The sequence below is a fragment of the Electrona antarctica genome, assembly GCF_951216825.1.
Source record: "Electrona antarctica genome assembly, chromosome: 8".
Classification (NCBI taxonomy): domain Eukaryota; kingdom Metazoa; phylum Chordata; class Actinopteri; order Myctophiformes; family Myctophidae; genus Electrona; species Electrona antarctica.
The window spans coordinates 22,445,699-22,507,629 of record NC_136789.1 but is presented as its reverse complement, the minus strand read 5'-3'; the positions used below and the strand labels follow the sequence as shown (position 1 = coordinate 22,507,629).

The following is a 61,931-nucleotide window of genomic DNA, read 5'->3' as shown; positions in this document are numbered from 1 at the left end:
AAAAAGGTAGGCTATTCACAAAAGTTTGGGGGACATAGGGAGTCGACGCCGAATATAGCAGACTCATCTGCCAGCCGCGTAAGTGATATGTCGTTGTTTTTTTTCTCCTTTTTTTCCTCAAATGTCCTTTTATTTGGGTAAGAGACGAAGAGGGAGAGAGAGAGAGAGACATAGATAGAAAGAGAGAGTGTGTGTGAGAGAGCGAGAGAGAGAGAGAGAGAGAGAGGACAGCAGTTGAATTTAGAAGGGGGAGGCTACTTAGTTGTCGTGCAACACTGGTATAGAACAGGTCAGTAGTTTCATTGGGAGAGCGCGGACTTTTACGGTGGCGAATAAAAAACCCTGAGAGGCCAATTCGTGACCAAAGCGAGAGCTACTGAATGCGTGTCATCCGAGGCAGCTGGACTTCAGCACCACGGACAGCGCTCGGGAATAAAAACAGCGGCATCGCACATTTCGGTTTTTAATTACTAGTCGCCACACACGGATTGATGCGCCGTGCGTGCGTGCATGCATGCTTGCTTTAGCAGCCTTGCAGTATAGCAGCAGGGATGCCAGTTGCATGCTAAATATTTCTCTCAAGACTCAAGATAACCGTATAGGCTGTACGTATAGCCTGTCGGATGGGGAACGGGAGCCACGGAATGGTTTTAGAAAGTGTGCTTGGGGGCTTTTGCGGGATTTTGCTCTCGTATATCTCGTCGTCGTCTCCACTCCATCAAAACCCTGTCAACTAAACGGAATATTTAATAGAGCATCGCATGCCCTTCGACTCCCTGCCGTGTTACAGTGCACCTTGGAAGAACACGAGCAAGTAGTAGGCGACGTATTTTTATTTATTTTTTGCTGCAACCCAGGGTATGTTTTTGCTTGATATAAAATTGTGCAGTCTTTGACGAAATAGTGTTTTTCGATTGCTGTTCACAAGTATAATTATTCCGGTCGATTACATGAATGAAAAATGGACACCGAATTCGGGTTAACATGTTGTTCCGTGTTCTGTGCTGCACTATAGCGCAGCAAATTGCCTATATATACTTTGTGCTCATGCCTATTATAGCGTAGTAGTGATTGAGGAGGACGCGGACATCACTCTCATGTAAGGGGATTTGTCTTGATATTGCGGTACTGTCGTGTTTTGCAGGCTGAGTGAAGCCTATACTGTACAGGTGCTATAGCTTATATTCTCGGTCTTGTGCAGTCGATGCTGTGATTCCTTGTCATTTCTTCACACCTATTTTGCATCCATATAAGATATCGTATGTGTGCTCATGCACAGGATGCCCGTTTGCAATCTAAAACCTACTTACACTATAGGCTACCGTATAGCCCCCTTTTGCAGCAGTCGGATATAATGTATATCTGGCGGAGGATACAGCCCCTGTGTTCTGTGTAATGCTCAGTGCTTCCCTCGGTGTGGGGTGTAGGCTCAACACATCATTCAAAATGAAACATGATGTGAAGGTTTTGACTGCTGCATGTTTGTTTCAGGTGACATGCGATAGCCCACCACAGTGCTCCTCGTGGCAGGGCCATTTGCTTTGATTCATGAGCTTTGCAGTAGATCTAGGTTCTTGGGAATACATGTAATGTATAGGGAACCCACAAAGAATCCCAAATATCCAGCAGCCAGATCAACAAGGCAAAATCCTGGATGTTAACATCCTGAGAGTATAAAAACTGACAATTTAGTATACAATAAAAACCCTGGATGTTGCAGTGTAAGACCTCCATGTCACCATCTGTTCTTATTGCATATGATGCTTAACTTGAATGGAGGCTCTGGGGTCATGGTGGTGTAAAGTTTATTTTCTTTCCAACACTAGCATAAAATTCAGAGTATTTCCGTTTGTTCCTTCTCTTTGGAACCTCCAGCAGTGAAAGGTCCTCATATTGCAACCATGTGTGGAGGGGCCAGGGTGGTCTTGCTGTGTTTGGGGGCCTGCTTGCTGGCAGCCAACATCGTACTTGGTGGCAAAAGGTAAGAGCAAACTTAAAACTCTGAAATACAGCTGTAGCACACAGTAAAAGCTCAAGTGTTCATTTAACTCGTATAAATGGAACCAAATTGGCGCTTTGGTTCCATTCATATGTTCTCGAACTCGGTGCTAAACATACATTTGGTTCGCCTTTGACTTGAATCAACAATGATCATTTTACTGTCTACTTTCCACAGTATGTTTCATAAGAATAGCTAAGGAGGTCATGGTCAACATTTGCCGATACTGATCATATACCAATCATGTTACAAATACTAATGTTACATTACTTTCACGGGTTTGTGTATAGCCTATATGCATATTTGTGTTTATGCATGTTCAAGCCATCATGTATGCGGTGACGTGGACAGGTGGGTAGGTGACAAATGCACAGCGGGGCTCTCTGTGATGCTATAGGTCTAAATATGGCCTATATGGCCATGAGAGACTGCTGCGATGCTCAGTGATGGAACACAGTTATGCATGCCGTGGTCTACTTCCAGAGGAGCCACCGTATTAATCTCTCAAGAGTCCAGACAGGGAGCAGAATTAGAATAGACTTTGAAAAGCGCAGTCATCTTTTCATGTGGGAGGCCATTCTTCATCGCCAGCCAGGCGGCCAACTGGTTAACACACCTGCCGGCCATGGTCAGTCCGTTAGTCTGTGAGTTAATAAGTCAGTCACTTGGTCGTTCAGTTGGTCAGTCGAATAGTCAGCCAATTAGAGGATGACAGTAAACAGCCAAGAAACCCAGCCAATCGATTAGCTCAGGGGTTCTCAACCCGTGGGTCGCGACCCCTCGGGGGGTCGCCAAATTATTTTGGGGGGTCCCTAAATAATTGTATAATTTTTTTCTTTATGCAACTGAATGGCTGGAAAATGGAAATAAAGAGTTTACATATAGTACACATAGTACATGCATACACCTTCCCTAATGATTATATCTGGTTTCAGTATTTATTTATGGTGTATTGTCTCTATTATTATGGTTATTGTAGCAGTCAATTTATATTGGGGGTCGGGAAGGGGCGGGGCGGGGGTCCCGAGACGTTGCCAAAGCATTTTCGGGGTCCCCGGCCAAAAAGTTGAGAACCCCTGGATTAGCTCAGTGGTTCTCAAACCTCTTCATATCTTTTTATATTAAGGACCCCTAAATTCACCCCCATTTGAAAAGGTTTTTGTTGTTAAAACGCTTCCAACGCATCGCAAAGTATAAAATAGGGTTAAAGTGGTTACGCAGATTGTGATGCTAATTTGGCTGGGTACCCCCCTGGAACCCCTTCAATGACCCCTGGGGGTCCCCGGACCCCCTGGAACCCCTTCAATGACCCCTGGGGGTCCCCGGACCCCCTGGAACCCCTTCAATGAGCCCTGGGGGTCCCCGGGTACCCCCTGGAACCCCTTCAATGACCCCAGGGGGTCCCCATTTGGCTGGGTACCCCCTGGTACCCCTTCAATGACCCCAGGGGGTCCCCATTTGGCTGGGTACCCCCTGGTACCCCTTCTATGACCCCTGGGGGTCTCCATTTGGCTGGGTACCCCCTGGAACCCCTTCAATGACCCCTGGGGGTCCCTGGAACCCCTTCAATGACCCCTGGGGGTCCCGGACCCCACTTTGAGAAGCACTGAATTAGCAGACCTACCTGGGAGAGCATCAATCATTTACCACAGAGGAGGGCCTTTTTGTTTTGTAATGATCACACCTTTAAGCCAGATGACTAGATTGTTTTCTTTGCTTTGTTCTAGTTTTACTCATATACTCCACTGTGGTTATAATTGGGGCATCCCTGCATCCCTCTATGTGAAGTTAACAAGTACAACACAGAGAGAAGATGGGGGATGTTTGGGAACCAAAAATAGCAATTACCCTGCATGTTACTGCCGACCGGCTGCTTTTTGGTTCGCCAGCCTTGCGGGGCAGCAGTGAATCATGTTGTTTAAAGTTGTCCGGGTTGTGGCTGCTCCGTCATTGTGTCCAAGACCCTGTTGTTTATGTTGTTTAAAGTGACACTGTTGTAAAGTGATGTAAGGACTTTTAAGACCTACATCAGAAAGGAAAAACATTGCTGTATCAAAAGTAACCAACCAACAAATATACTAGTTTGTTGAGTCAAACTAAATTGCTTCCTACAACACCAAGTGCTTGTCAGGGTGGTGGTGGTGGTGGGGCAGTTCAAATATGATTATTTTGGGGGGTAACGGCCTGAAAAGGTTGAGAACCACTGGTTTATGGCACAGATAACACATTGTGCTTTTCTTGTGGCATGTTTGACAATCGTCATGGGGATAGTAAGCCACAGTGTAGAGTCACACTTCCCAATGTCAGCACAGGGTCTCCTGGATGTGATCCAAGCAGTGAGGTACTGTACGAAGAGAAAGAGGCACAGGGGAGAAAGAGAGAGAGAGAGAGAGACAGGATGAAAGATGACAGCAATATGACCCATGGTCGTCATGTGACTGCAACAGCATTAATCCGTGCATGCATTCACGTGCAGCACACCCCACATCATCATAATCCCACGTCCCCCTCCATGGGATTAATGTGGGGAGTTTTGCCACCACGCCCAAAATCAGTGCACGGACAAATCAAACATTCACCACCACGCGCTAAACAAACCTGCAACATGGCGAAACTCAAATGCAGCGTCTGCTGAGAGCACGCATGCATCATGCAGATAATGTGGGACTCTCCTTTCACGCATCGTGACTACTCTCGTGAAACATGGAAGAGATCGGATACGACTTTTCTGAGAGGCTGAATAATTCAGCGCCACTGTCAGCAGTTGTCATTGGAGTTGACTCAAACGGTGATCTATGGAGATGGTCCAGGCTGCTCGCCCTTCTTCTCGGTGACAAGTGCGCACGTGCTGTGGAGACACGCTTCCACATACTGTACCTGTTTACATGACACGGACGCGATGTGCATGTGCGCAGATCCCAGATGGCAGGTTGCCATAACATCCATTGCCCAAGGCGATGGCATCCATCTGAATTAGCTGTTATATCTCCTCCTACTGTTGCCATGGTATCAGCTATGTTGTTTTACTTTATTTTAGTTTTGACTTATTTTTGTGGGGGAAGGGATGGGACTAGCGAACTGCCGTCTAATTTACTGGGTTTGATGTTATAGTCGAACAACCCTATTAGGGGATATTTCACACCCAACTGGAGAAAAAAAGAAGAACCTCACTGATTACTTTACTGAATAACTGTCACCAAAACCTGCAGAGCAATTGTCAACAAAAGATTTACTGTATAATCCCCTACTCTTGGAGCCAAACACAGAAATGCACGCACGCGTGCGCACACATACACCTTGGAGGATTTCAAAGGGGCACAGCAATCAGGAAGAATTAGTGATTTGCCATAATATGTTGCCAAAGACAGAAATGGCCTCATACTGTAATTAGTTATTCACAGACTATGGAGGGAGGGAGAGAAAGGGAGAGGGGAGAAAGCAGAGCGGGTGCAGTGAGCAGCACTGTTGCTGTTCCGATGACCTGTAGATGGGGATGGTGTACTACAATGTTTTATGAGGAGGTGGCCCCTGGCTTGTCAGCATTGTGTGTATTCCTGTCTTTGCTCATATCACGTTATCCCCTTCCTATCTCTCTCTTACTGTATACCGTCTACCGTTGCCGTGACTACTAAATACCCCCCCCCCCCCCCCCCCATCCCCTCCCTCTCTCCAAAATCCACACACTTCCCTGTGTTTCTTAAATAATCTCGGTTAAAGTATGTTTTGACTCCTCAACCGGAACAAGGCAGACTAATTATAATAATTAATTCGTTTTTGCATGGCAATTACCTCCAAATTATACAATGTCAGACTCGCGTGAAGCAAAATGGAGTTTTAGAGCTCGTTACGGTGCCTATTGTGTTAGTTTTTTGGCAGACTGGAAGACTTTGGTGAATTATGGTAACGTTGTGGTACAGGGAGCGTTAATCCAAGTGTGATGGAATGAATGGAGACAATTAGGAGCTAATTTGAAGCAAGCTGCAGATGTTGCCATCGTGGTTTATGCCATGGTCCAGCCTCCCCCCGCTCCCCCATTTCTGTTCCGTGTCTTTCCTTGCCTCACCCTTCATTTCTTTCTCTTTCACCCATTCTCTCTTCTTCATTTGTGAAACATTTCCCAGTTTTCCTCTCATTATTCCACTTTCACTCTTCAATATCTGCACCTTTCCTTCATCCTCACACTCTCTGATTCCTTTCTTCTTTCCCCCATTGCGCCCCCTCCCTCCTTACACTATATCACTTTCTCTTCTCTCACGTGTCTTTGCTTTCTCGCTCCAACCATCTACTTTCCCCTTCACTCCACTTCCGTCTTTGCTAAATAACCACTTTCAACCTGACATACCATATTCATAGTCATGTTGAATATTGTCTAAAATTGTCCCAAAAATGTAATAAAAACATTGCTGACCTAAAGCGCACAATGCAGCACATTCTTTCACTTTTTGTGAGCTTGTAGTTTGGCTAGCTTAGTTAATATTCTCACCTTGGCACCCTTTTAGGAGCAGAGCTGGTTTACAAACATTCACCAGTGTTTATTTATTTAGCTTGCAATCTAACCAGTGTCAGAATTACAAAGAAGTCAAGGTTATATGATTGCTTGGAGCGTGCAATTATATATGAGGGACATCATTCAAAGTACAAATGCACACACAAACATAGGCAAACATGTGTACGCTCCGCAAACACAACACATGCACAATCGCTCACACATAGAAACACGCAAACTCGCAATAGTATGCCACGATAATATATCCTGATATAAATTCAAACAATGATTATAATCAGTATTGCTGATGATGAGTTTGTTGAAATATGTATGAGTGGAATGGTACAAACCATGCCCACGCAATTACTGGTTGTGAGCGTTTTGGCATCGCTCTAAGCATTTTGTTTCATGTTGTTCAAAGAGCACGTTCAATGAGGCCTCTCCGCTGTTTAAAAAAACACATTATGGACTAAATAATGCATCGCAATTTCTGCTTCTCGCTCGGCCTGCTATCACTCGTGTGCGCGTTTGTGGGTGCATGTGTGTGGCAGCTGATTGGCGATGATCAAAAAGGAGCTTGCCCAGCAGGCCGCTCCCGCATCATGTCCCCTTCCGCACATCCAGCACTCCAGAAATGTTCTCATCGCAACAGGAGATCCAAATCCTGCCTCCCACATGCTGCGCACTGTAGAACAGCGGCGACACATCTGTCGCCATCAGCCACTTTAACATTTCACAGGAAAACGACATTCATTCATCATCGGCGATACCATACAGACTGTACGTCATGTCCACTATACGTCCAAATGTAGAAATCCTGTTAATGTCACAAAGGTGGTTATTTGGAGTTTGTAGTATAGCTCAGGTGTGGTGCGTGCGTGCGTGCGTGCGTGCGTGCGTGCGTGCAAGGTCGACCTTACCCGGAGATGTTGAGTTTGGATTATAATTATGTTAGTATGTGTTCGTGTCTTTATCACTATGAATTTGACGGTGGTTGTGCTCTTTGCTTTGTCAGCGCTGGGCAGAACGGCATGACAGATGAGCAGAAAGATAACACAACCGTGTTCACCAAAATCTTAGACAGTCTTCTGGATGGGTACGACAACCGCCTCCGGCCAGGACTCGGAGGTAAGTCAAGTCAAGTCAAGTCAAGTCAAGTCAATTAAATTCAAGTCAAGTCAATTCGGTTGCATTGGTACATATTGGTATTTTGCAGTCGCAAATGGCTAAATTAACATAACACTCCCAAGGTCACAACACAATCACAATGCAACACGTTGTGACCTTGCAGATCTGCTATTCTTGCCAAATGTTTGCATGCAGAATATGGACGCTCATGTGGTTAAACAACACCCGGAAACTCGCTCAAAGCACGGTAGTTGCCTGCACAGACTCCCTCTGAATCACTTTGCATACTTGCTAAATATTAAATAATAGAGAGAAATGTGTATTTGTGTGCTGCCAGCCTGGCCTGCCACCATTGTAAAGTGGATGAGTTCATCCTCACAATGATGGCTCATTTATGGGAGGGTGAAAAGGGTGGATATTCTCCATAGAACCAGCTCTGTAATATAACACAGTGAATGTCATTGTGCTGTATTGTGTGGCGTGTCCTACTCGCACTCAATTACATGGAGGTTCATTATATTATGAGGAAGAGACCCAAAGACGGAGGAAGAGAGAGAGTATGTGTGAGTATGAGGACAGAGAGAAGGGGGGCACGCCAGAGAGAGAGAGAGAGAGAGAGAGAGAGAGAGAGAGAGAGAGAGAGAGAGAGAATAAGTAGTGTGAGTATCGGTGTGTGAAGGACACAGCAGGCATCAAACAGACACGAACAAATGCAAATGAGTGTTAATGTAAGTGTAAAGATGAGAGTTAATTTAAGTGTAAAATGAGTTAAATTAACACATATTTAAAGGGGGAGGCTTCAACACAGCTCCTGCAGGTGGGCAGCCGAGACGGAAAGGAATTACGGACTGAATTATGGATGGGAATCATTCACGAATCAAACTGCTACGATTTCAACCTCAAAAGTCCCAAAGAGAACCACTCCCCACACACTTAAATGAGTACCGCATATAGATTGGGGAACCTAAGGCAAGGTAAGAAAAGTTTAGTTGTAGCACGGTTCAACATCGCAGGAATTAAAATGCTTTGCACAAAAAAATAAGAGCATTAACAAATACATTATAAAATATATTAATATATTTGAATGTACTTAAAAGTTATTAAAAAGGTAATAGATTAGAAATTAACAATACATTCAAATTAAATTGAATTTTTTTTTAATTATAAAAAAATAAAATAAAACGTCAGTAGAAGGCAGCAACAACACATTTAAAATAACTGGAAGTTGCAGCAGACCTGCAGTTTCCTGGGAGTTTGTTCCAGATATACTGTATGGTGCATGAAATTGAAATCGGCTATTCCCTGTTTGGTTTTGACTCATAAAGCACACCTGCCCCACAAGACCGAGGTCTGGATAGTTATAAAGTAGCAGAAGAACAGAAATGTTTCAATGCTTTATACACCAATAGCAGTATTTTTGAAATAATGTCTTTAACAGACATGGAGCCAGCCAATCTGAGACCTGGAGTGATATGCTCCACTTTCTTGGCATTAGTTAGGACTTGAGCAGCAATGTTCTGAATCAACTGCAGCAGTCTAATACATTTCTTAGAAAGACCTGTAAAGACACCGTTACAGTGGTTGAGTCTACTGAAACGGTAGGTAGGTAGGTAGGTAGGTACGTAGGTAGGTAGGTAGGTATACGGTAGGTAGGTAGGTAGGTAGGTAGGTACGTAGGTAGGTAGGTATACGGTAGGTAGGTAGGTATACGGTAGGTAGGTAGGTAGGTAGGTATACGGTAGGTAGGTAGGTAGGTAGGTAGGTAGGTATACGGTAGGTAGGTAGGTAGGTAGGTAGGTAGGTATACGGTAGGTAGGTAGGTATACGGTAGGTAGGTATGTACGTACGTACGGTAGGTAGGCATGTAGGTATGTATGGGAGGTAGGTAACGGTAGGTGGTGCACAGCTTCAGTTGCAATAAAGACACATGTGATATGATTAAGAGATTGGGCAGCGTGTCGTGACGCTGACAATCACTGAATAAATCGCTATTGACTTCTGACAGAGGCAATAAATTGTTTTCTTTAGTGTGCAGCTGCGCGAGCGACGGTCGTTGGTCCATGTGAGCGTGCCCCACACACACACGTGCATCATTTTCATAACAATAACGTTGAACGGTATGAATAGAACCTGGGGCTTTTATAGCCAGGTGGTCTTGGATTAACAGGTAGTTAACGTGCTAATGAGACGCACTGATGGACACTCACTCTGCCAATCTCCTGCTTCAACAGAGCGTGTAACCGAAGTCAAGACTGACATTTTCGTGACGAGCATTGGGCCCGTCTCGGACCACGACATGGTAAGCCTGCCTTCGCCTCGTTTTAAATGGCACCCCCTCCCACCCCTTCTCCTCCTCTCCCCTCCGCCTCCCCCTCCTCCAAACCCTAGAACTTGGCTCCGTGGTGTTTGCTAAACGGTCAAAATGTTTATTCATTTGATTACTCATGCCATGAATTTTCTACGTGTATAAATAAAAATGTCAAAGGCGATGAATGGCTGTTTGCCCTTTTATCTTTATTTCTTTCTGTAGCCCCATAGCCCGGTAATCCCTGCCATAGATAAATGGCATTCGCAGTCATAAATGTGGTCACGCGTGACTATTATGCAGATGTCGATATTTATCGCCGAACGTGAATCGCATACCATGTGGACTGGTGTTTGTGTTAATAGTGGTTTTTGGATCTTTCATAGGCAGTACATTTTATTGCAGAGAGAGCTAGAGAGTGTGTTTACCATCATTTTTATTGTAAGTCACTCTGGTTAAGAGTGTCTGCTAAATGCCTAAATTGTACATTGTAATTATAAATTGTGATATACTGCAGCTGTATGTCTGTCATGCTGAGCAAGCATTATTAGACAGGTTCTTTTGGGAGGACCCCAAACTTGTGAAGAAACAATATGTTAGATATCTATAGGCTAGAGCCTATTTTCACTTGTATTTCGAGCAGTACCTTGGTCTACGGCTTCCGTGACATGACACATATAACAATTGGTGTAGTCATACTGTCATGCAGTCATCACTGATATACGAGTCAAATGCAATCTTGTTAAGTGAGAAGAGATATTGTTAGTATGCAAATATATTGAAAACCTTACTATTTTTTTCATCAAAGACGAGTGCCTTGGCAATCCTTTCTTTGTAAGTCTGCAGTTCACACCTTTTGGTAATTAAGCAGTAGGCCTACTTATTTGAAAACCCTAATTGCATGGAATGTTTATGACCCATAGGTTAGGTGAAGGTCATATCTGAAATCAATACCACAGGGTCCCAGATTGAGACAAAACATCTTACGTGTGTGAGGTGTATATAAACCCCTGTTTGTTGGGGGGTCCGTGACAATAAATAGACACAGAGAAGGACATCTTGACTCCTGTATAAATGTAATTATCAGTGCTATATGCCATGAATGATTATCACTGTATCATTGGGAAAATAAATACTATTACTAGCATTATCAAAATAAGAAAGGCTATTGACGGTGGTAAAATTGATTGCCCTGTTTAAATAATTGTATTGCCTGACTGAGCTATTCACACAGATGTGTCCTGAATCAATGCTCTAATCTTTGCACCGTGCATGTACGTAAGAAACCCACTTGTCTAAAGTGTGATTGCTTCTCTGCCACTCCACGTTTAAAGAAGAAGGAGAGACTCTCATTGCTCTCAGTTGAAGCATTTGGACCGTACTGACATAATCTCAGTTAATTGCATCAGCTGGCATAGTATAGGGGCCTGAAGAATTTTGCCCTTGCGTTAAGCCAAGAGGAAGAGAGTTCTCTCTAACTAGGTAATTCTGACTCCCACTCCAGTTATTCTATAAGGCCTACCTTGAAGCTCTGTTTCAGTTCTCACTAATTATCTCATGTGGGTAGGAAACGGAAGGGGGAAAAAAATAAAGCTAAATAAAATAACAGACCACACTGTAATTTTCTCTGCATGGCTCTCATTGCGCAGGCAATGGTGTGGACTGTGGAAGCATTAAGATCTTCTCTCCGCGACGATCATTAGTGGGCTTCAAAAAGAAATGTCCCCCTACTTTTTTTGCAAAGAACTGGTTTTCAAGCGCACACTGACTTTCAACGTTGTTGTTATTTTCAGCAAGCGACGCCATCATGCAGTGGAGTATAAATTAAGCTCGGGGCTGTGCTTTTGTGTCAGACTGTCAGTACAGATCACTGAGCTCTGATTCATACCTAAAAATAAATAAAAAGCAACAATGATCATTTGTGGCATTCAGCTTTCGAATCAAAGTGGCCAGGCATCTATTAGTTCTCCAGGGGTATTTGTTAATTAAATGTCCCAATTTGTAAAAAAAAAAATCTTCTTTTACAGATTAACTGTGTAATTGTATCTAGGAAATAAATACATGAAAACCACAACCGCATTTAACTATGAAACATACATAGAAAATTACCACGCTAATAGTAAAGTGTTTTTTCCCCCACAATGACACACAGCCTCCATTGCATTGGAAAAGCCGTTCCTTTGTCAAAGCTCCTAATGTGAGTAGACAGTAACCAGCATGGAAACTAGGCCATCGCTACCATATGGAAGCCAGAGTGACAAGAGAAAAAAACAACAACATAGTATATAAGTTAGAAGAAGAGGTTGCATTACTCGGCATCCTCACGAGGCTAACTCTATGGCAGATAACCAGCTGCAAGGAGGTCTGACATCTGGCTTTGCCTTTTGCATCTCACACCCAACTGCAAGGATGGGAAGTTCGGACATCTGGCTTTGCCGTTTGCCTCTCACTCCCTCTCTCCCTTTTGCTGAAGTTATACTCCATCGCGTGATGGCATCGCACACTGAAAATAGCCGATCAGCAAGCTCAAAACGCGGTGCAAGTTGAGCTCGTTTTGAGTCACGTGCCGGCTATTTTCGCTGCGTGGCTCAGTCGTACGATGAAGTATAAATCAGGCTTTGCTCAGCATTCCCGCTATATATGCAGGCTGACCATGGCACACAACCAGCTGCCAAGGATCAGAGTTCTGACACCGGCCGTGTCCTTTAGCCTCTCACACCCTGTGCCTCATTATTCTCCCTGTCTGTCTGTTCTTTCCGCTGCACCTCTTCCCTCACCCGACAGGAGTACACAATCGATGTGTTCTTCAGACAGAGCTGGAAGGACGAGAGGCTAAAGTTTAAGGGGCCCATGGCAGTGCTGCGTCTCAACAACCTGATGGCCAGCAAAATCTGGACACCGGACACCTTCTTCCACAATGGCAAGAAGTCTGTGGCCCACAACATGACCATGCCTAACAAGCTGCTACGCATCACAGAGGAAGGCACGCTGCTCTACACCATGAGGTATACTGCCTCGCCGATTGATCTTCTATCCACGGTCCTATGTATTCAATTCATCAACATAGCATAAAATACATCATCAACAAATAAAAACAACCTTATGTTCTAAGGAAAAAAGGAAAACCAGCGGCAGTAAATGACGACTCCTTTTGAATGGAATTAAAAACTACCTCCCCTTCTGGTCTGTTGATAGTTTTATCAGGCCAGTTTTGAAAGAATAGCCACACACTCGTAGCTGCCAAAGCCACACTTTTATTGAGGACACAATATTCTGTGTCCTCAATAAAAGTGTGGCATTGGCAGCTACAGTACGAGTTTGCGGCTATACCTTTTTTTCATTCAGTATCTTTCCCATTGGCTGGCACCTCACAAGGACCGGTGTGCTGTGCACCCTTTTGATTAAAGTTTTGAAAGAAACCAGTGATTCACAACCTAATGGATGATGTCTGGGAATTCCACATTGTGGTGACAGAGTATAATCTTGGGGTTACCAGGCCAGCGAGGTTGTGATTGCTCCCTTGTGGCTGTGGGTGTGGAATTCGGAGGCTTAAAGCAGACTAGTAGTAGAATCATGTTTGTTTAGGGAGGTCCAAGCTTGGTTTTTAGTGACATCGAGGCTGTTGGAGAACCAAGAGAGTGCAAGAAAGAAATAAAAAAGCCAGTACCTATCATATAAAAGCCATTTGTCATTTGGTTTTACAGATTGCCAGTAGTTTACAACTTAACGTACACTATTTATGTTTTCCAGTGCCGATCGACCAAAGTTATCAGTTTTCCAGAAAAGTAAAACGTTTCTCCCCGTCATGATTTATCACCATGGGAACAGTTTGTGACAGTAGGCAGCACTATGATGAGGTGCTGAGAGAGAGGACGACTGCACGTGGTACCTCGGCCCTGTGGAGCTTGTACATCTTAAGGCCGTAAATACTAAGAGCCTTAAGATGACGCGAAGCGAAGCCCCATATATTCACTACACAGCAAGAGCTGGAGCACAGGGGGCCTGGTTATAAAACCTCTTTCATTTTTTTTATCATTATTTTCTGTCAGTGGAGGAGGGGGGTTTGTTGGGGGGGGGGGGGGGGGGAGCTGTTTTGCTGTCACAGATGAGAGAGATGAGGGCCCGGTCGAAGAGATTAGGGCGTCATGGATGGTGTGACGCTCCGGTTTGCACAGTGAGCGGGAAGGGGTGGAGAAGCACAAATCAGAGGCTGGCAGAGAAGGCGCCATGTGTTGCTTTATGTCTCAGTGGCTTGTTATGTCAACCCCCCCCCTCCATCAGCTACACCGCCCCCTCCGTGCTGTAAGCCTCCTTGGTTCTGCCACACTACATCGATTTCTCCATCCGTCTCCATATTGAATCTGTCTTCTCTCTCTCTCCGCAGGCTGACAGTGAGGGCAGAGTGTCCAATGCACCTGGAAGACTTCCCCATGGATGCCCATGCATGTCCACTAAAGTTTGGCAGCTGTGAGTGTCCTGCTTGCACGCACACGCACACACACACACACACACACACACACACACACACACACACACACTCCCTTGACCACACTGTTGCCAACCCGAACAGACTAGAAGCCCGACCCCAGCTGGTAACTCGTGCTGTACTGTACTGTACTGTACTGTACTGTACTGTACTGTACTGTACTGTACTGTACTGTACTGTACTGTACTGGCCCTCCTCCCTGCCCTGTGACACTTGGTGGTGAACAAACGCTATTTCCGCTACAGACCCAAGGACACAGGGACAGACCCAGGGACACAGGGACAGACCCAGGAACACAGCCACACACATAGCTGTCTATAGGAGTGGTTGCACCACTCAAAAACCTATAAGGCAAAACAAATCTTGTTTTTTTTTCCAACTTAAATTGTATTCATTTTTCAAGAACAATCAAAAACAAAACAAAAACACACAAAGAACAAACAAATAAACAAAAGGACATCACAGTATATGTTGCCAAACTTGCCATCTTGTGAATCATGAAACAAAATAGAAGACATGCTCTTATAATAGTAGACTACACCCAGACAGTATATTTCTGGAGAAAAGAAAAAGAAAAAAATGCATATAGTATACATACATATGTCTGATATGTACACACCCATACATATATACACACATACATACATATAAAAGGTTTAAGAATCACAAAGTGCAAGCATTTTTTATATTTGAAAAACCATCCAGGTTCCTACTTCCTAGCCCTCTTGTTGCTCAGACCTCTTGTTGCTATAACCATTTTCCCCACTTGTTTTCAAAAGACTCTCTTCATTCTCAAGTTAGCTGTCATCTTCTCCATGTCAAAAATCTCAGAGACTACCTGAAGGCAAAACAAATCTCTGCTTTAAGAAGCATGTGTGTGGCATTAGTGGCTATGGCCTAATTTAGCCCAATGAACAGATTGGAACAGATTCAGAATCATGAAAAACCCCTAGTTCGACACATTACATGCTTCTTAAAGCATAATTAAAATTAGATTTATTTTTGCCTCAGGGGCCTATAGGTTTTTAATGGTACTCCAACTTTCAACCCCTGCATTTACCATGATTCATATAATACTCTATTTTGAACATGTATTTTCAATATAATCAATTTTGAATATTTATTTTGGGTCACGCCCCTTTTTAGCTTAGATTGACTGGCCTACAGAGGACCTGTCCACCTAGACGTCCACCTAGACCCCCCCCCCCCCCCCCCCCAGTCCCCCTCCGGCAGGCCCTGTAAGACCCTGCCATGGCGCGCAGTGCACAGACCTGTGTTTATCCTAGGTAGCGCTCTCTGTCATATTTCCAGAGCTTTGCGCCAGCTGCTCACCGCTGCCAGCTAGCCTGACCCCAAATCATCCTTGAGAAGGCAGAACGGTGCGGAGAGCGAGGGAGCTTAGTGAGAAATTAGAGAGGGAAGTGGGTGGGGGACAGCTAGGGCGTAAAGGGAGAGTGAAGTAGAAGGAGACACACATGCAGGAGAAAAGGGAGGAAGTGAAGTAAAAGAGATTGAGAGAGAGGGGTGAGCAATGCGTCTGCTCGGTTCTGTTTAAATAAATAAATAAATAAACAGCACAGCGTGAATATTAAGAACAAGCTTTCAACCCCGTCATCTTAAACAGACCTCGGTGCGTAAATCTTTCTCCTGCTGCAGTCTGCAGTCGACCCATCCTTGCCTCTGCAGTGCTACAGTCACACTGCAGTTTTGACAGGTCGCTCGCTGGGGAGAAGGACTTGTCTGACTATGCTGTTTTAAGGTTAATGTCATGGTTTAGGGTCTACCTGTTGTAGATATGAGGTTTGAGCCGGTGGTCTGAGATGGGATCAGAGGAGATAATGAGGTTTGCCTAGATGAGCCAAGACAAAAGATCATAAGGTGAGTTGAGAATTGGCACTCGGGTGGCGCGTGGAAAGGTCCCTGGCCACCACCGTGGAGGTTGTGGGTTCGAATCCACAGTGGTGCAACCGACTATGTCAGGCGTCTATGCAAACACAATTGGCCAGTGGTCGGGGGAGGGTGATATTGGTAGTGAGGGAGGTTAGCAAAAAAATGTGGACGTGGCTGACAAAACTGCCAATTTGTTTTCCACATGCTCTCCATCACCATACGTTTCATTTTGGAAGAGGGGCCACGTCCAATTCAGTAGTTTAATGCCAGTTATCGCCAGTTATATGTGACCATAACATTAACAACCTGTATAAGGCAAAAAATCCAAAATATTATTATGCTTGAAGTAGCATGTGACGTGTCAAAATAGGGGTTTTTCATGATTCGGAATCCATTGCAAGCATATAGTTTTGCAAGAAAAACAATCCTTCGGCTAAAAACAGCCATAGCCTTCATCACAAATGTGATGAGGTCATCACATGTGGGCCCATTTGGGACTGGCTATGGTAGAATGTAACCCAAGGAATGTTTTTCGTGCAAAACTAATGCTTGGAATGGATCCAGAATCATGAAAAACCCCTAGTTTGACACGTCACATGCTACTTAAAGCATAATTAAATTTTGAAAATGTTGCCTTATATAGGTCGTTAATGGTATGATCACATATAGCTGGCGATAACTGGCATTAAGCTACTGAATTGGACGTGGCTCCCCTTCCAAAATGAAAGGTACGGTGATGGAGAGCATGTAGAAAAGATGTGGTGCTTTTGTCAGCCGTCTCCACATTTCTCTAAAATATGGCCCTAAGCTCCCTCACTATATGGTCACTGCGTACTCCTACGCTCTGGGGCGGCACCTGTCAGTGGGTGGGAGGAGTAGGAAGAAAGCTCTACGTCCTCCCGGTGGGGGCTGGCAGGCGAGGATACAACAGCAGTGACAACACAGAAATGTGTGTGGGAAGGAATCAATATTATTGGCATAATGGCTAAATTGAGGAGAAAATGGGGGTAAAAAATAATTGGCTACAAAACAAACAACAAAATAATTTGTGAATTGAGTAAACCATGTCACGAGGTGAGATGAGATCAGATGAGAACAAAATGGAAGAAGTCAAATAAAACTGAGGAGATATGAGTGGAGAACACAAAAGAATGATTTGACAAGATGAGAAGAAGGGACTCAAGATAAGATGAGATACAATAATGGAAGGAGACAAAATAAAAAGATGAGGCGACATGAGATGGCTTGAGGGTTTGCCGTTTCCCTGATATCTCATGCAAATCAAAGTGTCTGCCACAAGGTAGCACAGAGACTACACAACTCTACAGTATAAGTGCAATAATTGTATACAATAACAAAATTCTCTTTTTGTTTATCTACGCCCGTCAGATGCCTACACCCGTGCAGAGGTTGTTTATGTGTGGACCAGAGGTGCTGCCCAGTCTGTGGTGGTGGCCGAGGATGGGTCCAGACTGAACCAGTACGATCTCATGGGACAACATGTGGATTCCGGCGTGGTCCAGTCCAGCACAGGTAGGTTTCAGGGCTGAACTAATCTTCTTGGCAATTTTGTAATTTCACTGATGTGTCTACTGGATTTAATAGTGGCAGTCAGACAATCAATCTCTTGATTAGAGTGCTCACATCATTGTGCACACTGACTGCACACATGTTGTAGCTTTCGGAAGAAATTTGCTAATTTCCCGCCTGCTCACCTCAAGCCAAAAACTGAGGACAGAGCCGTCGTCCGCTCAGTTGACAGCCTCCAGCCTATCGCTGCTCAGCCTGCACCAACACAAAGCCACTAGCAGCTCATTTACTCCAGCTGTACTTTTGGACAGCTGCATCACATCTCTTCTGCATTGTCAAAGGCGCCTTACAGCTTTTACTAACATGTCCCAGATTCATCATCGTCCCCACAGGCCACTACAAGTGGTCCTTTTTCCTCTCCTGCACTCTTGGCTATTGATGCCGGGAAAAAATGGTGACGGAATTTGGCCCATTTGTGGTGACATTAGCTGAAGTTATCTCAAGCTCAAGCTAAGATATACTTGAAATTGACACTCACGCACACGCACACACTCACGCACACACGCATGCGCGCACATACGCGCGCATGCACGCAAACTCACAAATACAAGGCTTTTTATTGGCAACATGCTCCCAAGTGCCAGTACATACAGTAGCAAATTCCATAAGCTGATTCAGTGCCTAAATTGATTTATCAAAACAAATTTAATTAATTTTTCGTCCCTATCAACTAAGAGTGCATTGATTCCCTCAAACATAAATGCTGCCTATTTATTACAACCTAATTAATTTCTATTGATGTTACAACTACTCCTTCCCCACTGTCTCCGCCTCCCTCTCCCCTCCCCCACTCTCTGGCTCTGAACGCATTGATGAATTGGGTTAGGCTTGGTTATCGAGTTAGTTGATGAATGACTCTCATAACAACACCAATAAATCTTTGTTGTAATAAAATGGCAGCCTGAAAACCCATAAACCTTCAGCAAAAGCACTCCAGACCAGCGACAGATAGATGTCCCATGCACTGTATGTTGTTGTGGTTTGACAGCACAGCCCAAAAAGCACCATTTAAAGAACACTGTGGAGGTAAACTGCCACTGAGATAGATAAGCCACCATACAGTATATCTATATATATATATATATATATATTTTTTTTTACTCCCTAACAGGGCTTTAAATTTGGTGTGGGTCGATAACAATGCCCAGAATGTCGGCGAACTGCTGTCAAATTTGCATTGGAGTGCTCTGGGTCAGAATAGTTTTCCTGCGATTTACTGTATAAGTTGACACCATCGTTTTGTCAGGATCCCTGCACTTGTGCTAACTGTCTCTCCGTTGTGTGCTGGCCACAGGAGAATACGTGGTGATGACCACCCACTTCCACCTAAAGAGGAAGATCGGCTACTTTGTGATCCAGACCTACCTGCCCTGCATCATGACGGTCATCCTCTCCCAGGTCTCCTTCTGGCTCAACAGAGAGTCTGTTCCCGCCAGGACTGTGTTCGGTGAGTCATACCGGTCTAGTCAACGCAACTCGGGATTTGTGCACAAAGCACTTTTGAACGAACCAATTTATCACAGGTTCATCCTAGCGAGTGCTTTGCGTAGCACAAGTAATGCAAAATGAGGGGGGAGGGGAAAAAAAGAACGTAAGGAGAACAACACACACGTCACAAACTGCAAGATTTCATGAGTCAGTCGACCTGTCAATATCTGTCTGCTAGCTCTCGCTAGTAATACATATTGAAAGGTAACAGTGGTGAACTAAGCAAGTTTAAAGGAGTGGTGCAATGGGCATTTTATTTTCACGTTTCACCCTGAAAAGGCAAGCTCACTGATTTTGAACCAATCAGAACGTTCATCCCTCCAGGCTATTGGACGGAGCACTGCTGCGTGTGTGACGCACGCACACACTATGCAGATCTGTTTGTAAACAAAGTCACAGAACAACAGGCAGCAAAGCTCATGGATTATTCTACCCTATAATGTTTTCAGATACATATTTTAGTGTGCTGCTGAAGTTTAAACCGAGTAATACACTGTCTGGATGTCATCTTGAAAAAACTGAGAATTTCTGTAATCAGTAGCAGCTGTGTTTGGACGGAAGCGCAGATATGGGAATCAAACAGGTGAATTTAATCAAGCTTCATGGTGTACCTCTACACGTCATCACGCATCACATTTTCGTTCACAGGAAGTCATTCAAATTAGATTTGTATGGGCTTTTGATATAAAAATACACAAAAGCGAAAATGTTCCCATTGTTTTGGCATCCATTGTTAGGTATGACCATATGATGACCACGTACATGGTCTAAAAGTGTGAAAAACATATGTTTCATTTCACTACGTCTTTAACAACTACTCAGTGAGCAGCTGCATGAAGCCTAATTTCTGTCAGGAGGACCCCACATGCATTTCCCCATATAAAAATCAGGTTAAAACAAAACTGTTCTTATCTCAACTTGGCAGGCAATCAATCAATCAATCAATCAATTTTAATGGTCTCACAAGGTCTCCATTTTTGCATATACTGTACGTATACATATCCCCCAGACTGTAGCATCTCACATAGCCCCATTCCATTCCATTCCATTCCATTCCGGATCTGTCTCTGCAGCAGTGAGATGAACACAGTCTCTAATGAGCTGTGGCTGGCTGCAGTGGAATGTGAAGCACGTGGCTTAGTATGAATGGAGATGTACTTGTGCTCCGAATCTGTGTGCAGAAGCTGTGCACGAGGAGGAGGGCATACAGTACAAGTGTGCACGTCTACAGTGTATGCAACTACGTATGCGCATTCTGCTCATTCTACACATGTATCGTATATGTGTCTATGGGTAAATATATGCCCTATGTCCAGTGTGTGTGTGTGTGTGTGTGTGTGTGTGTGTGTGTGTGTGTGTGTGTGTGTGTGTGTGTGTGTGTGTGTGTGTGTGTGTGTGTGTGTGTGTGTGTGTGTGTGTGCGCGCGCGCACGTGTGCGTGTTTATCTGTCTGTCACAGCGGGGTCTTACATAACACAGCCCAAAACTAACACTCTCTCACTTGTCTGCAGCATGCTCTCCAGCAGCATAGCAGTTGGCTCGATGTCCTTGAGTTACCTCATCTCTCTCTCTCTCTCTCTCTCTCTCTCTCTCTCTCTCTGTCGTTAGTGTCTCCCATATCTGAGTACTTAAAGAGCTTTCCCAGAAACTAAATAATACAGTCTTAATAACTATGGCAACTGATTTTCCTCATTCTCCTGCAAGTTATTTATCCCGTTCCCTGCAATGTGTGTGCATGTGTACGTGTGCATGTGCATGCGTTTGCGTGTTTAGGGTGATTTCAAGTATTTCATTCTTGCCTTAAGCTAATGATGTGAGTGTGTGTGACAGAGAGAGAGAGAGAGAGAGAGAACGAGAGAGAGAGAGAGCAAGATAAATGCAAGCACATATTTAGCATGTATCTCAGCATGCGTTGTACTATGTATGGAATTGCAAGACTGTACGTGTACTGTAGCTCTGTTTGTGTGACAGCGTTCGTGTCTGTTACACTGAGGTGTTACATAACGCAGCCAAAAAACGGGCGTGTGCATATGGTAGTGGGCTACCTGCGGAGCTCCTCACGTGTAGAGGGGAAGTGAGGATGGCCTAGATTCCATTGAAACCATTATCTAGGGCATGTGTGTCCCTTATGCCATCAACTTTGGTTCTGCCTCATAGGCGTGCATGCACGGGGGAACGTGCACACTCACACGTACAGTACACACGCATAGACACACAAACACACACATACCGCATACTGTATGATCACATGCACACGGCAAAGCATGCATGGCAATGCTGTACACGCAAACACACACACTAAAAGCACGCACGTGCTTGCACAGTACACACTAGGCACGCACATAGACATACGCACGCAGATATGCACGGATAGATACGCATTAAAAAGCATGCATGCATAAATATGTGCGTGTACACGCGCGCACACATGCTAGGTAGGTCATTGATGTGATTAGTATGCATGATTGGAGACAGGAGATGATCGAAGGGGATACGAAGCCAACGCCGCTGTGAATGATTCATTAAAAAGACGTACATGACAAGGAAGGGTCTACGCTGCCACTTTAATCCTCTCATTACTGACCGAGACAAAGCTTTATGTGATGTAGTTGAGACTCTCCTCTGGAATATGTGCCGTTGTTATGTCATGCAAGTTCCCAAGGTCTTGTACTGTACTTTGGTTGTACTGTACTTTTGTAATTTGGTGCTATAGCTACAGTATTGTATGAATATATTGCGGTCAGTGTACATTTGTGTACTGATGTAATGGACTGGATCTCAGCTCTGGTCTTGGGGACTAGACTAGAGTTTTTATGGTGTGGTATGGCTGTCTAGAAAAGGGTCTGTGTGTGCGTGCGTGCGTGGGCGAATCTCCCAAACTGCTGGACCGATCAGTGCCACATTTCTTGTTCACGCTGCCAGTAGGCAAAGAAAGTAGGCTACCTCAATGCACCTCCATTTTTCCCATAATGTTTAGGATTTTCTGAATCAACTGTAAATCTCATAATGTCAATGGCGGTCAGATCGTGCTGCATGCCCAACAATTTTGTCATATGCCATAGATGATGAAGTCCATGGAAACCACTCCATTATTATTATTTGTTTTTTAAGATTTATTTAGGTGGTTAAAGTTATTGGTAGGACAGACTTACAGGAAATAGGGAGAGAGATAGGCATAGAGTAATAAAAGGATAGAGACTGAACCGGAGCGTTAGCCCCGCCCCCCGCTATTCATTTCAGTGGAAGTTGCTCAGTGGCGTTTTGAAGTAGCCTGGCTAATAAGCCAGACCGAATCAGCCGTTGGCAAAAAAAAAATTGCCTGCCGGTGGATTACGGTCTGGAGAGGCTAAATTGTACGCCCATTTCCTACACCAGAGAACTGGTGTGGCCAATCGGGACACGGTATGCAATATGGGCGGGTTTGGTACAGTGACGTTAAATGCTTGAGACCTTTGACTGACAGTAGCTCTGACCAATTGCGTCAAAGAGAAAATGTTTGAACCCGCCCCCCGGGAAATAAGATCCATACACAGCATCTCCAGACTCAAATACCACACGACAGTGTGATTTCAGTCTGGCTTATTAGCCAGGCTAGTTTTGAAGCACCCGGAAGAACCGTCTACTTCCGCATTTGCCAAACAAATTTTGGTTGGTAAATGCGGAAGTGCAACCGAGCGCTCAATGTTAAAGCCCAGCTGCACAGGGTTTCCTCATCATGAATCCACGGGTCCGCCTGCAGTTCACGCTCCAACCACCGAGTGCTTCAACGCTGGAGAGCCTCACTGGGGGCTTGGAGATAGGGAGTGACATGCAGCAAAGGTCATCGGGATTCAAACTCGTGACACGCCGTCAGGCTGGCATTGCAGCCTAGGGTGCCCGGACCACCACGCCGGCGGCCCGGGGCACCAGTCATTCTACTGCATATTATTAAAGAAAAGCCTGCATATCAGACTTTTCAACCATTGGATGTGACATTTCAATCCTATGTGTATCCTCATCAAGACCTGAGATCGCATCAAAGCACCTACAGCAAGGGCTTGTTCATATGGCAACCATTTCTACTGGTTTTCATTCTAGACATGTTATCTTATGTTACTTAGGAGCCCATAAGTCCCTGAAGAAGGCAACTTGTTGCCGAAACGTTGGAAAAATAAAGATTTTGATGGCATCGTGACTACGAGCTGTGCGGCCTCTCTCCTTTCTCAGACTTAAGGTGGCCTTACACTAGCCGATAATCGGGCATTTGAAATCTGACAGCACCACACATAATCGGAGCGGGGCCGAGCAAATATCAAACATTCTTGATGTTGATCGGGCCGATCCCGATCGCGCTCGGGGGGTGCCCGATTGAGTCGGGCACCCCCTGAGCGTCAAAAATGCCCGATTATCGGCTAGTGTAAGGCCACCTTTAGGAGCCCATAGCCACAGTATAACAGAGCTGAGAAACACACACGGCAGTAACCTTTGTAATTATATTCAAGCTGCAGAGAGAAAATATTCTGGAACCTAAAAAAAAGGGTGGCAGCTGATCTCTCGAGTGCCAATTAGCCTTGTGATCTTCTCAGATCTGAAACGCTATCCAATGCTAACGCGCGGGGTGAATAGCAACCACGGTTATGCAAACCCAGGGGGAAAAGAGTGCTGCACATGAAATTGCAAGTTTAAGTAAGGTCAAAAACAACTGCTGCTCACTGCAGCAATGCTTTCTGCACTTGTGAGAGGCATTTGTCTCTGCCACTTGATATTGCTGAAGCATGCTGTACAACTTGGTGTCTCTGGCAATTACGGTCTTTGACATTATAAACAAAAACATTTCAAAGAATGATGTGCTACAGAAGGAAAACAAAAAAGTGGTCAAAAGAACAAGCTTTTAAATATCTGTCAGAGATTTTTGAATGCTGATCCGAACAACTTGAATAATTGTACAATGTTTTCACGTGTACTACAAAGGCTACCGATGCTGCTCCAATGTGGATCTTTGAAATCATCTGATGATGTTAGTCTTACCCAAATAGATAGCGGGACATCGGTGGACGTCTATTTTATACGTTAAAATGATTTGATTCGTATCGAGAAACGGGTCCGAATAGATTGACCTGTGAAAATTGATTTGAGATCCGGACGATTTTTTCGGAGATATTACAGAACCAATCCCCGACTGTTGGGTATTATATGAAAGTGACAAACCCAATAATTCCAATTGCTATTAAAATGGCATTCATACCAGGACATGCCAGTATGGGCTGCTCCTTAATGTAATCTATGAGCCACTTATAGTAGCAGCCTACAATAATTGCATTTGCGTGCACCTTTGTTTCCACGGTGATATAGTTTGATGTGCTCTCCCAAGTTGCTGAGCTGACAGCTGGCAGTCTGGCATGCATGCGTATAGCTTACAGTTATTTACGCTGATCTGACCCTACAGGTCAGCCTAATCATTGCGCCACACTTCATGCTTTTCTCTTCTGATCAGCACTGAGTATGAGTCTCCTCGGATCCACTCGGGTATTACACATAATTATAAGTAAACCGACCCTGGATCTGGAAGGTGAAAGAATTTGAACCGACCCGGACCCGAGAGACCTTGATAAAACATGGACCCGGACGGGTCGTGGGTACTGTCGGGTACAGTATTTTCTGTTTGGGTGGACCTGTAAAGAACTCCGTAAAGCATTATAGTACTTCAAGGTGCTCATACTCTTTTATACTTTCATAATTATAGTCAGTCAGCTCCAAATTTAGTCACAGTTTCAGCCTCATGCGAGCACCTTTGACTTCCGTTATGAAGTTGACAAATATGTTCTTCACACTTTTAGAGCATATCTGTGGAGATATAATTAACAATAGATGCCACAGCCAATTTAAATTGTATTTATATGATAAAAGTCCCATCTTGATTACTTCCTGACAAACAGACAGTGTGTGATTACATAAGCAAGCCCCTGAATAATCATGAATCATGTTCCCATAACTCAACTCAATGTTCCTCCACACAAAGCTGATTAGCATTATGGAGACATTGCAGGGCTGCTATGTGTTCTGAATTTAATTCAAGATGACGGCCGGACGGTGTATTAGAAACTTTAACTATAAACTTAAACACTACACTAAAAAACATGTATCTGAAAACATTTTGAGGCTAGATATATAGGCAATGCCGTAACATAAAGGTTTCAACTTCATTACCCTTGAAAATACCACTTTTCTGCTTGGGCACGCTTCTTCATTTAGCCTCAAAAATGGGATTTATTTTGTAGTGTTCAACCTCCCTCTTGCAAGAGCCAACTGGCGCCCATGATAAACTTCCACCTCCTGAAATATGAGATTGTTCATGCTATGCACATACATGACCTACTTTGTACATTGCCAACATATATCCACATGGTCCAAATCTGACACAGAAATCCCATTAAGATGATCAAATGCAGCACAAGCAACACGGTATGAATTACATTATACCCCTGTGGAGCACCGACCCCAACATGAAATCTAGCCCAGTAGATGGATAAGGCAATTTAAAAACACAGCGGTTGGTAAAGTTGTCTACGTTTGTGTCCCAAATAAAAATAGAGAATAAAACAACATCAGTCAGTGATGGTGATAATATTGTGGTCCCTCATACACTGTACACTCTCACAGTAAAATTAATGGATTTTTTTGTGTACTTGCATCAGCCCCTTTACTTTGTGCTCTCTTTCTCTTACCCTGAGCATGATCAAAACATTACTCTCTGCTCTTCTTAAAAGCAGTCGGCTGGGTATTTGTTGTCTCTGGATGTGGTTTCGTGCGTCTGCTAATTAAGGAATAGCATCATGTGTGTTAAGAGTGTGTGTGTGTGTGTGTGTGTGTGTGTGTGTGTGTGTGTGTGCGTGCTACAGTATTCATGTTTTGCATGCATGTGCACATATTCAACTCCACGTGGGTGCCCATGTGTTTACGATTGCGAGATGACATCAAGGTTGGCACAGCCGTTAGCAAAAAGTGTGTGTGTGTGTGTGTGTGTGCGTGTGCGCGTGTGCGTGCGTGCGTGCGTGCGCACAGTTGCTGTGTACATGTGAGTGTGCTTCCCTGCAGCCAACAGAAACACGACTCTCTCAGCGGTATCGACACAGTCACACTATTCTTCCCATCGTTGACAATGTCAAATTGTCAATGCATGTCTTTCTGTCATACAAGGTCCAGAGTGAAGCTGCCATATCAGAAGTAATATGGTTCAATGTTTGCCGTTGGCAGAAGGAGATAGAGAGAGAGAGAGAGAGAGAGAGAGAGAAAGAGAGAGGCTTTCGTGATAACATGAATGAATCACTAGCCTAGAGGGTGAAACCTGATAGATGGACAGCAAGGACAAGGAGGTATGATTATCAGTGACTGATTGACGGTTTTGTGCGCGCGCGCGCGCACACACACACACACACACACACACACACACACACACACACACACACACACACACACACACACACACACACACACACACACACACACACACACACACACACACACACACACACACACACACACACACACACACACGCATGGTGGCACGCATCACTGTGCACACGCACAATACCAGTGCCATCAATAAATCTAGACTAGATAGAGAGAGTGCAGTCCTCGCTGTGCTGCACCTTACTCAAACAATCTGTGGTGTTGATGAACGTTTGAGTTGCTTTTGTGTGGAATAACACATTAGATGCTGATGGTGCTGTAACTTTAAGCAGCTGTCGTCGATCATAAAGTAGTAGCATTGAGGTGAATGCAATGTCATTTTAGAGGCCACAATGCAGTATTTCAGATATATCTAAAGATGCAAGAGAAACATAGTGTCCTTTCGTTCAGAATCCAGACCATTTTGTTCTGCTTACCTAGCAGCAGTGGTAGTACCCCCAAACACACACACACACATGAACACGTTTGTGTTACTATACTTGAGGACATGAAAATGTTTAACCCTAAATCCTGAGCTGTGCTTGTTTGCTCACCAGTGTCACACACTGAACAAACTGTAGCCGATCTACAAGCACATGCATCATGTTGTTAGCTTGTACTATTTTCAGTGTGTGACACTACGCATGCAACTAAGACATAAATCAGGAATGATTCTAACCCCAACTCATACTGAAAACTGAACTTCTAAATGCCCAATCCTAGCCATAACTCCAACCTGAAACCCATTTTTTTTTAACCATAAGAGTAACATTTCCTTGTGAGGACCAGGAAACCTGTCCTCACAATTTTGTCCATTTCTCAAATTCTACTATCCTTGAGGGAAGTACGGACACGCGCGCTCAGCCCTTTTAACCTTGTCATTCATCATTGGAAAACACTAATTTAGTTATAGCTGTGCCATCCCTCTCTATATCTTGACATTTGTTCATCTTTCGACCACCCTGTGAGGTTGTGTGAGTGCGCGTTGGCGCATTTTGAGTGTATGCCAGTGCACGCGCGTGAGTCTGCACACACAGGCAAAAACCTTGTTAAAAGATATGTATGGTATAAATCAAGTGTCAGTGCTTGTGCACACAGAGCTAAATCAAGTGGAAGGGGCTCAGAAGAATTGAGTTACACCACTATTAATCCAGTTAGAACTTTCTACATCAGTGACTTTATTCATTAACAGCCTTCAAACTGACTCCCTCAAGTCTATTAGCCCAACATGTCAAATGGAGTCATTTAAAGCCAGCTCCATATGTCCTAATGGATCAACTTGCTTCTGCTCTAAATTTATCCTAAAGAGGCTCACCATGGAAAGGACACATGTTTGGCACACACACACACACACACACACACACACACACACACACACACACACACACACACACACACACACACACACACACACACACACACACACACACACACACACACACACACACACACACACACACACACACACACACACACACACACACAGGATGGCAAATCCCAAAACAAACTGGTCAGGCTCCTACTTGGCCTCACCCCCCAAACCCACCTCACCCCTGCCCACTTTGACAGGCTGGAATGGCTTAGGGTCGACGACAGAGTACAGCATCTTGCAATGGGTCTGGTCCACAAGATTCGATACACCACCAAGATACCCATGTACCTGTCTAGATACTTCCTTAATGTTAAGTCCACACCCACAACACCAGAGGGAGTGCAACGAACCATGTACAACCCAGATTCAAACAAGGGACTAAATTATTTTCGCTCTTATGCCACCAAAATGTGGAACGCCCTACCAACAGTCATTAAGACATGCGAATCCCTTGACTCCTTCAAAACCGCTCTCAAAGGGCACCTACAATTCGAAACTGGCCCCCGTAAAAATCTGAATCCCCTTTATGATGAATTCCTGTTCTGTTCTTTGACTATATAGAAGTGTCTATTTGTACGTCTCTAAATGTTTTGATGAATTGAACAAGGTGGACCATCTTGGTAATGCTTAATTGGGTTGTCCACTCACAGTTAAGAGTCTTTGTATTGAGTTTGTGCTTGAAATGTACTGTAATTCTGCAAACTGTTAATAAATATTTCAATCAATCAATCAAAAAAGAGTAACCAACTTCATGGCTTTAAGTGAAATTCTCACACTGCATCATCCCAAATTTTTGCATCAGCACCTCTCTCTCTCAATTCAATTCAATTCAATTCAAAGGAGCTTTATTGGCATCTCTCTCTCTCTCTCTCTCTCTCTCTCTCTCTCTAACTCCTCCAATATAAGTTGGAGGAGTTGTTTCCATGACAACTGAGCTTGCCATCGTTGCACAGCAGAATAAATATGAGCCTGGCCAGCAGAAATAATTTGAGAAGGCTCGCTCGTCCACCCTCGCTTCGAATGTTATCAGCCTATAATCAAGAATATGTCCGTGATCAGAAGCTTGGAATAGAGCCAATGTGTGATAATCAGACATACTGTACTAGGAAACGCGGAAGTGAAACTACTGACACGTTAGGGAGTGCTTGCTTTTTGTGACCATGACCATGACGGAGGTGCGCCGTCTCTGGTGGCCTTGAGCCACGTCGCCGTGCCGAGCGTTGCGATGGCCACCAGAGCCGACTCAGCACCGTTCGTGTGGCATACCGATAGGCACAGAATAGTAAATATTAGTCCCCCCTATTTTCCATGCCCCCGACATGTCTGCACCGTCCTGCGCACGCTCCAAGTGAACACAGCCCAGCGCCATCACTGAAAACAATTGCAGTTGGAATATGGCCATATTGGCCATATTCCAACGCCTTGATAACGGTTGATAACGTGCATTTAATGCAGTGATAACATATGAATATGAATCCGTTGGCTCGTCTCGTCTTCATCCTCCCCCGGTTCACAACCACCTGCTTTAGCGGCTAATAAATTACCTGATAGATTGACGTCCCCGTCCCTCCATCCATCTCTTCCTTCACTCCCCTCATGACAGCGCCCCCGTCTCTCTCCAAACGAGCTTACATATCCCTCCACCCACACCGTCTCTCTTTATCACAACGGTCCTCCCCGCCAACGCTGGCAACAGCGACTTCCAATACTGCTTGTTCATCATCTCTGCCACCATCTTGGCTCCCACCGCACCGTGCGCCCCCGCGGTGCTCCTCAGTGCAGAACCGTGTGGTGGCTTGATGTGTTTCTCCCTATGGCTCCGGTTCCAGCGGCTCCCGCTGAGCTCTCCTTGTCGCAAAAGAGTGGCCCATGGGGGTGGCGGTGGGGGGGCTAGTCTGGGAACCTTGGCTCCCCACTCTGAACTAATCTTGTGTGCATTCTCCTTCACCTTCCATCACACGGGATGCACAACGAGGCACTGCCTGCCTGCCTGCGCTAATGCAGTCATTTATTCATGCAGCGCGAGGCTCGTGTTTAACACGGGGATGCTTCCAAAGATGACAACTACAATGTGGCACTTGTGCAGTCGCTGCACTACACTGTCTGCTTAAACGAAAGAGCGAGGTGGATGACATGCTGACGTGCTTTTGTTTTTTTGTTTTGTTGGGTTTTATTTTATAGCCTTTATTTAATTAGGATAAAACCACATTGAGATTTTCATTTATTTTTTAAGTGGGTCCGGCCCCTGGCCAAGAAGGCATATTTTTTAAACCCATGTTTCTCCCCAATGTAGTCATTATGCCAATTTGTTTCCCCACATACATGTTGTCTACTGGCTCACCTGCCAGTGAGGATGCAGTGCCTCCGTACTAGTACCCAAATACTAAACATGCATGTCTGCATGATATAAGACAACATTATGTGATTGCGTGCGCATTTTAGGACAGGGTTGGAAAAGAAAAAGAGTGAATTGAATGCTAACACCGTGTTCCTGTCAAAATGGTAACGGAGCCCATTAGCTGTTTTGCAAAGCTCCAAATAGACCGCTTTTAATGACACCAGTAAATAACAATCTTGACCTACTTAGTTGTAAATCGCAAACCTCATGCCCTGCTTGATTATGAGCAGCATAAATACACAACCACACACACTGTGTTCCTGTCACTCTGTTATCCAACAAATCCATCAGGTACCTTTCTCAATTATGGCTAATGACGAATAATTTATTTGGCTCCAACTAATGAGAGCATTATCAATCCATTATGTCTCATGTAACGGGGAGTGTGCTCAGTTCTGCCAAAATGCATGTGAAGAGAGAGTGCGAGGGAGGATGGAACGCACATGATTCATTTCTAGCTCAGTAGCTCTTCATCAGAACAGAGGAAGAACAAAACAATTTCATGAATTCGATGGCAAACTGTCACATTTTCAGGACTGACGTAATCATTCACCGCCAGCTGCTTTCGTGGATCGAAGATGATGTGGTCTGTGCACTTTCATCTTACCATCTTTTTTTTGTTTGTTTTTTTGCCCAGGGGGTTAAAAGAGGCTTCTTTGTCTGGACCAACAAAATACTTTTCTTCCTATAATAATAATAAGTTGTGGTCATAAGAACAACGCTCTCAGCCACAGAGTGGCTCTGCGGAAAGATGAATTAAAAAACAAAAAAGAAATGGAGAAAAAAAAATACTGTTGTTTTCAGCGGGCAGAAATGATTCCATACAAAGGTTTTAGGAAATGCTTAAGAACACAGCCCACAGCATGTGATTAATGAGAATATTAGAACTTCTAACAGATGGTATGAAAACGGACCACATCCCACAACGGTGGGTCCAAGAATGAAGGTTGTGTCAGTTGTCCAGGGTACTGCTCTGTGCGTCTCTGCTCAAATAGCAACCACAACTCCCCCTTGAGTAACTTGTGGTCGCCATCGATTGACTCCCGGCATATAGATCACATAATAGTGTAAGTCAATACTTGCAGAAGTCTATCAATGTGTCAGTATGTGTGTGTCTGCCGTACGCATGCCACGTGCGTGCATGGACGCGTCCTCCGCATAATTTATAATTAATGCTCGAGCCAGCTGTTCCTTAGTTCCAGCCGTTTGTGCTCTGTGCGCCCAGGCAGAGGGGTTTGTGGGTTGTTTGCCGCAGGACGGATGTTGTTGTTTGGTGTGTAAACATCTGCAGCGGTCCGTGTGGATGAGCAATGCACCGTTAGATACGCTCTGACCTGCTTCCTCTCTCTTCCCATACAGCCTCTCACCTCCGCCATCGCTAATGAGCAGGCCTGACGAAACAAAACATTTTTTTTTAAAGGTTAAATCACTATATTCTGATTCTGTAATCACTGTTATGATTAGTGTTTGTTCAGGGCTTTGTTATAGGTCTCCCTACAGTATATATAGGCCTATCTATCCATGCTCTTTAACTAATAAACAGAAAATAAATGTTCAGGGGGGGTTGCAAGAAAATGCAAGTTCTGTTTACTAAAGAGCTAGAGAGACAGGAAGACTCCCGTTACTGAACAAACACTATATCAATGAGGATTATCACAATACTAAGTATTCTGATAATCCTCATTGATATAGTGTTTAAAAAACAAAATCCCTTAGGCTACCCTAAATTAACCTCTGGGATCCCTGGGAATGCGTCTTGTTGAGCACCAGTAACACAGTGAGTGTACAGCAGGGGTGCCCACACATTTATGACGTGAGATCTACTTTCAAAATGACCAGCTCAACAAGATCTACCCACTGAAAAAATAAGTGTGCCATTGCGGAAAATAGTTTAAATATATAATGTACCTGGGGGGGGCTTTGGAATAGGGAACAGGGGGAGAAATTATGACAGGCAGTTTCTGCTGTCAAAATATGTCCCCCCCGTATGCATTCTCAATGGCAATAGCACAAACTTTGGCATGCTACTAGTCCTACACAGGATATTGTGAGTCCACATAAGAGATAGTATGCCTCATCCGTTTCACCCGTTCAATCCCAAATGGGCAAATCCCGCACCTGTATAAGGTATGAGCAAAATTACCACCATTTGAATACAGTCACTTGGGGAAGGGAGGCTGCCGAGTTTGAGTACGTTTTAGAAAATTCAGAAAGGTGTCATTTGCACTTTCACCTTGGGAAATTAGCTCCAGTCAGCTGTGTTGATAATATGGCATTAAGTAGCCTACAGGGCCTTCAATTTTGACCTTTAGATGAAAAAATGAAGAGACAGCATAAAGAGTAAATTGCATCCATTAAAACAGACATGGATAATTGCCCAAGAGGGTACAAAGCTCAACTCTACCTCTACTGTTTTTGCTCAACACTAAATATCTTTGCCAAAACATAGCCCATCTACTGTACATGCTCACAATGTGTTGCAACTTACACGATGCATTGTGAGCTAGTGGCAGCGGTGGCCGAACGGTTTGCGGAGCGGTCTTGATACCGGAAGGTCGCCAGTTCGTATCCCCGGACCGGCACGTTAAAATTACCACCGCTGAAGTGCCCTTGAGCAAGGCATTGAGCCACTACCATGAAATGTTCTATGAGCAGGGCCTGGCTGTAAACAAGTATCTGATGCTTAGTCCAGTTACCCTGGGTAAATATAGTAACTTTGATAACTGGATTCATTAATTTACAATTTAGGCATTTAGCAGACGCTCTTTATCCAGAGTGACTTAAAGTAATCCAAGATAAACACAGATAATGCATAGAGACAGTGGATTGCCTCAATACTCTAGGGTAGGATCATAGGTAAACCAAGGACCTAGCATCAGATGCCAGGTCAACAAATGAACCTGGCATCTGTCCATCTGAATTACATTTTAACCTTTGCATGAGACTGTATGGTTGTCAAGGCTAGGTCAAGTGCTACGGGCTAAGGTAGAGTCTGAAAATTGCAAAGCCGGATTGGTAGTGAATCTGCAGTTCTACAGAAACTGCAATGGGGAGTTTGTTCCACAGTTTGGGAGCCAGACGGGAGAAGAGTCTGGGATGTGGAGTGTTATACCGGATGTTTTTGGAAAGACTCAGTCAGCTTCCCTGTGTTACTGATCTGAGTGAGTGGGAGAGGTTGTAGGGTTGGATCAGACTTAGAATATACATTGGGGGTGCCATACCGTTGGTTGCTTTGTAGGCTAACGCTAACATCAGTGTTTTGTCCTCTGTGTGGACTGGGAGCCAATTCAGGGGGCGGAGAAGGGGGGAGACATGTGAACATGTTGGCTCGTTGAAGACCAAGTGTGCTGCGGCATTCTGGATCATTTGGAGGAGCTCAAGTGTACATGCTGGGAGGCCAGTACAGCACAAGTTACAGTAGTCAAGATTTGATCATATGACTGGTCTGGATTAGGAGTGGGGCTGACTCATGGAATGAGGAAGGGTCTGGGTCTGATCTTTCAAATGTTATAGTGTAAACAGGATCGAGGTCACTGTCTGAGCATTTATTGATTGTCAATTTGTCATTCATTGATTGTCTGAGCAGGTATTCTTTATTGATTGGTTGGCCTTTCCTTCTTCAGCGCACTCCTTGTGTTTCGTGCATGTGCACTGCCGTTCACTTCCTTGTTTACGGCCCGATTAGAATGGCTTATAACTCTAAATCTAGGGTGCTCTCCATGGTTTTGACCAAAAGGGCAATGTTCTGTCTTCATTTCTGACTTCAGGAAGCATCTCGTTTGGAATATAAACGCTTCTAGAGAGACTTTATTTGTGACAGCGTGAGGTAAGAACGGAAGATGATGCCTCCCGGTTTTGGGGGGTAATGGAAGGCAGGGCTTTTCAGAGTTAAATCTGCTGCTGAGTGTGTCTATATAGGGCGTTGCGTAAAAAGAGCACTTGTGCTCAGCTACTACCCCATGTGTGTAAAAGAAGTAAAGAACACCCCGGTGTCAGGTACAGACACCTTCTGGTTGACAAGTAACCAGTAGAAAGCCCAATATCTGCCATGCCAAACGGGTATTCCCTCTTGCATGAGCGGTGGATGTTTGTTTTCCCATGCCGGGTGTTACAATTTTGCAATTATACCTCTCTCCACCGAGAACATAAAACTTACAGATTGCAGCTTTAAGCATATGGCTAATTGACCTGGTACCAATTCATGTGATTCACGCGGTTATCACAATGTGTTACATGACGTGACAGTGAACAGGTTTGCCTCTTGGCGGAACACTCCCATTCTGGATATATCTCAGCATGCTCGGCAAGGCTTTTTACCTGTAGGGCACTGTTTTCCTACCTACAGTATAACACAAACAAGACAGCAACAGTACAGACAATATTTCAATATTAAATATTGCATCAAACCTCCTGCATTGTACAAACCGGCAATAAAGTGTGTGTGTGTGTGTGTGTGTGTTGTGAATGGCACCCACAATGGCAAATTACAAACCAATGATTCCTGAGGATAGCCACGTTAAAGTCATTATTGTGTTATAGGGGCGGCGGTGGCTCAGGGGTAGAGTGGCTGGATGGTAACCGTAAGGTTGCCAGTTCGAACCCGGGCTCCCCCAGAGTTAGTGTCGAAGTGTCCTTGAGCAAGACACTGAACCCCTAATTGCTCCCGATGTGCTGGTTGGTGCCTTGCATGGTTTCCGCTGCCATTGGTGTATGAATGTGTGTGTGAATGGGTGAATGTAATGCACAATCTCTGTAAAGCGCCTTGGATAAAGGCGCTATATAAATGCACCATTTACCATTTATTGTATCACTAAATGTAAAGACATGTTGAACTTTCCAAGACCAGAGTTTCAATTACCTCACTATTATTCTGTCTCTCAGCTCAGTGGCCTTGTGGTTAGAGTGTCCGCCCTGAGACTGGGAGGTCGGGGTTCAATCCCCGGCCGGGTCATACCAAAGACTCTAAAAATGGGACCCATTGCCTCCCTGCTTGACACTCAGCATCAAGGGTTGGATTGGGGGTAAGTCCCTGTGACATACTAGCGTCATGTCCAGGGGGTGTACTTGTACATCAAGCTGCCTCACGCTACAGAAACAGGAGATAGGCTCCTGCCCTATGGGCCTCATGGCTCTGCAAGGCTACTTACTATTCTGTCTCTCACTCTTGTCTCCTACAGGAGTAACCACTGTGCTGACTATGACCACCCTCAGTATCAGCGCCAGGAACTCCCTGCCCAAAGTGGCTTATGCCACAGCCATGGATTGGTTCATCGCCGTCTGCTATGCCTTCGTCTTCTCAGCACTTATCGAGTTCGCCACAGTCAACTACTTCACCAAGAGGGGATATGCTTGGGATGGGAAAAGTGTAGTGCCAGAGAAGGTATTTCAAGCTCTGTTAATTGTCAATTATGAATTATGTACAAACAATAGAAGCCCCTCAAGCCCCTACAGTATATTATGTACTTTGTTAAGACGAATAAGTTGTTAAGACTAATAGCTTGTAGATCTGCTATTTTCACCCATGATGACATGATCAAAATAGGGACAATAGGTTGAAAGTGGTCATATCTTTACATATTTGTTGGACTTGCAATAAGTTTAAAGTGACCAAACGTACAGTATTTATTGTTTTACTTTACACTTTATTTCAATTATACAAGTAGGAGAATACTAGTGTATGAGAATGAAGCCATATATTTCAAAGAGGTAATTCCCTCTCCGACAAGGACAGTTAGCACTTCTTTCCTTGTTGAGGGAACTAGACCAGGAAACATTATTTTGTTGTCGTTTACTCATCTCACAGCAAATGAGATTCATGAGACATGATGTGAACATTAATAGTTTATTGTTTCTCTGGCTGCCGGCTTGACTCTACACTGCAGTTAGCAACACACAACTTTGTTTCCAGCTAAACAAAGAATTAATGGCCAAGATTTGATTTGAGCAAATGCTTGGCTTTGTGGATTAGTGAATATTTCACCTTTTTGCCATCCATATGGATAATGTGCAATTACAGTACAAAGCTGCTGAATGCCACCATGTTTAGTGTTTGCTTTGTAAACTCAAATCTGCAGTATTGATGTCAGAAAAACATCAGCATTTTCTTTTACCGTCTTAACCTTGACCATTTCACACACTACTCGTATACAGTAGGCTACATAATTCAGCACAAGCTTTGATGATGATGCCTAAATGCTGAACTTTTTATCCATGTTACTTTTCCCACCCCCACCCCCATTTAAAAAAAACAAAAAAAACAAAATATCAGCAAAAGAAAAAGAAGGAATCCCTCCTGAAGAAGAACAATACGACAGCCTACCCAGCAGCCACTGCTACAGCCTTCGCCCCCAACATCGCCAGAGATCCTGGACTGGCCACCATTGCCAAGAGCGCCCCTCCACCCCCTTCCTCCGAGCCCAAGGAGGAACCCAAACCCAAGCCTCCAGAGGCCAAGAAGACCTTCAACAGCGTCAGCAAGATCGACAGGATCGCCAGAATAGCCTTCCCCTTGCTCTTTGGAACCTTCAACTTGGTCTACTGGGCAACTTACTTGAATAAAAAGCCCAAATTGCAGGGCTTAGGGGGCTTAATCCAAGGCCATTAATCCACATTTGATGCCCTCTAACTTCTACTTGTATTATTATTTTTTTCTCTCCTTCTTCCTCAGAAAAAAAGTGTTTATTTTCTGATAAAAAAAAATGGTGTCCATACTGGTCTGATCTCCCAGTTGCTGCATCGCTTCTACGTTCACATAAATTCAAATATTTTGAAAAATAATTAAAAAAAGAGAGAGAGAGAGAAAGTAAAAACAAAAGTGCGAGTGAAACATGGTGACTTTTGAACGTGTATTGATGGAAATGGGGAGAATGCTACAAAGAAAAAAATGCTATAAATAAATATATACCCAAGAGAATGCTTTTCTTAAACTGCACATAGCCCAAAATTGTCAAGGGTCTTTTGTTTGTCTGTTTGCTTTCTTATATTTTGTTTTGAGTTGATGTTGAACATTGAACCATTGACATTGTAAAGACAATTGTGTATTTGCATGGGCAGGCCATCGGTTTGTTTTAATATATATTTATTTCAATGACAGGTCAACACTGACAGGTGGCTTAGTTTGGCTTATTTTTTATTTTATTTATTTTTTGCTATTCCATTTTCTGTAGATGTTGCTGTTTTTTGAAGTTAAAGGTTTTATTTTTAAAGGTTACTTATAGGGTTTCTGCAATAGCAATAAAACATATCTGTGGAAACATTATTTATTTAAAGATCCAAGAAAATATGAGACAAATCCATCTATCTTTGTGCTTAGCGTAAATTATACTAGCCATTTACTTTGAAAGTATTGTAAATATGATCAAGTTTTAGAGATATCAATATTTTGTTCAAGCTTTGCTTACGTGTGACTAAAGGGTATGTTCATTCAAAATGTTTGCTTTTTTTCCCATGGCCATGATACTTTCCATGAGAAGAGTGATGACTTGTCTACTACACACCCAAGTGACTGTTTCTTGCAAAGTCTGAATTATATTTAGTTGCGTGCCATTGTCCCATGCTGAAAATACCTGATCTACAAGCTCACAATGACCACATACCGTGATGTGTTGTGAGCTTGTAGATCGTCGCAACCAAGTATAAATCAGGTGATAGCGTTCCATTGATCATTTGCTTTCACGATCAACGTCTGAAGTAGAATGCAGTATTATTCAAATGCATATTTAACTGTCCACTCGTGAAAAAACATAAACGGGAACGATAACACTAACAACAAAAATGTTAAATTGGGATGGGCGGGTAGTGTGAAAGAATGTAAAACTCATCTTACATGTCGGAATGCATTTTATATTTAAAAATTAAAAATTTGTTCTTTACTTTTTTTTTTGTTCTTTGGCTTTTGTGGAAGACACCAGAGTTACAATGGCCAAGCGTCTTGGGCTTAATAACATTTCCCAAAGAACATATAGCATCACCACAAGAGTACGGCAACATCACAGAAGTATACCTATTGCGTGGAATAGAACAGTTCTGTAGATAGTGTGCTTTTCTTTAACCCCACCGTGTACCCCACTCATCCTGTTCACCTGTTCCCATCTTCCCCAGTGTTGAAAATATACCTTTCTCATGGCAGCTGTATACACAAAATAGTTGTGTAATACTTTCTTCACATGTGTTACCAATGATACTAACTACACACTTAACCTGGCATCAATATTCTTTACCAAAAAACATTTTGAATGGCAGATCTCTGAGCTTACAACACGTGGAGATGTGATGTGTTGTGAGCTTGTAGATAGGCTATTTTTCAATTAGGCCTTAAGTGGTTGAGGCTCTGTTCCATGTAGCAGAGGTGTTTCAGTGAGGCTGCACTGTTTGGATCCGAATGCAACACAAGCATAATTATTAGTATCATGTAAGATTAGACAACTATTTACGTGAATATGGCTGTTGGGAAAACTGTCTATTAAGACACAATGCTCAGAAAGTACCAGCTACACTGCCTTTTAGTATCACATGCCTGTTTGGAAACTTTTTGTTGCTGCTTGTTAGTGTGAGACACTGAGACGTGGACAGGCCATGAGAGACACAAAGACAGAGAGACGAAAGTGGCACAATATTCTTATCTTAGCAGGAGCCGTGTTTTTACGCAAAGGATTTGTAGTTCTATATGATGGTATTGGAGATTATGTTTTTTATATTTTTGTAGCATGATGTCCAATTTGTCTGCTGATAAAAAACAACAAAAACAGAAACAAACATGTGACACATAAGTACTTGTTTTTACTTTGCTTACATGTTTTGTCTATTTACATCTATAAACGTATGCATAAATGTAGGCTATACATTTGCATCTTCTCAAAAATGACGTGCAGATTTAGAACGAATTAAGTTAATGTAGCAATATGAATTAGCAAGGGCTTTCCTAAACACCTGACACAATCTGTGGGGCATTCTCCATTGCATCTTTACATTACACCCACCACACACACACACACACACACACGCACACACATGCACACACACACACACGCGCGCTTCTTGTCAGAAAAAATCTCAGAATTGTCATTGGCGAGCAGAATGGGACATTGTAAAGGCATCGAGGGGCCTTTGGCCAGGCATTTTTTAAATAAGTTTCACAGGACCCAGCAGACTGCTCTGTGCGTTTGTGAACTGGTGGTGAAGAGGTCATGTTATACCCAGCGGGAGAAGGCCAGAGACTGGCCAGTTGTTACTATTGTTAGAAGTTCCATTACCCTTTCGAACGATACAGAATCTCCCCCTCGTGGCAAAGAATCATTCAGGATACACACAAGCAGTCTCAGCAAGTCAACTGCACGGTATACAGCCAGAAAGGCAAGGAGTTCTGAAGTTCAGGGTTGAAGAGTTGTATATATATAAATATATAGATATTTCAATTCTAAACTATTGTATGGATGTTTATTACCATGATGAAAAGAAAATATATACATATGTAAAATACATAATGCATAATGTATTTGAACCTTTATTAATGAAGATATTACCTAAAATGATGATGATGATGATGATGATGAATATTGTTTGTATTTTCAACTTATTGTTATGCATTTTGCACATTTAGAACGTACAGATATCATTACATTTACTTAGTCAGCTTTGTGCTATGCAAGGACAGCTTTGAACCATGTCATCTACCTTTTTATCTCCTTGAACTTTATGTTTTTCGGACATGACATCATTGTAAAAGAAAAGAGAAAATAGAAAAGAAAGAAGAGCTTAGCTCTTTTAGCAGCTGTGCAACCATTAGCTATCCTTTTTATGTATGTATTTCCTTGTTTTAATTGTTATTCTGAGTAATCTAAAATACAACAATGTGATATGATTACTTCAGTTCAGCTTCTCGGGTTCAATGTTAGTTCATGGAGAAATGCTTTCGCTGCTGGTTGCACATTTTTTTCCAGACACATGGCAATAACGCAAATTAAAATCTGGGGCAGACCTATAATAACTTATAACCTTATTTCCCCCAATTATTTAATCTTGTGAAGGGGGAAAACAGAAGCAGATCAAAATAACTTTTTAATTTAGATCAATACCATTATTTGTCTTTCTTTCTTTCTTTCTTTCTTTCTCTCTTTCTTTCTTTTTTCTTTCTTTCTTTCTTTCTAAAACTTGAGGACAAACATATGGACAGTATCTGAATTGTCGTCATGCTCTAAACCTCACCCATGTGGTACTGCAAGAGGTTTAAAAGAAACCCTACTACCTTTATTATTATCATTATTATTATTTGCAGATAGGATTTGACCCAGCCAGGTCAGGTCTGTGTACACACCATGCATTATATGAATGTGAATTACGTGACACACTGCATTCCTGAGCTTCCGACTCTTATGTTCACACTCTTACACAGCAACATGTATATAATGCATCTCACTCATACACGCCACGGCACATATACAACGTTCTCAGCACACATGCTCTACACAGTGGCTCTCAATTTCTTTCTTTCTTTCTTTCTTTCTCTTTCTTTCTTTTTACATAAGCAGTTTTAATGTTTGTTTTTTTCTTTCTAAAGCACAAAGGTTGATTAGAGTGAGGACACACACACACACACACACACACACACACACACACACACACACACACACACACACACACACACACACACACACACACACACACACACACACACACACACACACACACACACACACACACACACACACACACACACACACACAATGGTGGTGGCATCATGTTTGACTATAGACAGAGGGTTCTGTTGAATTAGATGAAAGGGCGAACCCTTTGTAAATGGTTCTGTTCCATATTTTTTTTATTTTACGGTTAATGTACGGCCCTGTAGAATTCTATTCTCTGCATAAGTCTTTCAATAAAAAGAGGAGAAAAGATAAATGGTGGCCTGACCTCATGTCTGTCCTTACCACAATGACATGTATTCTTCAGTATCTTTCTTCCAGCTGAAAAGTTGTTTCTCTAACAATGCAAGGACCACAGCTCGGATATAGACCATGATGTATTGATTGATTATTAGTCCAAGATGTAAACAGCAAAGAAGTATAGTAACTCTTGGGCTAAAATAACACAAAAAAGTCCTGGGGACTTGTTTCCATTGTGGTCCTACTGTATGTATAAAGCCACTTTAAAAGAATCCTCTATACCTATAGGTATCGATAAAGGAATCTTTTTAAGTGGCTTTATAGGTTACTTAATAACCTTGACCTGAGTTGGCTGTGTACTTGGCCTGCTCTTTCTTCCCTTTACACTAAATCTCTATAGCTTAGATTTGCTATTTTCGACAAAATGTTCTCCCCGGAAGGATGCTAGGGTTCAATTAGCCCTTTATCATAGGCTCATACTCTTCTTCTCTGAAGTGGTTTAATTTAATGGGTTCATTTAGAAAAACATAAATGTCTATAAATCTCAAAGTATAATCATGTAAAAGCTAAATGTTCCCAGCAGTCATAGTTTTACTGAGATGCATTCATCACTGTACAGAAGACGTGCTCTCCGGCTGATAAACTCAAACGATTGACTCTCATCAACGCAAGACAAGTGAATTAGTACCAGATGGTTCTAGTTGTTATAACATGGTGTGACGGATCATGCAGAGAATAAATCCATTACGTTCCTTTGCCGAAATATCCCTCCTAAAACATAGCCAACCTGCTCTGCGGAACAATAGTCATTAATTGTTCCTTCAGCAACCAAGGACAAACACAAGGTACTTCTAGGGAATTCTAATTTGAGGTGTCTCTGTTGAACAAAGAAGTGCATGTTTCTTCCTTCCAATGTGGTCTTCTTATATCAGTCAGTCAGTCAGTCAGTCAGTCCCCCCCCCCTCCCCTCCTCTCTCTCCCGTCATGTTCACCCCCTACTGCATCTCTTAGCAGGTGTGTAACACTTAAAAGAACCTGACTTTTCTTCTTCCAATGTGGTCTGTCTCTCATCTCCCCCTCACGCACGCACACACTTTCCGTTCACTCCCTTCCGCAAGTCTTTGTCGCCTCTTTCATCCTTGCCGCTTCAAATCTCATTGACTTTCCTGTCCTCTTCTTTTCTCTCTATCACTCACTCTCCCTATCTGTATTATTACCCCAATGCATGTATGAATGTATTTCTTTTCTCTGCCAGTTAATTGGCTGAGACCCCGCACACACCCCAGACAAAAGGGAGTGGAGCAGACTCGGTACTTCTCTCAACTGATGCCGGTCTTCCGTTCATGATCACCCCTCCCTCCCTCTCTTATTCTCTCGCTTCCTCTGTACTCCACCCACTTCCTCTGCCCACTCTCTCCTCCAACGGCACAGCCACGAGTTTTCAGGTGCAGGGGAACGTGCAAGTCTTCCTTAAAAGCCATGCAAGCTGAGCTGGGAGCATTATGTAATGCAGCGGCTTCTGCCTAGCAAGACTGGAGAGAGAGAGAGAGAGAGAGAGAGAGAGAGAGAGAGAGAGAGAATGGGAGTCCAGGTTGTCCCTCATTAGTATTGCTGGATCACCTGGGGTCTCCCTGCTAGACTTTAGAGGTCGGCCAAGGCTGAGAGTATAACGCAACGTTTCTCTGCGTTTCATCCAACCGCCAGTTTCACATGTGAAAAACTCATATCTCCCGAGATTTCAATTAGATTGCTTTCCACTCACTCAATTGTCTGCTTCTCTCATTCAGTCTCTCAGTACTTTCTCATGCTATACGTTTCTCTCTCTCCATCTCTGAGGCCCTATCCTCCGCACTCCCCAATTACCCTTTTCACAGATTCTGTAGATTACTTTGCCAGGTATTGGGACCTGTGATTTGTTTTCTCCTTCAACTGAAATGAATAAATGAATACGTAAACAGCTAGAAAGCAACGATTGGAGCACAAGATAATTACTCTACCTCGTGTGCCCTCTGCAAGTGACTGCTTAGCAGCCAAAGGCAACATAGCTTTTTTCCCCACTCTGTACAATACTTTCAATTCAAACAAGTTTGGAAAACAGTTTATTCAGAATACCAACTTTCCAATAGGCACTAGCGGTTCCTTTGTTCTCGTGGGTGTTTAATATAAATTCAAATCAGTCATTCATTACTTTGCCGAAAGGGGTCATGCCTTATTGGGTAGAGCACTTGAAAGGCAATGGGGATCCGATCCATTGTCAAGAGCTGTGCCTGAAAGCAGAAGGCGATAACACCAACATGTCGCTATCTGTATGTAGTGCAAACATAACTGCTACCAGCCAAATTGGGGTAATGGGGTATTCAGCTACAGTATACAGATAGAGTACACTGCATGTAGATAGATACATACATTACGTTTTGCTCAGCAAAAAAAAAAGTGTGTGGCACCCACACTACAGTAATACGCACAGTTTCAACAATGGAATATGTGGATACCTTTGTCAATTACTTTTCTCCACATGATGCTGACGCCCACACTGTTGTTGCAGTATCTCTCACTATAGCTTCCCCGAGAGGGTCTCCATTGCTACGGAGATTTACAAGATATGCGGACAGCCGAGCACAATGATGAAATCAACTTCAAATGTGTATATTTTTGTTTTGGAAAATAATGGAATAGTGGAGTAGTGGAAAATATAATTCCCCAGAAAAGCTGACATGATGTGTGCCGATAATGATCTGCAGAACACCATAACAAATGACATATATATGAGCTGTAACATTAAAGATGTTAGATCATGCACTGTAACACTATGCTCACAGATTTATTTAAACGGTTGAGTTGCTAGTTGGTTGAGAAAGCATGCACGCACGGCCGCCCACACTGAACTCAACAGTATCTTTGTTGTTCTCTCACTATAGCTTCCCGAGAGGGTCTCCATCGCATTGAGGGAGATTTACAAGATATGAGGACAGCCGAGCACAATGATGAAATCCACTTCAAATGTGTATATTTTTGTTTTGGAAAAGAATGTATTTTTGGAATAGTGGAGCAGTGGAAAATATAAATCCCCTGAAAAGCTGACATGATTTGTGGCGATAATGATCTGCAGAACACCATAACAAATGTCAATAAGACCAAAGAGTATATTAGCCCATGAGTTGGAACATTAAAGATTTCAGTCATGCACTATGCGCACAGTATTTATTTAAACGGTTTAGTAGATAGTTGGTTGAGAAAGCATACATACTGTATACGCGCGGGCGCACGCACATTAATTCATTCGATAAGATTTCAGCTAATGAGGATGTAAGCAGTCGTCAGCGAGACTCAGAGAGTAGAGCAGAGAGCACAGTTGGGGTAGTGCTTAGGTTGAATTGAGGCCATCACGATATCTTCAGCACACTGCCTCATAGAGCAAAGCAAAGTTCTTTGTTTACCCAGGGAAGTGGACTAAGCTTGAGATGCTTGTTTACAGCCACAACCTGCTCATAGAACATTTCATGGTAGGGGTTCAATGCCTTGCTCAAGGGCACTTCAACGGTGGTAATTTTAACGTGCCGGTCCGGGGATTCGAACTGGCGACCTTCCGGTATCAAGACCGCTCCGCAAACCGTTCAGCCACCGCTGCCTCAGAGAATAGAAGCTACTGTACATGTCCACCGTTGTGGGAAGTGATCAGTTGTGGCCATAGAGTTAGTGAACAGTGGTGGATTATCAAGAATGTAAAAGTGACTGACTGAAGAAATTGTTGTGGTTTATACTAATAAGAGTCACCCATGGTCTTACATTTGGAAGTATTTAGACATGCTAGAGGCATAGTGAAGCATGATGCTCCCACCCTCTTTCCACCCTCTTCTCCCTTCTGGCCCCAAAACTGTGGAATGCACTCCCCGTTGCAATCAGAACTGCAGCATCACTCCCAATCTTCCGCCGTAGTCTGAAGACCCACCTTTTCAGACTCCACCATGGCCCATAGCACTTATCCTACCCCCTTAGATAGCACTTTTTAGACTTAGATAGCACTTGAAACAGACTTATAGCATGTCATGTAGACAGCACAATAATTGCATTGTATGTAGTCATAGCACATCATAGTACATATGCATAGTATAGTATATATGTATAGTTAATATGTATAGTGTCATTATATAGATTACGTTCTAGTTACGTTCTTAGCTTACGCATGTTTCTTGATAAATGCATTTTATATATGTGATGTATTCCCATACTTTTGTTCTTGCCTAATGTAAATCGCTCTGGATTAAGAGCGTCTGCTAAATGCCTAAATTGTAAATTGTACTGAGGGTTACTTCAGTCAGGTAACATTTGTGGGGGAAAAGGACACGGTTTTCAGCCTTTAAAGATCAATTGTTCTAAATTATGTTCCAATGGAGAGAACCGCAGACTCATTGTGTCCGTTCTCTCTGTCCAAAACTCTTCGTCTTTCAATCACGCTCAGTCAGACCCACCCACCACCCCCTCTCCGACCTGTTTCTCTCACTCTGTCTGCCTCCCTTTCAGCCTCTTCTTGATTGTGAAGTTGTAAGTTGTCACAGTCTTAACTGCTGAGTCATCGATCGGCGAGTAAAAGCCCCCCGAAACATTTAGATTGCAGCTGCTGCTTCATTGTGTTGCTACGGAGACGCGGGGTAGTGATCCGGCGGGGCCAACGATCGAAGCGCGAGGCAAGTCAGATACCGTGTGAGCGGAAAAGGTGGACTTGGAGGGCAGGGCGAAAGGGAACACTAGGTGGGGAGGGAGGATGGCTGTGGGAACGAGCGGAGAGGATACAACAGCAGGGGGGAAACATAACATAGCAGGGTGAGCGAGGCTAGATGGTGAAGAGATGAAGGGTGCCTGTGCACGCACACACACACACACACACACACACACACACACACACACACACACACACACACACACACACACACACACACACACACACACACACACACACACCAACAAGTAAGATGAAGGGAAGACGAAGGAAGACAAGGAGGGACAGGTGGAGACAGGAAAGGAGGAGACTGGAGAAGACAACAGGGGGAGGAGTGGTTTGGGAGAAACAGTCAGGGAGGGAACTCAAAACAAGTGTGGTGCAGAATGGGAAGGAGGGAGATGGATGGTGTGGGGGAGGGAAGAGCTAGGAAGGCGGAAAGTGCCCAGACATGAACAGGGTGATGAGCGAGCGGATGGGGCGAACGGGAACAGGAAGAGAAGACACGGGAAGAGCATCAATGACATTGGAGTCTGGAACTATACACCTCCCGAAATCTGAGTAAGGAAGCTGCCATTTCCGTTCACAAAAATATATTTTAAAATATCTTAACATTTTATTTGTTTTATTTCCATTTCCGCTAAGCAGCACGCTATATATGCTTATGATTTATATTTATATTAGGATAGATTTGACTGACTGACTGTAAAGACGAAACGGAAGTGGAGGCTCTACTTTCGCTTTATCCGTGCTCCAGACTGTATGACAGACGCATCAAGCATTTGAAAATTGCGAGAGGCAACAGTCTGGCCACACGAGACTAGGGAGAGAACAACAGCCACAGGGATTCAAATGGAGGCCACTTGTTATGACTTTTCCCAAGTGTGATTATCTTCGGGCGCTTGGAACCGTGGAACTCGTGCCTCTTGTGATATTGCCTCTTTGCTGAAAGTAGCTCCGCCTTGCAGCTAGATCTGCTGTTTTCCTATATCACACAATGATTTGGCTACACCCCTATAGTAACTATGAGCTACTTAAAGACCAATGCTCTCTAGAGCTAGCATAGGAAAGTCTCAGAATATTACCCCAAGTTACGGCACTTGACTCACACAATTTGGGCATAAAACGAAAACAGGTAGACAGACAGATACAGAGCAGATTGGCGAGAGTGCCAAGGGAAATGGCAGAACGGTTTGCAATACATAAATTATAGGCAGACAGAATAATTACAAACAGTAATGAGCACACACACACACACACACACACACACACACACACACACACACACACACACACACACACACACACACACACACACACACACACACACACACACACACACACACACACACACACACACACACCAAGATAACCTCAACCAATCAGACCAATGAATCATGTGTATAACGACTCTTAAGAGTCTCTCTCTGAATAACTGTACTGTATATAGAAGTGTTAATGTTAGTGTGAATGTAAATGTTGTCAAGCTAATCACATACAGTTTTGAATCTGTAAGCAGTGCCTTCCCTTGAATGGAAGAATTGAAGAGGCCTTTGTCTAGATTGCTAGAGGCAGAGAAAGAAATAATGTCACGAACCATCAATTGTCTGGAGACAATCATAACAAATAGCAGACATGAACGTTGAAAAACACAAAGGGCTCTGAGCTGAAAAGACAATTCAAGTACCTCGGAGTCATCCTGGACTCAAGCCTAACTTTTAGAGTTCAATGTGTTCCCTGATTTTAACACAAACCTTACATCAAAAGTTGTGTGGAAGGATGAGTTCCAAATTGAGAGAATGGGTGAACGTTGAAAATAACACATTTTCACTTCGAAGAAAACCCAAATGATCTTAGTGCAGACCTAAATAGAGTAGACCTATGAAGCATTTGGGTATATTTTATTTGAAAATAATGGAACGTTTATCTTGTGCTGACCTGAATAGAATTCAGCCACTATAAGCATTCATGTATCATGTAATACTTAAAGGGGAATTCCACTCATTTTCAACATTTTATTATGTCATTAATATACCTTAGAGCTGTTGTGTGGAAATAATTTAAAAAAGTCTCCCCATTCTGTGTTTCCTAGAACTGGAGGTCTGAAAAAATCATTAATATGGTAAAAAAAAAAAAAAGATCCCCCCCATTCTGTGTTTCCTAGAACTAGTCTGATTTTTTCCCCCCAGACCTCCAGTTCTAGGAAACACAGAATGGAGGGACTTTTTTATTATTACCACACAACAGCTCTAAGGTATATTCATGACAGTAAAATGTTGAAAATTAGTGGTACTCCCCTTTAAGTGTGCTGCATGCGTGTCTGTATGTCAGGCTGAATCTGAACAGAACTTTGAACTATCTGTAACTGTCCACATTTATATTTGTACTTTGTACTCTGTGTGTATGTCTGTACGTACGTCTGTAATCCACGTAACTCGAGAACTGTTCGCCCCACCAACTTCGAATTCGACACACGCGTTCCACCCCGGGGCACTTTTGCATTGTTTTCAAGTAGGCCAGGGCACTGCTCTATAGTGTTTTAAGTAATTCTAGAGAAGAAAACTAAAAACAACATTCTGAGCAGTCAATCAACTAAATATCCAACGTAGAAAAAGACATACCACAGCTGAGGTTGCCATCCTATCTTGTGAGTTGTGTTAACAGCTTTCTAGCGTGAAGAGTTCAGTGGCCTTGTGGTTAGAGTGTCGGCCCTGAGACTGGGAGATACTTGGGGATTTGGGGTAAGTCCCGGCTGTGACATACTGAACTAGTGTCATGTCCAGGGGGTGTAGTGGTGTACACCAAGCTGCCTCACGGCTCACGCTACAGAAACAGGAGATAGGCTGCTGCCCTATGGGCCTCATGGCTCTGCAAAGCTTACTTACTTACTATACTAGTGTGACCTACTGCTGATTGGTGGTGACACATGTATCTGAGCTGCTATGTTGTGTTCCCAAGTCCTCATCAACATCTGCCAGTGAAATGATCCTAATGGGAAGCAGGCTTTACTAATGCCAAATGTCACCAAAAGATCGGAATACTGGAAGATCGTTGACAGTGAAAGCTAAATCAAAATGTGTGTGCTGTGTTGTACTACTGCCACAATAAGGGGAACTGTTCTGATATGGGGAGATCTCTAATGTAGTGTCAGACTGTCAGGGATATTCCCTACATCTTCACTATATTTACGATACTTACTTACTTATCCCCATTACGCATAGGGCAGCAACAAAGTTCCTCCACTTGCATCTGTCTTTGGCCATCTTCTCTATGGTCCCCCAGCTCTGATGTTGTTGCTGGAGCTCCTTCTCAATCGTCCTACGCCATGTCATTTTAGGCCTGCCTTTCTTTCTCTTTCCTTCTGGGGTCCAGTGTAATGCGACTCTTGGGATTGCATTGATGTCCATTCTGAGGACATGGCCAATCCAGGTCCACCTGCGTTTGTCGATAATACTGTGCATGTTGTCTTGTTGGGTGATGTTGAGGAGGTTATTGTTTGAGATGGTCTTGGGCCAGAATATACGCAGGATTTTTCGCAGGCATGATGTGTGGAAAGTGGATAGTTTATGGATATCATTTTCTGTTGTTTTCCAGCATTCTGCACAGTATAGTAGTGTTGAGAGTACGCAGCTTTGGTAAATCTGGAGTTTTGTTTTTGTGCTGTATTGCTTTGATTTCCAGATTTGGTTGTCAGTTCTGAATCTGATATAACTTATCACTCAAATGTGGAGAACAAATCTCACATCCAGAAATTACAAATAACCTTTAAATCCTCTTAGCAGTTGTCTCGTCTTTTTTATTTGATTAGATTTTTGTGTCTACAGTATTTGTCTTTGTGAAAGTCTTGTTAATAATGTTGTCATTGTGTCTTGATCACTTTCAGCGTTTCCTGTCCTTTTTGTGAACTAAAAATGTTCAATAAACAAAAAAATCCTCTTAGCAGACCTTGTATTGAACTGTACTTTCCTTTTTTCTTCAAACTGTTAAGTATTAATTATTGATCAATTAATAAATCAATGACAAGATGGACTCCACAGAGAAGAACAGAACTGTGATTTCACGAGGTCAGCTGCCGTTCATGGTTACTCCGAACGACGATTCCGATGTCTAAAACTAAAACTGCCGCAGTGGCCCACTCTCGCCTAGCCCCCCCCCCCCCCCTCCCCCTTTTTGACATTTTTATTTCCACATGTCTCTTCCTGCGAATATCTCGGCGAAGTAGCGATGATGACCACCGCGTCACTTCGCTGTCAGGATTCCTGAGGCAGGAAATGGCAGAGTGAGCGGAAGTTGTCAGGGGACACTGTCTCCTTGAGGCACAGGCGAGCAGCCATTGTCTATTATAATGTCGGCGGCTAAGACAAATCTCAGCGGAGGTGTTAGCAGATAGGCAGGCTTTCACAATATCACGTTGCCGTCAGGCGGAAACCTTGTATGCCCATTTCAGGAAATAAAAAAATGCCTGTGTTCCATTGGATCCGATGTAGATATAATTTAGCTCTTGTTAATACTTTTCATTGGTTCAATATTCATAAAAATCCATAGTCAACCAATCTCACTTAAAGGACCACTTCACCACTTTTCAACATCTCTTCATATAATTGGTGCTCACTAATGTTCATGATAAAACACCACAATTTTTTCCTACTCAGTCTGTGTATCATAGGAGGGCTTTGGGCAGTTCGGACACCCGTCCACCAGTGACATCATCATTAGGCAGATTTTTTTTTAAACAAAATTTGTTTTAAACTATATTTAGATTTGTATTATCGTGAGAACGATGGCTTCAACTTTTGCATTGCAACTTTTCAGGAAAAGAAAGCCTGCCGTTTCTATTAGCTTGGATTCACCATCGATGATGTCACTGGTGGACAGGTTTCTGAACTGCCCACAGCCTTCCTATGAGACACATACTGAGTAGGAAAAAATTGTGGTATTTTATCATGAACATTAGTTAGGACCAATTATAGGAAGAGAAGTTGAAAAGTGGTGAAGTGGTCCTTTAAGAAGTTGTTACATTTTTTTTAAATAAATACAGATCTACAAGCTCACGACGCATCGCTACACAATGCGTTGTGAGCCTGTAGATCAGCTAATTTTGTTACTTTTGTGTGACACAGCAGTGTGAAGCAGGGCATTCATTTACAAAAAATATAAAAGGTTCAAATATGGAGATACAAGGTTTCTGGCCAACAGCAGCGATTAGAGAAATAAAGGCATCAGTAATATATCCCTTTCTCTGTCTTCTTATCATCCGTTCTCCTCTGCGTTCTCCCCTCACATCTCTGGTATTAACACATGTATTTTGGACTCTTTAATTAGACGAGAACCACAATTTCTTTCCTTGCCAGATACAGCTACACATTGTGTGCGGGAGTCATGTTATATAACGACTGTTACATAAGATAATTAAAAAAGTTCAATTTCTCCCATCATTGAGTTCAATTTTTTCTCTTTCCATCACAGATACTACCCCGCTCGGCCATATAACGTGCTTGCTCGCGTGTACTGTACGCACGCACGCACGCACACACGCACACGCACACACACACACACACACACACACACACACACACACACACACACACACACACACACACACCCCAACTCAGGAGACAAATGACCTTATGCAAGGTTTTGGCATCACACAGACATAATTAAGTATGGACATTGTTGGGGGGGGGGGGGGTTGGGGGGTTAATTTGGCTTAAATCACCGAAAGCTCCCTGTTCCATTAAATTGCAAGTGGAGTGCTTTCATGTGGAAGAAAATAGTTTTCTGCCTGCTTACAGAAACACCATTTCCAGCCCGTCAGTTAATTAGAGTCTCAGACACATTACATCATACAGACATATGGCACTCTCGTTCTCCATTTGCCCGTCTCTGGACCACTGCCACGACACCATTAGGTTGAGGCTTGTGATATAGCGGTTCATTTGAAACTAATAGCTCCGTACATGCTACGTTAGCTGTAGGATGTAAAAGGTTCCACACGCTGGCACAGCTCATGGCGTTCTTTACACTACAGAGTCAATGAACTCTGTAGTTGTCATACTGTATATTTTGTGTGATTTACTACATGTATAAGTTACTTTTTACACCCTTTTTTCTTTCTAAGCATGCCCGGTGCTTGAAAAGCCCCTGGACTATATTTGTAAATTTTGTACCCACCACTACTGGCGACTGTAAAGACAACTTTAGTGGTGACTTTGGTGATGACCTAGTCATTTCAGTTCTCGCCTCCCTCCACTGGCTCCCGGTTAAGTTTAGAATTGATTTTAAGGTTCTTTTATTTGTTTTTAAAACACGACATGACCTCTCACCCTCCTACCTCTCTGACTTAATTGTGCCCTACGTCCCACTCAGAGCTCTACGGTCTGCGGACCAGCTGCTGCTGATCGAGCCTACGACCATCAAGAGAAGTAGGGGTGACCGTGCCTTTGCGGCTGCGGGCCCCAGGCTCTGGAATGCACTGCCTTTCACCATCAGATCTGCCCAGTCGATCTGTGTTTTTAAATCCCTACTCAAAACCCATCTGTTCTCCCTTGCCTTTAATTGCTCTTGAGTTCCCTTTTCTACTTTTTATTGTTGCTCTTTGTCTACGTATGCTATTGTTTTTTATTTTTTGCCTTCAATGTCATGTTGTATTTTTATTTTTTCTTGTTCAGCACTTTGGTCGGCCTTTGGCTGTTGGAAATGTGCTTTATAAATAAAGTTTGATTGATTGATTGATTGATTGATTGATGATTGGCTACCTCCTAGCGAACTTACTAGCGACCTAGTCATGATTGGCTGCCTCCTAAGCCAAGGATAGTCTGAACGTCATAAAAAACCCATACTCTGAACGCCACAACACGGAGTGAGTGGCAACACAAGCTAACGTTATGGGCTAACTGGAGCTAGAGGACAACCATAACAAACAAAAAAACAGTGAGTGAACCAACGAAAGAACATTTTAAACGAACAAAAATGGGCGCTGCAACAGCTTGTTGCACCTGGCAGCTATGACTGAGAGTCATTGTTTTTTTCTTCAATCTTTTTCTTCTGTTTATGATTGTGTTATGATTTTCTAAAAAACTAACCCGTGGCAGGTTAAAAAGGAACCCATGTGGCTCACATGCGAGGCAGGTTAAAACTAACCCTGGCAGGTTAAACTAATCCGTGGCTTCCTGTGAGGTTATGTTTAGGGTTGGGTTTTGGGTAGGGTGTCGGACTAATGCCTGTGGCTCAGGGGTAGAGTGGCTGGATTGTTTTTTTTTTGCAAGGATAATAAAGTTAATCTTCGCCATCTGGATCCCTTGATATTGTAATTTGAGTCTCTTGCCTCAGTTAAATGAGAAGGGTCTGGGTAGGGGGCGCAGTGGCACAGTCGGTAGTGCTGTCGCCTCACAGCTAGAAGATCCTGGGTTCGATTCCCGCTGGGGACACTGTGGGCGCTGGTGGCGTGTTCTCTCCTCCGTGTCATCAGTGCCCATGCATACCCAAGGCGGGGTTGGCGAAAGGGCCTTTCTCTGTGGAGTTTGCATGTTCTCCCTGTGTCCCCTAGGGTAGGTACCCTCACAAAAACATAAGTAATCCAGGTCTCTAAACTACCGCCCCATTGTCAGCCGGGGTGCCTGATGGAGGGGCAAGTAACTGGTCGGAATAATGTGCTCCTTCCACGTGCTACGTCCGGCCGGGGAAACTCCCCCGTCAGGTGAAAAGAAGCAGCTTGGACTCCTCATGCTTAGAAGGAAGCATGAGGTCCACCCGCCCCAGGTTGGCAGATGAAGTGTAGCGCCCAGGATTACATTAGATAATTGACACTGGGTGAGAAAATGGGTTGCAAAATCGTGGGATAAAAACAAATTAAGAAAAAATAAAAAATAATGAGAAGGATCTGGGTGTCATATCTTGTAGGAAGGATTGCACAGAACAGATTGGTTGTTGACAGTTAGACTCTGAACAAACTTTGTTGTTGCAGTGCTGTAAGGAAAAGCACAGCATGCGTCGGCCTATACGTTAAGCAATGACAACATCACCACTAAATCAGTCAACGCTGCTGTAATTAAAGTACATGAGTTAGTCACAGAAGTGTATTGCCAGCATTTTAGGATGTAAGAAAAGCAGTTAGATATGAAGTTTGCAAGGGAGCTGACTAATCATATAATCGGCGTTTGAGAGGTTGTAAAATGTGATAATCTTGGAGCAGTTTAGAGTCTCAGTTTAGGTTGCCGTACCTTACTTACTGGTTTACACGTTTTCACTGAGGCTGAATGAACATGTTGTGGAAAAATTGCCGATGTGTTTCTGATGCCGTTATGTTTTTTCCTGCAGTGATATTTTCTTGTAAGCAATCTTGTCCTTTGTTGTGTCTCCAAGGAGCACACTTGTTAGCCAATATTTCTTTCCTGTGGTGTAGTCCTGTTGGGGGCAAGGAGGACACCAACATCATCATCTCATCAAGATCCAACAAACTATTGTTGCCAACATACAGTAGTTTGTTGGATCTTGATGAGATGAGAGGATTCTATAAATTACCGTAATTTGATTTGGTTGGCTTGCCTGCAACTCGTCTTTTTGCTTTTTGCTATGGTCTATTCTATTAGTATCTGTACGAGGCTGGATTAATGGCTAGAAAGTCATGCCATTCACTCTGCATCCTTGTGTCTTTGTGTCTCTCCCGTTCCCTCTTAATATGCTTCCCTTTAGGGCTTTATGGACTGGAAGGTGTGTGCGTGCGTGCGTGCGTGCGTGCGTGCGTGCGTGCGTGCGTTGCTTTGATAGGCTATTGTATGCTAGGCTACGCAATTGGTGTGTAAGGAACTAGTGCTTCACAAACTGACTCGTTTTTTGCCATTACTATGTATGATTAGTTTACATCTCTCAAGACAGATTCAGAGCTCTGCAGCTGAACCTGACTGCCACTGCCGTTATAACATGTAGAAACAGCCAGTGGACATACGCAGCCGATTACAGTACTCGCGCTCTGCTTGCGCAAGTAATTAGGAATGTTAGGAATGTAAACAAAGACTGGTGCGACCAGAACTGGATCGCTAAACGAGAGTGGACGGCCGACATCCAGTCTCACTCTCGACAAGTGGAAGCGGGCGGTGCCTCCAGATGCAAATTCAAAGGTGGGGAACAATGTTTTTGCCAATGGGTTCCCAGATTGATATTAACGGAACTCGGAGCCAGTTTCTAATTGCAAGACAATGGCAATAATAACAGTAAGAACAGTGAAATATTGATTAACTGTATATGAATACCTCTCTCTCTCTCTCTCTCTCTCTGTGTAATAATCCTAGAATCTATTGTACTTAGCCTTGTTCTGGCCTGACCTTTGTTTTCAGTCCTCGGGTTCCTCAAAGGAATCGCTTGTTGTGTTCCTTCTAGTGTTCGCTGCCACCCCTAATTATTATGGCAATAATAACAGTAAGAACAGTGAAATATTGATTAACTGTATATGAATACCTCTCTCTCTCTCTCTCTCTCTCTGTGTAATAATCCTAGAATCTATTGTACTTAGCCTTGTTCTGGCCTGACCTTTGTTTTCAGTCCTCGGGTTCCTCAAAAGGAATCGCTTGTTGTGTTCCTTCTAGTGTTCGCCTGCCACCCCTAATTATTATGACTCCTTTATTGTTTGGTCTCTCTCGAAGGATTTCCCCATGTTCTGTGTCAAGGCCGATAGTTGCAGCGTGCCGTGCACCTCTAACAAGTGCAGCAGTTCAAACGGCTCTAAGCTCACTTCTGCTCAGCCACACATTTTTCATTCAATCATATCCCGTTATGAGGACACGGCCCTTTGAAATCTGTCTGCTCCAAAGGGCATGCACACTGCGTGGAATTCAATCATCGGAGCGTAACAAGTATTACTGTTTGTCCGCCCCCCCCACCCCCCCCTCCAATTGCCATTTGACACAGTGCTGTTGCCATTCAGAAAGAGCACCACCCTGTTTTCGAGCGGGGATTATACACCAAGATGTGCGACATTCTCAGAATGAGTCACTATGCCGCAGTTTTTAATCTGAATTGAGTGTACTGGTGTAAAACATACTACAAATACTGGTGTAAAACGTACTACAAATACAAAGCACACAATCTGTGCGGCTACTTATGTGGACCTGTCATGCTGCTACTTTTTGCACCTTATAGCCTCATGTACAGTATATTATACCTGCTGCTCATTATACTCATTATACAATATATGTACCGGTGTACTGTATATCTGTTTTATTTTCTCTTGCTACCACTTTGTATTGGTAACATGAACCCGGTTCATTGGTAACATGAACCCGGTTCATTGTTAACATGAACCCGGTTCATTGTTAACATGAACCCGGTTCATTGGTAACATGAACCCGGTTCATTGTTAACATGAACCCGGTTCATTGTTAACATGAACCCGGTTCATTGTTAACATGAACCCGGTTCATTGTTAACATGAACCCGGTTCATTGTTAACATGAACCCGGTTCATTGTTAACATGAACCCGGTTCATTGGTAACATGAACCCGGTTCATTGGTAACATGAACCCGGTTCATTGTTAACATGAACCCGGTTCATTGTTAACATGAACCCGGTTCATTGGTAACATGAACCCGGTTCATTGTTAACATGAACCCGGTTCATTGTTAACATCAACCCGGTTCATTGTTAACATGAACCCGGTTCATTGTTAACATCAACCCGGTTCATTGTTAACATGAACCCGGTTCATTGTTAACATCAACCCGGTTCATTGTTAACATGAACCCGGTTCATTGTTAACATCAACCCGGTTCATTGTTAACATGAACCCGGTTCATTGTTAACATCAACCCGGTTCATTGTTAACATCAACCCGGTTCATTGGTAACATGAACCCGGTTCATTGTTAACATGAACCCGGTTCATTGGTAACATGAACCCGGTTCATTGGTAACATGAACCCGGTTCATTGTTAACATGAACCCGGTTCATTGTTAACATGAACCCGGTTCATTGGTAACATGAACCCGGTTCATTGTTAACATGAACCCGGTTCATTGTTAACATCAACCCGGTTCATTGTTAACATCAACCCGGTTCATTGTTAACATCAACCCGGTTCATTGTTAACATGAACCCGGTTCATTGTTAACATCAACCCGGTTCATTGTTAACATCAACCCGGTTCATTGTTAACATGAACCCGGTTCATTGTTAACATCAACCCGGTTCATTGTTAACATGAACCCGGTTCATTGTTAACATCAACCCGGTTCATTGTTAACATCAACCCGGTTCATTGTTAACATCAACCCGGTTCATTGTTAACATCAACCCGGTTCATTGTTAACATGAACCCGGTTCATTGTTAACATGAACCCGGTTCATTGTTAACATCAACCCGGTTCATTGTTAACATGAACCCGGTTCATTGGTAACATGAACCCGGTTCATTGTTAACATGAACCCGGTTCATTGTTAACATGAACCCGGTTCATTGTTAACATGAACCCGGTTCATTGTTAACATGAACCCGGTTCATTGTTAACATGAACCCGGTTCATTGGTAACATGAACCCGGTTCATTGGTAACATGAACCCGGTTCATTGGTAACATGAACCCGGTTCATTGTTAACATGAACCCGGTTCATTGTTAACATGAACCCGGTTCATTGGTAACATGAACCCGGTTCATTGGTAACATGAACCCGGTTCATTGTTAACATGAACCCGGTTCATTGTTAACATGAACCCGGTTCATTGGTAACATGAACCCGGTTCATTGGTAACATGAACCCGGTTCATTGGTAACATGAACCCGGTTCATTGTTAACATGAACCCGGTTCATTGTTAACATGAACCCGGTTCATTGTTAACATGAACCCGGTTCATTGGTAACATGAACCCGGTTCATTGTTAACATGAACCCGGTTCATTGGTAACATGAACCCGGTTCATTGGTAACATGAACCCAAAACCAAGGCACCATGGTACGGAACATTAAGTGAAAATACAATACGTTCAAGGTATAACACCAAGGAGGTCATAGACAATACAGTAGTCTTGACAGACCTTGACTACGCGGACAACATCAGCCTGCTCTCCGACGATGTCCGACCTCTCAATATTCCGACCTCCCATAATTCCGAACTAACACTAAACCCTAACCTAACCCTAACCTCACAGGAAGCCACGCTTGTCGGGAGCCACGAGTGATTCTTAACCTGCAGCATGGGTGAGTCTTAACCGGCCACGCAGGTCTGACTAACGGGATGTCTGACGTATGGGTGGAACAAGCTCAGGAGCTCCTGACCAGACGTCAGAGTGTGCCAAGGTTGGCCTCTGGCTCAATGCCATGAAAACTGAAGTTATCACCTACAGGTATATCATCCCTTCGGAACATCCACCTCTGACAACAACAGAAGGCACTGCTCTGAAAGAAGTCAAGGACTTCAAGTACCTGGGCTATGGGTCAATTCAACGGAGCAATATCTTAAAGTGAGGAAGGAACGTGCATGGAGGGCCCTGAACGGCATGGCAAGCGTATGGAAATCCAACTTCCCCCGTCAAATCAAATTCAGCTTATTCTATTTATTCTATTCTAACGGTAGAATCTGTTATACGGAAGTGAATGCTGGACCCTGAAGCCAACCCTGTAGAGGTCTCTAGATGGGTGATATACTAGAATGTTGCGTGCAGTACTTAACATCAGCAAGAGTACACATGTTCCCAACATGAATCTGTAGGATGGAATGCCATGGGTGAGCCAGAAAATAGCAGCCAGGAGAATGAGACTAGCAGGACACTGCCAAAGACACCAAGAGCTGCCAGCCAGCAATTTAGTGCCGTGGGAACCAACACACGGGCAGCAGTCACGAGGACGTCCCACATTAACATATGTGGAGGTACTCAAGAAAGACGCTGCAGGAGTGCAAAGACCAACGAGCTGGCCAGATGTATGGAGAACCGGGATGACATGGAAGTGACGATGGAGGACTCGTCTGAGAATTACCTAGAGAGAAGGTATAGGATATTGCTTTCATTGCCTTCATACAAAGGTAACAAGACAACTCACCCCTTTTGCCACTTTTGGTGAGTTGTCCTGACAACTCACCCCGAACGTGAAGACAACTTACCAGGGGTGAGATGTCTTCACTTTCCGGGGTGAGATGTCTTCACTTTTGGCCACTTTCGGGGTGAGTTGTCAGGACAACTCACCAAAAGTCTGACTGAATATGTAGCCTTTGAGCTCTTTTATATACTTTACTGAATATTGCACAATAATACTTTACTGAATATTTCACAAGAATATAACACAAGAGTCAAATGTACGGTCAAATGTAATGTAGTTTATTTAAATATAGAAACATTGTAAACAAAGTTCAAACAGCAGTTTGTACAAAAAATATAGAAAAAAGGTAAACATCAAAAGTTTAGAAAAACATCAGTTTGTACAAAAAATATAGAAAAAAGTTAAGTATAGAAAAAATTTAAACTAAAAAATATAGTAAAAAGTTGTCATATCTAAAAACATCAGTTTGCTACAAAAACACTAAAAAGTTGTCATATCTACAAAAACACTGTTTCAGTGATACATCAAAAGTTTAGAAAAACATCAGTTTGTACAAAAAATATAGAAAAAAGTTAAGTATAGAAAAAATGTAAACTAAAAAATATAGTAAAAAGTTGTCATATCTAAAAACATCAGTTTGCTACAAAAACACTGTTTCAGTGATAGAAGAAAAAAGTTGTGCAGTGTGCTGTCCCATTTTGGTCAAAAGTTGCAAAAGTTGTGCTGTGTGCAGTGCAGTGTGCTCATCTCCACACTGGGGCATTCACTTCAGAAGCAATCGTTAGCATGTCCATGATGGTCAGATCATTCCTTTCCAAGTCCTTCCACAACTGGGCCAGATTGCCCTGTGTGGAGATCTTAAATTGTTGAAAATGTCTTTAAACAAAAGATCACCATGAATTCAAGGCGTGTACTGTACAGTACACGCATGACTGCATTTCCACCCAGAAGAGTATCATCATAATAAAGTATGCCGATGACACAACTCCACACTCACCCTCTGTTTGTGTGCATGGACACCTGAGACACCACAGGCCAGAGATCATCTCCACCCACACAACACGCTTTGTTTACCTGCCACTGTGAGATTAATAGCCAAGGACATTAATGACGGTAGTCAATATGACATATTAACTGAATCATCATGATTCAGTTAATCTATCATAGATTAACTGAATTATGATAGCATGATTGGATCTTTTGCACTGCTTTTAGGTAGACTATGAATTCTTTTTTATTGTGTGTATTTTGTATCTGTATTTTCTGTCGCTTTGTTAATGCTGACCCTGGGAGCTCCGTGCCAACATTTCCTATGCACTTGTACAAATGGCAAAAAAGGTTTATTCTATTCATTGCAAGGACTCTGAGAGAGGAAGAAAGAGGACAATCTGTTTTGAACAGAATTCAGTTTTGAAGTTCATGGGCTTGTTTTGATCATTTTCAATGTTTTCTACCAACCATATTATTTTCACTTCTCATTAAAGGCTTTATCTTTTAATGTAGCGCCTGACCTTGAATCTGCCACTTTGTGACAGCATCCAATGGTAAACAATTAACTAAGTACCTTGTACTGAAGTACAGTATTTAAGTACCATTTGTTTTTCTTTATTTTATTTTATTTTGTATTGTTTTGCTTCATTGGAGTACTTCAAATTGTCTATAATTCTACTCCACATCATCTCAAAGGCGAATATTGTACTTTTACTCCAATGTAATTATTTGAAAACGTTAGTTATAGTTACTTTGTAGATTTTGATTTAGCGGTATTATTCCTAACCTATGGCAAATTGAAAAAAGCCGATCTACAAGCTCACAATGGTGAACTTGTAGATCTGATTGTTTGTATTTGTATACATTTTATTCATTTAAAAACTTTGATACCAATGCTTTTGGTATCAAAAATTATTTTATTTTACATTGTAGTAGACGATTGATACTTTTACTTAACCCATTTTGGGGGGCGGGAACCCCTTTTGGTGTGTTGTTATGCTTTAGCTATTGAAAAATAGCAGATCTACAAGCTCATAGCGCGGCACCGAGTGCCGCGCTATGAACTTGTAGGTCTGCTATTTTTGAAAAATCGAAGAACGACTGACATAGAAACATAGCTTTTTCAGAAAACTGTCAAGATGTAGAAGACATTTTTAGAATCTGATCTCAGGTCAGAATGGGTTAAGTCAAACAATCATTTTCCACCACTGCACCTGTACATGTGTATCACAGGTCCACTGCACCTGTACATGTGTATCACAGGTCCACTGCACCTGTACATGTGTATCACAGGTCCACTGCACCTGTACATGTGTATCACAGGTCCACTGCACCTGTACATGTGTATCACAGGTCCACTTAACCATAAATCAATGTGTGTTGTGAGATTAGAGTATGTTGTCAACCTTTAGAGGGTGGTTTCATGGTGAGTGAAATGGACAATGATCAGAGTAGAAACATTGAAAAAATGCTGGTTGAATACTACAGATATATTAAAAATCACACCCGTGTGAACTGAGTGGTGCAGTGACGTCACACACTAACCATAGCAACCATGCTCATCGGTACAGGTACCACGTACAGGTACACGGGTACAGACAAAGCTGGTTGTTGGAGTGGTTTGCACCACTCAACAATCATGGGCAGACTAGCAATTGTTGATGTAAAAGCTCACAACATGCATCATGATGCATTGTGAACTTACAGATGGCCCGGGCCCGTCAAATCAAAGTAATCATCAAACATCATC

The 61,931-nt window shown here is 43.2% G+C and overlaps 1 protein-coding gene across 1 annotated transcript; it reads left to right on the top strand.

The window, feature by feature from the left end:
- Positions 1-1,918: 1,918 nt before the first annotated feature.
- On the top strand, positions 1,919-37,183 carry gabra1 (gamma-aminobutyric acid type A receptor subunit alpha1). The gene is made up of 9 exons (XM_079508471.1): positions 1,919-1,981; positions 7,501-7,613; positions 9,845-9,912; positions 12,703-12,923; positions 14,303-14,385; positions 17,684-17,827; positions 19,179-19,331; positions 35,747-35,949; positions 36,841-37,183. The coding sequence occupies exons 2-9, from the start codon at positions 7,517-7,519 to the stop codon at positions 37,171-37,173; spliced, it is 1,302 nt and encodes a 433-aa protein (XP_079364597.1). The 5' UTR covers positions 1,919-1,981; positions 7,501-7,516; the 3' UTR covers positions 37,174-37,183.
- The last annotated feature ends 24,748 nt before the right edge of the window (positions 37,184-61,931 follow it).

Bases quoted from the DNA above. Each gene is read 5' to 3' on its own strand.
- gabra1 (XM_079508471.1), top strand. From the start codon at position 7,517: ATGACAGATGAGCAGAAAGATAACACAACCGTGTTCACCAAAATCTTA. The intron at 14,386-17,683 runs GTGAGTGTCCTG...TACGCCCGTCAG, and splicing joins TCCACTAAAGTTTGGCAGCT to ATGCCTACACCCGTGCAGAG. The intron at 35,950-36,840 runs GTATTTCAAGCT...AAATATCAGCAA, and splicing joins AAAGTGTAGTGCCAGAGAAG to AAGAAAAAGAAGGAATCCCT.